The sequence below is a fragment of the Oenanthe melanoleuca genome, chromosome 9, assembly GCF_029582105.1.
Source record: "Oenanthe melanoleuca isolate GR-GAL-2019-014 chromosome 9, OMel1.0, whole genome shotgun sequence".
In the NCBI taxonomy this organism is placed as follows: Eukaryota; Metazoa; Chordata; class Aves; order Passeriformes; family Muscicapidae; genus Oenanthe; species Oenanthe melanoleuca.
Genome location: NC_079343.1, coordinates 27,200 through 96,207, shown reverse-complemented (window position 1 = coordinate 96,207; position 69,008 = coordinate 27,200). Strand labels below are relative to the sequence as shown.

The window sequence follows — 69,008 nt, the reverse complement described above, 5'->3', positions numbered from 1 at the left end:
CGAGCTCCTGGGAATGCAGTGAGCGACAGCGAGTTTGGCTGAACTGAGGGGAGCTCTGCCGAATGCAGTTGCTGTAATCAATGATTCTCTAAGTTTTAGATTGAACTTCTGCTTAGCTTTCAATCTTACAGGAAAGGTGGACAGGAATGTGACAACCTGCAGGAGGTGTTCCCACAGCTATTTGCATCAGGGCTGTCCTGTCTCTTTGTTCTGCTTTTCTTATTAGAGGAGAGACTTGTTTATTTGGGTTTTTCTTTGCAATCCTTGGAGGTCAAGGTGATTTAGCCTCAAGCCAAAGGAGAATTCCCAATGGAGTTTCAGCAAGAGCTGCTATTAGGTGTCCTAAAGTGGTTTGTTTAGTGTTGATTTCATGCAATAAACAGTTGAATGTAATTTTCTCCTAGGATTTTCCCTGGGAATCAAAGCCCTTCCCTTGCTTATATTGCTGGGGATGTTTTTGTTCAAACTCCCTTAGTAGCTGGGAACTCCAAGGTGCTATGTGCTGTGGTCTAGCATTGCCAGTAATGGGGTTTCCTTTGGGAAAGCAGCTCCTTTAGGATGTGCTTCGTTCAGAATATTTACTTGAGCTGGATGTCTGGGAGAGGTGTTAGGATAACAGTCTTACTAGTTTTTCTTGGTTTCCAGGCTATTTCACCCAGTTCCTTCCAGGCCTTCCATTTCAAAGTGGGATGCAGAGCAGAATTGCTGCAGTTGGACTGTAAATACAGTTCAGCCAGAATGGGTCTAGGAACTTCAGCATCACAGATGTAAACGCTTGGGCATTTGTGAGTTTGCTGTAACTTGTGAAGTCCCAAGGCCTGAACAGCAGGCCCTGAGCCAAAGTTGACCTTGAGTTGAATGTTTAAACCAAATGTTACATTTTTATCCCCTCAGTAGTGAAATACCCGGGATCATTAGTGTCCTGCATTAGGTCTCTGCTCATTAGAGAAAGATGGCTTTACCATTCCATGTTTAGAGGCCGGACAGGGCCCTGAAATTAGTCCTGTGGCCTGGTTGGGTGGTCCATGGTCAAACGCAGCTCCCTGGATTGCTCCTTGAACTCTGGCCAGGCTGTGGTAGGAATCCAGGAGGAGGCTGAACCCAGCTGCTCCCGCACTGGATGTTGTGTGAGCTTCTTTATTGCACCCTGTCCAAACTGGTCCCAGCACAGTTGGAAGCCTCTTTGCCTGCGGGTGGATGCACCCATGGGAATTCCAGTTCTGGGAGGGACTCTCCAGTGCTTGGTTGGGACAGGGGTTTCCCTGCTGCTGTGTGGCTCTGGAGGATGGTGAAATCTCAGAGTCTGTGGTGCTGTATCTCAATCTCTGTAGCCAATCTTTGGTAGCAGTGCTATGGGGCATTGCTGAGCTTCTCCTTGTGAGATTCTTTGCTACTTTGAGCTGTAATAAATGACACTGAATTCCTGAAGTTAGTGTCTGTGTCTTTGGTGCTGATCCTAGCCATTGGCAAGACTGCTGGGAAGGATTGAAGGTTTTAGGCCTGAGTTCCCTTTGGTCAGTTTGCTCCCACTTTGGTGTAGTCCTGGAAGTGCCACTCACCTGCCAGGACCAAGGAGGTGCTGTCTGGGTGCTGGTTCTGTTCTGCAGTGGGAACTGGGAGCCACCGGGACGGCTTAGAGAATAATGAGGAGATGGGCTGGGGGAACCTGAACTGGGATCTTCTCCCTCCCTGACACTTGATACCAGGGCAGTAGGGAGATGCATATTTCCATCTAGCTCAGGATTTCTTAGGAAAATGAACAAAGTTCTGGAAGGTCCTTGGATGTGTGGGGTTTTTGTTCTAGTTCAGATTTAGAGCCCCCTTCTGTCATAAAGAAAACAAGCAGCACTTGCTACCACTGGGATACTTTAGCTCATTCCTTTTAAAATATTTTGAGTGCTCTGTAGCTGATTTGCTGATATCAACATGTACAAGGTTCTTGTTTTTGCAGTGTATTTCATCTCATTCCAGGTGGAATCGAATGTCCCTATAGTTATTTGTGACCTGCTGAACTGTTTTCAGAACCAATGCTGTCACTCAGGGCTCAAGGTTCCCAACCTGAATGATGTTGGGAACTCCAGGGGACTCAGACTTATGGTAGTTGTGCCCTTGTGACTGTGGAGCACCTTGGGTGAGCTAGAGACCTGGACATCTCTGTGGCCTTTACTCATGCCATGTAATAGCCACTAATGCATTTACTTGCAACTTCAGCTATGCTCTTGCTTATCTGAAGAATTCAAGTATTTTGTGATCAAATAAGTCTCTCCTCTCTTCTATCTGTATTTCTCATATTTTTCATCAAAAATTCATCTTTAGCTGTTTAAATTGGAACTTCTTTTGAAATCCACCGGGAAGAAAGGGAAGTCATGGTCAAAACACTCAAGCACTTGCGAGAGGTAAAGCAGAGGCTTATTTGCAAAGCTCTTCAAAGGAAAATGTCAACCGAATCAGGTACCAGCCTCAAAAATAGCTCAAGTTTTTCTTCTAATAATGGCATAATGGAAATAAAGGAATGGATTTGGTATAACTTTGAAATGTAGTTTAGGAAGTACAAACTGCACAAAATTTTCTCAGCAAGATGGAAGAAATTAGTACTTTTCCATCAAATCCCACCTTTGAGTGAGGCGATTTTTCTGGGTAGTTTTTCAACATGAGTGGCAGTGCGAGTTCCCAGATATGAGATTTGCTGTGACTATTGGTAGCTCACACTACCTCCAAAATGACAAGCTGCAGCTTATATATTTCATTTCTCTTTCCTTAGGGTAGAAATGCCCTGAAGTTGTTCTTGTCTCTGTCCATTGCAGGGTGGACTTGGATCTCTGCTCCAACTGTTCAGTTGTGTAGGATGGGCAGTTTTCAGGGATCTGATGAGTAACGGTGACGATTCCAGACTGGAGAGCTTCTCTGGCTGTGCTGTAGTGGTGTAACAGCTTCCTGGGTTCCTTCTCTGCTTCTGTCCCAGTGCAGATCTGTTCTGTCCTTTCAAGCAGTCTTTCTTTCTTTGGAAGCTGATACATCCTATGCTCAATGGGAGATCTTGGTGGGTGTTGCGTACTGCCTGCCTAGACTGGCAAACGCTGCTGCTGTGTTTGGAATACTGCCACGGAGATCCTGGGGACAGGTAACAATGCTTCTCCTTGCAGGTGGATCTGTGCTGCTGCACTGGGAGGCTCTGGTTTGTCCTGGGTTCCCAGAGAGAGCATTTCTCGGTGATATGCTAAGGCCTGAACAGCAGGCATGAGTTGGCTTACAAGATGAACCTTGGGCATGATGCTATTAATACCATCAAGACTCCTTAGTAAAAAATAGATGATCAAAACATTTGTATTAGTAGTTCTTAATGCCAAACTGCTCTACTGTTGTCGGGCTGTTTGTAATCACTTTATGTAGGGTATATCAAGAAATTCTGCCTTACAGATATCCCCAGAGACTTGTCAGTAGAATATTTTAGTCAAAATCCTCCTGGCTGTGGCCTGGACCCTGGCCAAGGCCCAGCCCCAGCTGCTTGAAAAGTGGGCCATCAGAACTGGATGTTTTCCGCACAAAAAGCTAAACAAGTCATTTGGATTTGTCAATTTGGGCCTATAAAGCTAGACCTCTTTTTGGGTGAACTGGAGAGCTCCGCTACAGGTGGACGCACCACGTAGGATTTCCCCAGTTGCCGAGAAGGGCTCTCCAGGTCCTCACTGTGAAACAGGGCTCCCCAGTGGCTGTGGACTCTGGCTGATGGCAGAGTGTTCAGGCAGTTGGGGATGTGTCTTCCTCAATCACTATTGTCACTCTCCCGCTTGTATAGTAATGATTAGATGCATTACCTTGCTTGTTTTGACTTGTTGCTAATGCCAAGTGAGTAATAAGCTTATTGTTTTACCCAATGTATCCTTTTACCTCTGTTTTTCCTCAACATTAATAGTAAAATAAAACCATTCTTCATCTTGGTGTCTGTGTCCATTCTGTTGCCACCGTCGATTGGCAAAACATGCAGTCACCGGTCACTGCCTGAGGTGGTCCAAGAAGAGATCCCAGGGAAGCCACAAAGTCTTCACTTGCTCCTTTTTCCTGATGGGTACACTGGAGTGAGTGCAGCAATCCCTAAGGATGAAGAAGGGCTTGCTTGGGATGGGGCGAAAAGACTTGGAGAAACCATTTTCCAGAACTATGCTAGTTTGAAGGTTTCTCCAATATCCGGTGCTTTTGTCCATTTCATGGGTGTTTTCTATTTTTAATGGACGTTTGAGTTCTAGGACACTAAGTTCAAAATGAAAAAGGCATTTTCTAGGCTATGGCATAATTTTTTTCCTTTTGTTGCTTTGTACTTCAGGATACACAGATGTTCTGTTGAGCCTCCCACATCAAGCAGTGAAAGTGCACAGTAGTTAAATGGATTAGTTGCTGTGTGAAGAATAGTGGATTAAACCTGATGGCGCTTCTATTGGTACACTGTGGAAACTTGTTGTTCCTGCGTACCTGGGGCTTTGGCCACACTTGGGGAGATATAAAATAAGCCCTTGGATTGCTCTGGACACATAATGGAAAATGTGTGTTTGGAGAAGCCCCCTGTGAATAGACTGCTGTTTTGTTGCAGATCTGCAGTAGTACTGGGTATGGCAGCGTGATTGAAGGGTTTGTGAGAACAGAGCAGGGAATGGACAAGTCAGCTCCAGGAGGTTGATGGTTGTCTCCTTATATTTACAGAATATGATAGAAATGTATCCCAACTATGCACCCAAAGCTTGTGGCAATAATTAATAACAATAACTGCATCTTTTTCTCCTGAGGTCTCTGAGAAGCATGGAACAAGAGCTGACCGAGAACTTGTTGGGGCCTTGGCAGAGAAAGAAGCAAATGGTGTTGAGAGAATTTCTGTCCCAGGGAGATCATGATTTTCTTAAAAATTCCAAAATTAGTCTGAATAGGAAAACATGTGCTTGGACACAAAAACCTCATGTGGAAGGTATTAGAAAGATGATTTAATGAGAGAGTCGTTGAAACATAGAAGTATGCTGATGTTAAGAATTTTGATAGAAACCAAACATCTGCAAATATTTGGCAGAAGACTGAAAGGTAAGTGAAATGTTTAAGGACACAAGCAGGAAAACATCCGCGGTGTGATTTGATTTCACATGTCTTATGGATTCAAATGTCCATATGTCAGTGGAGCTGGGTTGATATCCTTCAGTGGAAAGACAGGAATGTCCTGTTTCCTGGCTTTTTAGTAGCTTGAGTTTTGCCCAAGGAAGAGCATCTTGGTTTTGCTGCCATGTTCAGCCAGCATAGTGGTGTTTGGTATCTCCTTCCAGGAGCAGCAGGAGCCTGTGCTGCCACAGGCTGGCAGTAGCTACATGGAACAGACTGTGCTCTGATGTCATTTGGGGCACCCCAACATCCCTAGGAGAGGAAGCCATGTTGCAGTGGAGGAGCAGGTGTGTGGGGAATGAGGAGGGGGTCATGCTGGGTGCCCCATCCCCAGAAGGACCCAAAGCTGCCAGAAAATTCACAGGGAGGGGTGGGTGTAGAATACTAAATCCTGACAAATTTTTTGTATTTATAGGGATTGACAAAAAATAGGAATTTATCTTTAAATTCATTTGGAAAGAAATCCTCTCCCTATCCACTCTATTGTATACAGGAATGGAGGAAACTCCAACTAAAGGTGGGTGGTAGTTTTGAAAATAATGCTAAAATGTTTTTGTCTATAAATAATCCAATTAAGTGCCCTGAAACCATAAGAACAAACGCTGGGGCTGAAGGGAATAGAAAGGTGTTTGGGGTTGGTTTTTCTTTTACCTGTTGCCTGTGAAATTTTTCCCATTGAGTTGCTGAAGAGACACTGTTGGATTTTGAGATAGGGGAGGGGGAACGTCTCTGGTTTTTGGGAGATTCTCTCGGAGGGAGGGACAGAGACATCACGAGATTACAAGCAGGTAAAAGGAGAGCGGGGGCAGTTGCTAGCTCCCTCTCGCTCTTGGCTGAGGAGGAGGAGGGTTGCTGCTACCACCGCCATAGCCCAGCTGGGAGCTGCCTCTTCTTTTGCTGCTGGGCCCCGCACCCCTGCCCTTCCAGGACACCCTGCTATTTCAGCATGCTGTTTCCATTAGTCCTGCTGGAGCACCAGGACAGATCCTGCCCCAGGGTTCGCCAGCAAAGCCTCTCTTTTCCATACCTTCCCTTCTCGGACATAGCCGCCATCACCATGTGCTGCCTCAGCCCGCACCACAGGGCCCCCTGCAGCCACATGGGGATAACCACACCTGCCCTGCTCACAGCGCCCCCTGCCGCCACATGGGGATCACCGCACCTGCCCTGCTCACAGCGCCCCCTGCAACCACATGGGGATCATCACACCTGCCCTGCTCACAGCGCCCCCTGCAGCCGCGCAGGGATCATCGCACCTGCCCCCCCCCCCCCCCGCCCCCCCCCACCGGGAGCCACCAGTGCTCCCTGCAGGCTGTGACAGGAACTGCACCAAAGGGGAAAGAGCCTGCAGCCAAAAGAAGCTTACTGGGACCCTGGTTCTGTTTGTTATTCATTCCATAGTTGTCGTTTTGTTTGCTTTGTTGCACATACTAGTAATGACCTGTCTTTCTTATTCTCATGTCTTTGCCTGAGAGCCCCTTAATTTCAAACTCATAATAATCGGAGAGAGGAGGTTTACATTGTCCAATCCAGGGAAGGTTTCTGCCTTTCCTAGAAACACCTTTCTTTCAAACCAAGACAAAATGGCTCTCTCGCAAGTTTGGCCACCATTCTCTGCCTGTCCCCAAAGTGCATCGCCCCAGAAGACACATTTGTCATCCAGATTGCCATAAGAAAGACCTATAAAAACCTAGCTATGCCTTGTGTTTAATGTGTTTTTACTTCATTTTTGTGCAATCACAAAAAGCAAGAAAAGAGTAAATGTGCTGGTTCCCACTTTTGCTGTGTGAAGGCTTTTTCAAAAGGCTGGTGTATTTATATCCACTTTTTCCACTCCAAGCTCAGCTTTTGACCTCCTTTTTCTATGGCTGCTGCACTGAATGTCCCAAGGAGGGCTGGGTTCCTCAGCAGTGCTCTTAGGTTTCGGGTTAAGGATTAGGGTTAAGGTTAGGGTAAGGTTTAGGGAATAAGGATTTGGATTGTAGTTAGAGTTTGGGTTTGCATTATGGTTAGGGTTGTGTTAGGGTTAGATTTAGGGTTAAGGGTTAGTGTTAAGTGTTAGAGTTATTGTGTTACTGATAGGGTTATTTTTAGAGTTATGGTTAGGTTTACTGCAGTTACTGCTAGGGTTACTGTTTGGCCTTCTGTTTGGGCTAGTGTTAAGATTAATGTTTGGGTTACAGTTAGAATTAGGGTTAGGGTTAGGTCAGGGTTAGCGTTAGGTTTAGGTTTAGATTTAGGCTTAGGCTTAGGCATTATGGTTACAGTTAGTGTTAGGTTTAGGATTATGGTTAGGTTTAGGTTTTAGGGTTAGGGTTTGGATTAGATTTAGGTTTACATTTTGGTTTAGGTTTACTGGAGTTGCTTGTCGGAAATGGATTTGTAAATCCTATCCTGAAAATGTGATTGAAAGCTCACACAGTATTGTACATCTGTATGCAAACTCTGAGGTAAGGTATACTGACTTAGAAAGACCATGGAATAGAGAAAACCTTGTTGAGAGTGAAATTGAACTAGAAGGAAATTACATATGATGGCCTTGCAGAATGCCCAGATATTTTGAAGTGTTTGTACTATAAAAGATGCCTTACAGCTAGACCATGTGGTGTTAAATAACAGGTGATTGGTGTTTGAAGCATTAGAAGTATTGTGTGGTAAAAGCTAATAGGCTGAATAACATTCATAAGGTATTGTAACCAGGATATAAGTTGATTTCTGATAGAATTATGTTGAGATTTGCATCTCTTATGTTTCACCCTTTAAAGAGACTGATAATGGAATATAATATTTTAAATCACCTCTCGGTTGCCACATCTCTTTAGAGTTGGGAATTTCTAAACACCCCAGCAGCTGCTCCTATAAATAAACGCTTTAGAAGTAAAAGCCCATGCAGAGCTGCACTCTCCCCTTGCCCCACGTAAGCCACATCAATCTCTCCTGTGCACTCTGTCTATCCTTATTCGGATGCATCTATCATTGTGTTGTTTGAATCGTGAAGCCTGAAGGTTAGTGCAGTTTTTTCCACAGAGAGCTGGAAGAGGAATAGATGGCAGCACAAGCAGCTCTAATTGAACTGCCCTCTTATGACTACAACTGTGAATTCTGCTGGCAGACCAGTGGCAGCCACACTTGTCTTGCAGCCAGTATGCTGTGCACACCAAGCTGGTCCCTGGATATGAGCAGTGGCCCTTTTTCATGGGAAAACAAACTTGCACCCCCGTGTCCTGATGTCAGTTTGGAGGAGGCATTTGGCACTCCAAGGGCAGCCAGTGTCCTAATTTGTAGCATCTTGGGTCTGAGAGAAGTCCTGCACCATTCACAATTTTTAGAGGCAAGAGACCAGGCCTTAGCCAGGGCCCGGGCCCCTGGGCAAGGCACAGGATCATGAACTCAAACATTTGCCCATTTCCATGGGAAAAAACTCATCCCTCCAGTTCTTGATGTCCGTTTTGTGGAGGCATTTGGCACTCCAAAGCAAACCAGTTTGTGGCAGCTTGGGTCTGGGAGAAATTCTGCACTGTTCATAATATTAACAGCCAGAACCCCAGTCTCAGCCCCAGGTCTCTAGACATGAACTCTGCCCCTTTTCCATGGGAAAACAAACTCACATCCCCAGTGTCCTGATGTCAGTTTGGAGGAGGCATTTGGTGCTCCATGGGCATCCAGAGTCCTAAGTGGTGGCAGCTTTGTAATATATGAATACAATGTAATTTGTGTAAGAATTATACAGAAGTGTAGAATAAGCAAGTTTGTAGGAGCAAAATAATAAAGCTCAAAACGGACCACGGACAGTAAGGACACAGATTGCTCGATTACATCATTGTAACATCCAACAAAAGCAGGACAGCCCAAATTAACAACTTAATAGACCTAGTTGTAGCAGAGATGGCTCTGTCTAGGGAGGCACCCAAGCCATGAGGGCCCGATAAGCACCCTTGATTGAAGATAATCAACACATCAAGAAAAATACATCTGAATGCCCGTTTCCAGTAAACCAAAATCTGCAAGTTACATCTCAATTCAATCTTCCTGTAAACCTGAACTTGCCTTCATCAAAATTCATCATCTTCCAGGATATCGTTTTGTCCAGCCCAACGCGGTGAAAGAAAACTACATGAATATGCTGAACGACAAGAGAAGACAAAGACCTCCGCTCCGGGCAAGGAAAAACTGCATAAAAACTGGACTAACTAAAGCGGTTTGTGAACACTTGGGGATTCGGAGCAATAGAGTTCAAATCATTTTGTGTTCACCCATCCCTGAAGCCGGGCTCGGTGCTGTTCCTTAGTGGTTGTGACTATTGAGGACCGTATTTCGATCGCAAAATAAATATATCTTATTTTAATCATATTTAATTCGGCTTGATCACGTTTTTATCTATAACAGCTTGGTGTGGAGTTTTGTGGAGGCATCTGGCACTCCAAGGCAAACCAGGGTCATAATTTGTGGCAGCTTGGGTGTGGGAGAAATCCTGTGCCCTTAAGAATTTTAGGAGGTAGAAACCCTGGCCAAGGCCCAGGCTCCTGGACACAAACGTGGACTCTTTTCCATGGGAAACAGAACTCACCAGCCTGGTTTCCTGATGCCAGTTCGGAGGAGGCATTTGGCACTCCTAAGGCAGCCAGGGTCCTTATTGGAGGCAGCTTTGGTGTGGGAGAAATCCTATGCTGTTCGAAATTTTGGCCGGCAGAAGCCCAATCTTGCCTACAGGTGCCTGGAAACTAATGGTGGCCCTTTTCACTGTAAAACAAAATTAATCCCCCCTATTTACTGAAGGCAATTTGGAGGAGGCATTTGCCACCCAAAGGCCAGGGTTCTAAGTGGAGGCATCTTTGTTGCAGGAGAAATCCTGTGCCATTCAGAATTTTAGCAGGTACAAGTCCACTCCCAGCTACAAGCCAGTGGACCCGAGCGGTGGCCCTTTTCCATGGCAAACCAAACTTACCCCCCCAGTTTCCTGATGTCAGTTTGGAGGAGGCATTTGGCACTCCAAGGACAGGCAGAGTTCAAAGTTGTGGCAGTTTGGGTCTGGGAGAAATCCTGCGCCTTTAGTAATTTTAGCATGCAGAAGCCCATTTCTAGCCACAGGCCTGTGGACACGAGTGGTGCCCTTTTTCCTGTGAAAAAAACTCACCACCCTGGTTTCCTGATATCAGTTTGGAGGAGGCATTTGGCACTCCAAAGGCAGCCAGGGTTCCAAGTGGTGCTGAAACAGAAGGAAATTTAAAATTAAAATTAAAGCATTAAGGGTAAAAATACAGAAGGATGCTTTGACTAGAAGGGTGGCTGACAAGATTCTATGAATGTTTAACATTCCCTTTTTTTGCAAGAGCAAGAGGACAGAGAAAGGGTAAAAGTTAAGATAGAGGGCCAAGAATGCATAAACAGGGTGGAAGAGATAGGCCCCTTCCAGATAAGGGGGATTCCTCAGACCCCTAAGCCAGTGAAAACTGGTATCAAGGTCTGGAAAGCGACCAAAGGCTAATAAGCATATGCAAAGAAGGTGAGGTGAAAAGTTCAACTGAGAGGGAACTATTTACTTCATTCCAAAGACCCTCAGATGACCACCAGAGCAACCAACAAGGAGCAGTGTGCAGTCACAAAGAGGCATGGAGCTAATTTTGATACAAAGCAAGGACAGGCAGGGTTAGGAAATGAGTATGTATTAGGTGTATTGTGCAGCCCTAGTTTGTAGAGAATAACAAGAGAGGTGCAGATTGCCAAAGGGGTGCACAATGTTGGAGGATCTGTCCCCCATGCACCTCAGTGCTGAATAAATTGTTCATACGTACTTTGCAACTTTTATGAGATGTTGAGTTTTTCTGAGCTTAAATATTGGCGAGTCAGACAGGAGATCTTTGCCTGGCTGCGGGAGCACCGCTGGGGCAGACCCCCTGAGGCCCACCCCAGGATTTTTTCCTGGAGGGACTCCAAACCTTGGCTTGCTATTGCAGATAAAACAGTATGTATTAAATATCAATAACAGGGCTGCTGGTAAGTCGTAGAGACTTCTGACGCACAGTGCAGTCCCGGTGGCCAAGGGGGTCAGAGACAGAGGGAGAGGGATCGACCCCCCGGCAGATAGCACGGTGTTGGGGGTTGGGGTTTGTTCCCATACTGTTCCACCTCTTTTAGAGATTTTTTCCCATTATTATGCTAAGGAGGCTTCCCGGTTTACACCTAAGCTTTTCATGGCTCAAGACAAAGGGATGGGGCTGGGGCTGTCTCCTGGGCTTTTCTCTCACCTGCGGGGTCTGAGGGAAGTCAGGACTCCTCGTTTCCAGCCCGTGTCGTCGGAATGCCAGGGAAGACAGGCTCTCTGCTGTCGGACACAGCCCTTCATCTGCTCCACATCCAGCCTCCTACCTCTGAGACCACAGCTGACCACCAGGACTCAAACGATGAGCGGGGAGCTGTTCCTCCACCCTGCTCCCACCTGAGACACAACGCGGCTGCTGCTGACTCCCCCAACCCCCGCCTCCTGTCTGCTCGCTGCAGCGGCGTGGGCTCTGTCCTGCCTTTCACCACCGGAACCGGACACGGGCAGAGTGTCTGCGGCTGAAAAAATGACTGGAACTGAGTTATGTGTTCTGTTTTATTGTTAATTTTCATAGCTGCTGTTGTTGTTGACCTCGAAGCGGTCAGGATCAGTGTGGGGCAAGTATGGACGGAGGAATGTTGTGCTTGAACGTGGAGTGGTTAGTGTCTAACTGTGGCTAGACCTGGAAAAACAGAAGGAATCCCTCTCCCTTAATGATTTAGAATGGATCCTTGGCAGTTCGTAAATCCAGTGATTTATTGGATAGAAAGAGGAAACAATAAGGTTTATTTGGAAGGAATTTATAGAACTTCAGCAGGAAGGTTGGTAGCTTTGGATTGGGAACAGCTTGAGCCAAGAGAGAAGTGGAAGAGATTGATTTTGCAGGCATTACCAGGCTTTTGGGGCTTCTAGAGGTTGGAACTCCTTGTGGTTACTTTTACAGTGTGGAACTTCTGAAAAACATTAGTATTGCTCCTCTGAGAAACTGCAAGGTCTATGCCCTCAATATAAATCAAAGTATCCCAATCAAGCTAATTTTGAACCTAAGATTGTTTTGAACCTAAAGTTTGTTTGTGGAAAATCACATTTAATACCTGCAACTTGGGCATGCCTGTGGGAGGAAGATTGGGAAAGAACTGTGAGAAATTGTGAAGAGAGATTTAGGTGGAAACAGGACAGGACAAGAAGGAGGAGATAACAGGAACTGGACAAAGTAAAGAGATTTCTAAAGCCAGTCTGCTAGGCTGTATTGCACATTGGAAAGTTGTTGCTGGGCATAGGGGTAAAGAAAACAAGAGATCTTTGGTTTTGCAAGGGATGGTGGCCGGTATATAAATAGGACAATGGAGCGAAGTCGCCACCTAGTGGAACTTTGGATTATAACACACTATTAGAGCTCATGCTATTTCTTAGGAGGGAAGTGGACAGAGATATCATATGTAATATGTTTTTCTCCCTTCAAAATCACCCTGAATGTCAGAGGGACTATGGGATCAAGGCTCCATCTAACTCTCTGGTATTTGCCCTAGAGAAGGAGGGTAAGACTAAGAAAGGAAAGCTTAAGTGGTGTTGTTCAGCATCTAGTATAGGGCAAAGATGTACAAAATCTAATAATGTTTACCAGACTGTGACCCAGGAACAAGATCTGGTGGACGATTTGCTCAAGCTTCCCCACATAAAGCAGGAAAGGGATGAGGATGTAGGCTCAGAGGCAGCATCAGTCCCAGTCCATTCATCCCCTCCAACGACACACCAGACTAGACAGCACACACACATATTATAGACACCTCTGCGAGAGGCAGTGGGACCAGAGGAAGGAATGGTGTTGGCTAAAGTTCCCTTCTCCACAATCAACTTGAAGGCATGGGAAAAGGTTGCTAAAAATTATCACAGCAATCCAGTTAACACTGCTAAACTTCTGCAATATATAATAATACAATCCATATTGGAGCAATAGGCAATGATTATTGGATTCACTGACCGAGAAAGTAAAGTAATTAATTATAAAAATGGCAGGGGATCTGGCAGAAGATTATTATCCAATAACTGGATGTGAAAGATTATTTTCCACTCCAAAATCCATAGTGGGACCCAAACAGATCAGCAGAATCGAGAAAGCTGGAAAGCTATCAGGAGTGGATCACAAAGGGAATGGAAAAAGCCATTCCAAAACTATAAATTGGTCAGCTTTATATGCAATCAAGCAGGGGCCCTCTGAGTTGCCATCCAAATTCCGCGACGGATTAAGAGATGCAATGTGCTGCCACATATCACTGGACCCTGGGTCTGAAGGAGGGATACAGCAGCTAGTCAATTTATTTCTGGGGCAATCTATAGGTGACATAAGATGTAAATTTCAAAAGATATGGGGGGCAGAGGGAAGGAATTAAAGATTCTGCTGGACGAGGCGTGGAGACTCTTTAGTAACCAGGAAGAAGGATATAAACAAGGAATGAGGAAGTTTGTAGTTGTCGTAAGTGAGAGGAGAGAGGAAGACGCAGACAAGGACTACCTAGACAAGGCCTGCCCCAATTGGTCAGACACCAGCATGTGATCTGTAAGAAATATGGTCAGTGGAAAAATCAATGCCTAGAACAACAACAGGGTGGCCCTCAGGAAAAGGGAGACAGGGAAAAGAGAAAAGTGATTGCACGTGTGAAGGAAGACTCAGGATGACTGGTAGATCTTACCCTCGGAGATCCAGTGGTTATAAAATCGAAGCTGGGGGAAAAAGGGAAAGAAGTGGAATATCTGGCTCACATGGGGGCAACATATTCAGCTCTGAATAAGACTTTGGCACTTGTGGGGAAGGATTATGTTACAGTAATAGGAGCAACCTGAAAAAGCATATTTTTGCAAATCATTAAAGTATAGGCTTGGAAAGCAATGGAGCATTCATAAATTTCTATATCTGCCCAGTTGCCTGAGACATCTTTTAGGGAGAGATTTCTTAGAACAATTACAAGTAGCCATTAAATTTAGAAATGGTGGAGGTAAATGATGATGAGTATTTACAGGCGTTAAATTTAATGTTAACAGCCATTCAAATGGAGGAAGAAATTAGTGAGGAAATAATGAATCAAGTATTTCCTGGAGTGTGGACTTCTAATGCACCAGGGACAGCAAAAAAATGTCCTTCCTATAGTAATTAAACTTAAGGAAGGAAAACAATCAGTTAGAATTTAACAGTATCCTTGAAAAAGGAAGGTAGGGAAGTAATTATTCTGATAGTTGAAAACTTTTTGCAATTAGGATTGTTAAAAGAGTGCCCATCTGAGTTCAACATTCCCATCGTACTGGTCCTGATGGGTCATATTGGATAGTACAGGATCTAAGGGCTGTTAACAAAATAACTGAAGGTCTCAATACTGTGGTAGCAAATCCATACACTTGCTAGCATTCCTAACACCAGAGTAACTTGGTTTACCAAGTTTTAGACTTGAAAGATGTCTTCTTTTGCCTCCCTCTCCATGAAGATAGCCAGAAACTTTTTGCATTTGAATGGAAAAACCCTCAAAGTGGGTGCAGACCCCAGCTCTCATGGACAGTGTTGCCTCAGGGATTTAAGAACTCTCCTACCCTCTTTGGGGAGCAACTTATCAAAGATCTGGAATCCTGGGAGGCTCCCCCAGAAGAAGGAAAGCTACTGAAGTACGTGGACAATCTCTTCACAGCCACCCAGACAAAAGAGGCATGCATAGCCTGGACAGTAAGCCTCCTAAACTTTCTAGGACTTTGGGGATACAGGGAATCAAAGAAAAAGGCCCAAGTAGTGAAGCGAAAGGTAATCTATCTGGGTTATGAAATTAGTGTGAGACAATGGACTCTCAGGAAAGATAGAAAGGAAGCAATCTGCCAAACCCCAAAACCTCAGACAGTAAAGGAACTGTGCACATTCTTAGGAATGACAGGGTGGTGCTGATTATGGATTTATAACTACGGCGTATTTGTGAAACCTCTGTACATGCTCATTGCAAATGGGAACAGAGACCTCCAGTGGACAAAAGAGGCCACACGTGCCTTTCGCCAGCTGAAGAATGCTCTAATGTCAGCTCCAGCTTTCGGACTCCCAGATGTGAGTAAACCATTCTTTATGATTTCCTATGAGAAGCAGGGAATTGCCCTGGGGATATTGGCCCAGGATCTGGGGCCATATCAGAGAGCAGTTGCTTACTTTTCCAAGCACGAGATGCAACAGCCGAGAGATGGCTGGCATGCCTCAGAGCCATTGCAGCAGAGGTACTGAATATTCAAGAGGCATGCAAATTCGCTTTGAGCCAGAAAATTACTGTATTGGTGTCTCACACAGTGTCTGCAGTCCTGGAAGTAAAGGGTGGCACTGGTCGTCCCCAGAAAAGTTCCTAAAATACCAAGCCATCATGGTAGAACAAGACAATGTAGAGATATTTATAACTTACATAATCAACCCAGCTTCTTTTCTTAGTAGAAATCAAGAGGAGCCAGTACACCATGACTGCCTGATGACTATCGAAGCCTCCTACTCCAGCTGCCCGGATCTGAAGGACATCCCTTTGGATGACACAGAAACTGGTTTCCTGATGGAAACAGCTATCTAGTCATCGATGCAAAGCGATATGCTGGGTATGCAGTTACCACCCACAAAGAGGTAATAAAATCCAGACCCTTGTCAATAGATAATCTGCACAAAAAGCTGAGATAATCACTCTAACCAGTGCCCTGGAGATCACAAAGAGAAAGAAAATACACATTTATATAGATTCAAGATATGTACACAAGAGAGCCATCTGGAAAGGGGACTGTTAAACTTACAAGGAAAAAACATTAAACATGAGCAAGAAATATTGTGGCTACTGGAAGCAGTTCAGCTAACTAAGCAGGTAGCAATTACGCACCTTAAGGCACACCAGAAGGTGAGCTCAAAATTAGAGGAAGGAAATGAGCTGGCAGACAGAGAGGCAAAAGAAGCAGCGAAAGCTGAGATCATGCTTGAGGGAGCCTTAATTCCAGATGGGTAGATCCTCCTTGAAGGTAAGCCAGTATATATGAGAAAGCATAGAAAACTTGTTAAGGATCAAGGAGGAACCAAGAAGGATGGGCTGTTACTTGCAGAAGGGACAATGGTCATCCCTTCTCATCTGTTATGGTCATTAGTAAGGGAAAAGCACCAGCAAACACACTGGGGAGTAGATGCCCTGTATAACTACCTAACTGGAAGGATTACTGCCAGAAATTTATATTCTACTGTGATTCAGGTAACCCGGCAGTGTGACATTTGCCTCCGGACCAAACCAAATAACCCCAAACCAAAACTTGGTCAAATTGGAAAAGGCCATGGGCCTGGACAACAGTGGCAAATCGTCTTTTCAGAACTCGCAAGAAAAGGGGGGTATTGATATTTGCTGGTGTTAACAGACACCTTTTCAGGGTGGCCAGAGGCTTTTCCCACCAGAACTGCCAAAGCCCAGGAGGTAACCAAGGTATTGTTACAAGAGATAATATCACACTTTGGAGTTCCAGCCATAGTATCTTCAGATAGAGGGCCACATTATGTTACAGAAATAATACAACAAATCAGTCATTACCTGGGCATTGACTGGGAGCTCCATACCCCATATCGTCCTCAGTCAGGTGGCCAAGGAGAGAAAATGAATCATTTAATTAAGCAGCAAATTTTGAGGCTAGGACAAGAAACCAAGTTACTCTGGCCTCAATCTCTCCCACTGGCATTGATGCAGATTCAAATCAAGTCTATAGCCAAAGAAAAACTAATTCCCTTTGAAATGCTTTATGGGAGACCATATGGAGTGCAAAAGGGATTGTCTACTCAAGTGGGGGAAGAGAGGCTGGCTGCCTTAAGTAAGCAACTCAGAGAAATTGAGAAACGTAACTGGAACTCGGGGCAGAGGGCTGGATGGACCAGTGCATGACATACAGGCTGGAGATTATGTGTATATTAAGTCTCTTACAGAAAAAAACTTTGGAGCCACAGTGAGAAGGACCATTCCAGGTGCTCTTCACCACCTTCACTGCAGTTAAGATCAAGGAACGGAGTGCCTGAATTCACCACTCTCGAGTGAAAAAGGCTCCAAAAGCCCCTTGGAAAGTAACACTGGGTGACAATTAACTGAAATTAAAACTTACTCTAGCAAAATGAGTACATTGTGATCAGGAATATTCAGTAATTTAGCTTGCAGAAATCTAGTCAATAGAATTGTTTTATTTGTTTTGCTTGTAATCATAAGTGTAATCCAAGAATTGGAAAGTACCTCTGGCCAGAATAACGCTTAATGGCCTTGGTTTCATTCGGTACACTGGATCCATGGGAAAACATTCTGATATAAAAGATTTAAACTTATCAACTGTGGTCATGCACGAAAATCAGGTATACGAAAGGCAAGAGTGGCAAAAACAAAGGCTGTGGTCCCTTCAAGGGACTATAGGGAAAGCAATCAGAGTAGGATGCTGGATGATTAATGGGACTAACTATGAGAAAGCAAATCAAATTAGTGTTTCAACTTCTCCTACAGCCAAGCACTGGGAAGTTTAAAATTACCTAAGTAAATTAGATTGTTGTTATAATTTTACATTAGTACAAACTGTAGATGTGATTTACCTTTGGAGCCATGATACTATTGGGCTTACGTTCAAATTTAAAATGAATGTCATAACTATTACAACAATGGAATCAACTGTAACCCAAGCCAAGATCATGCCACCTAAGATTGAACTTAAAATTTATGAAGTTGGCCCTTATGGAATAAGGAATATGGGCCAACAACAACTGCTATTTAACCCAGAGTGGTCTCTCAAGCGTGTTGAATCACTAATACAAACTAACATCTCTGAAATTCAGCCAGCCTGCTCCTCTTTCCTAAAGACATCCTTTGAGGGTTGGGCAACATGGTTACAAAAGCAAGTACACTTTAGAGGCAGAATGTGAAGAGATTTAACTGGAATATTAGGAACAGGATTGGGAGTCTTAAATGGAATAGATTCAGAAATATTAATTAATAAGTTAGCCACTGCAATAAGTGATTTGACAAAGCTAAAACAGCCCCTACAATCCTCTTTATTAACACTAGGAACATAGCCAATGGCAGATTTCTAAAGTATTACTAAGACGGGAAGAAGCTGAAGACCAAGACCGTGAGTTATTAATAAAGGCACTTAATATGGCCTAGGACAATGTGTCATCAGCCCTCAGCTGCATACGGCACAATTCTGGATGCAATCAACAGTTGCTTTAGTAATATGGGAAGGAAGTAAAGGTGCTTTTCCAATTAAAATTTGAAAAATTGTCTGGGACAATGCAAACAATTTAGAAAGAAAACTTCAATCCTGGTGGACTCTGGTAAATTTTACCTATGACCCTACCATTGAAATGGCTTTTGTGCTTACTGTATGTAATGCCACGATTTACACTATTCACCCTATTATTGCATTAGGATTAAATCACGAGACAGTAGTGCTCTACCCCTCGGAGCACAGAGCATGGGCCCAGATGATGAGTGGGAAATGGCAAACTGTAAATTTAGAATCTTGTGCTACCCAGGAACAACAAGTGTTTATCTGTGAGAGTAACACAATGGATGCACAAGATATATGTCTGGACACTGAGCAAAGCATTTGTCACTTTGAGATTTATCCAGTTACAAGTCAAGAGACTGTGCTTGTGTATATTGGCCTGGGCTGTGTATGTTTAAGAGCTGCTTGTGCTTCTGTAGAAATAGATAATAACAATGTAGTCTTATCCACTAAGAATCATTCTAATCTTTGTATTTGTAGTTTTGTTAAAGGAGTCGGATGTGACTTTTCATACTTGGCATCAGTTACATCCCACCAGTTGATAAGATCTAACTACACAATGTATCATTAATTATCATCTACACCCATTGGAATGAACCTTATATTAGTAAAGCTAATGAAACACCATGACTTGACAAAGATCCTGAAAGAGATTCAGGAAAATGGGCAAAAGAGTCTGGTTACTGTCTATCATGATATAAAAGATATAAGCAAAGTGTTACAAAGAGTAAAACAGGTCGCAAATCTTCACTGGTGGGATGCACTCTTTGGATAGTCACCAACTGCAACTGGGATTTTGAACATGCTTTGCCACCCTATTATTGTCATACTGACATTAGTAGGTGTAAGTATGGTGCTATCCATTGTAATACTTGTTTGGAATTGAAGGATGCTAAAGCAGATAGCAGCACTGACTTCCCTAGCAGCAGTATATGGTAATGCAATGAGGGATACACAACTAGAGGGGCAAGCTGCGAAGTTAGACTGGAAAAAGGAAAGGTATTGATATTAAGTAAAAGAATTTGCTAATTTTCTAGAAAAGTGGGGACTGAAATAGAGAAATTGAGAATTAAGCATCAAGCATTAAGAAATGCTTTGACTAAAAGGGGGACTGACAAAAGTGTATTGTTTGCTGTAATTTATGGTGCTTAAAAGAACAGGAGGAGAGCAAGGCTACAAGGTGGGGTCAAGGGCTAGAATGCACAAACAGGGTGGAAGGACAAAGACACCACAGGATAAGGGGGTCCTCAGACCCCTGAGACCGGGAAAAATGGTACCAAAGTCCGGGAAATGACCAAAGGACTAAAGAGAGAGCATTTGCAAGGAGGCAAGGTGAAAAGTTCAAACTGGGAGGAAGACTCTTTATATTATCCCAAAGACTCTCGGACAACCACCAGAGCAACCTAAAAGGAACAATGCGCAGTCGCAAAGAGGTGTGAATGAAGCAGTGAATAGGCAATGAATGCGTATTAGGTGTATTGTGTATTCCTAGTTTGTAGAGAATAAAAGGAGAGGCACATATCGCCAAAGGTGTTCGTGTTTTTGGAGGAGCTATCCCCCACACACCTCAGTGCTGAATAAATACATACCTACTCTTATTTTTGTGGGTTATAGTGTGTTTTTCCATGTTTCAGTCTCCCAGCCCATTCAGAACCCACAATGTTCCCCAGACCTCCCCTCAGATGCCCTGAAGCTCCTCCCCATCTCCAAAGAAGTAGAGCCAGTTTTCTCCCAGTCCCTCAAAACCTCCCAACCACCCTTCCCCAAATTCTTGCAGCACCTCCAACTCCTGAGCCCCTGTTGGTCCTGTAGAAACCCAAAACCTTCCCTAAACCCCTCCAGAGCCCCCCTCAGGGCTCCTCCTGACCTCCAATGATGTAGAGCTACCAACCCCAGATCGCCAAATCTGCCCCATTCCGAATTTCCCCCAACTCCCCCAAACTCCACCCCCCACCCCAGGTCCTGTAGCCCCCCCGCCAAATGACCCTAGGATTCACTCAGGATCCCCCGAACCCCCTCCCCATCTCCAAAAACATAGAGCCACTCATCCACCACTGCAGCAAGTTTGCAGATTTGTTCGAATCAAGGGACTTTTACAGGAGTCCTCTGCCTCCTTTATGGATATGAACCTTTATTGATATGAATTTTACGCTCTGGGGAATGGGGGTGGGGGGTGTTGGAGCTCCTCTGCCTGGGGAGGGGAGAGAATAAACCAATACAAACCAATCCAGACTGGGGCAGTTGGGGAAAATTCAGTCACGAGGGGGAGCTGGGAGTGAGGCAGGGGAGGGGCAGAAATAATTGGTGAGGGGAGGGTGGGGAGAAGTTCCCACTTTGGCCAAACCTCCCTCAGAGATTGACAATGGTGGGGTGGCTCCTGCCAAAACCATGGGTAGGGAAAGGTGCCCTCACAGATTGTCTGGGCAGGTACTCAGAATAACCCAAATAAAGCCTGAAAACCTCCTCAAAATTTCAATTAAACTGATAAAAATGGAATAGATTGGAATAAGTATGAAATATTTAAGGCCATATTTTAGTTACATTTAAGCAATGGAGGGTTGAAAAGGTGGATTGTGCACTAAAACGTGGCAAAACCAGGAAAACCCCAAAACTCCTTTAAAAATCCCTCAAAATTAGGTAAAATTGAGCAGAAGAATAATAAAGATGAATAAATATTAATCAGCTAAAGCCATAGTTAACAAATAATTAAAAACTGAGGATGTGTAAAATGGGGCATAGGGTGCTAAAATGCCTCAAGAAAGCACCAAAAACTCCAGGCCCCACGTTCCCCTCATGCCTGGGCTGGCTGTCCCACAGCTCAAGTAGAAGAGTCCTCTAGTAGCTCAGGGGAGCAGCAGCCCTCCTGCTGATGCATAGCCCATAGAGAAAGAGGTCAGTAGCCCAAATTGGGTGCTTTGGAAATCAGAGTTGGGCTCCTAAACGCTGTTGGAACTCTCTGTAATAGAGCTGTGGTGGCTAAGGATGTGGGACGTGGGAAGGGTTTGCCTGTCATGAACTGGACTTGTTGACCATCTGAGCTCTGTTCAGGGGCAGTCAGGGAGCCTGTTCTTTTCCCCGCCCCAAGGGCAGAGTGTCGGTGAGGTTGGAGTTGGAGGCTGTGTCTGCCCCGACAGCCGGTACTGTGGGGCTGCGGATGCTGCTGCCAGTGTGGGCTTGTCTGAGCTGGGCCTTGTGCCTCTTCCAGGTGTCCCTGCTGGACTCACAGCTGGCCTGGGACTGACAGCACTGGCAGAACTACACTGAGAGCTGCTCAAGGACCAGGCAGGAGCTGTCAGACCTTCACCAGGAGCTCTCCTGCTCCTTTGCAGCTCTCCTCAAAGAGCCCAAAGCTGCTCTTGTGGAAAAAGAGACTTGACGCTGCATTGGTCTCTGAACCTTAATTTGGCAGTGACATCCTTGGGCCATCAGTCTCTGCAGAAACAGGTCCTGGAGAAGGCAGGTGCACCTCTTCTCTTCCACGGAGGATTTGTGCCCTGCTCAGAAGCCAGTTCCTGTCACCTGGGCACTGAAATCCTCCCTAGGACACAAAAGAATGCTATTTAAGATGAGGGCAAAAAATTAACTGCCAAAGCTTTTCCAAGCAGATCCATTCAGTTCTTGAAGTCTCTTCCTAGTGACGAATCTTTGATGTAATCTCCAAAACTTTTCTTCTGCCTAGAGCACCTAGTGCTACATTGCCAGAGAGCAGAGAAAAAAATGCACTCATGGCTGTGTCAGGATTCTTAATCTATTTTATGAGCCTTAAACACTGCAGTTCTTGGCATTTCTCTGTAGGAATTTCAAAAGCCCCTGAAACACCATTTTCCTCCTCATGTGACTGTTCTAAACACAAAGCTTTATTTTCTATGAATATTTGTAAGCACCAAAAACTGGTTTAGGCTTTTTCTTACATCTCCCCTGTGTCAGAGTAAAAAGAGGATTTCCTGTGACCCAGGAACTAAGCGCATCTCTAAAGAGCATGCATGTCTTGAGAATGCTGAGCCTTAAAACTGATGCTGTCTGGACCAGCAACTTAGAACTCATATTATGAGCCAGGTCTCTGCCCAGCTGCCCAGCATGGCTGTAGGGACACGGGGGAGGCAGGGCAGGTGCCGGGGCCAGCAGGGAGCCAGGCTGTGGGGAGAGCCAGGGAGGGCCAGTCCAACAGCCCCTGGAATGCTGGGCTTTGGGCCATGGCAACATGGAATGTTAGAATGCTGGGGGTTGGATCCAGGCAACAATCAACAGCTCCTGGCTCATTGGGGTTTGGACCCTGGAGCTGTCAACAGCTCGTGATCATTTGGGCTTGGACCTTGCAAAGGCCAACGGCATCTTGCTTGTGTGCTATTGACCCTGCAAAGGCCAACGACCTGTGGAGATTGGGGTTTAGACCCTGCAAAATCCAACGGCCTTTGGACACTGGGGTTTGGTCACTGTTCATGCCAAAGGGCCAGATGGAGACCCAGCAGGTGAGCGAAAAAGCCACTGCTCTCCTTTTGCCAGGCCCAGCAGGGGCCTGGCTGTGCCTGCACTGTGACTCAGGGAATTGGTTCCCTTTTGGAATAGCAAGGGATTAACAGTTGGCTGTTCCAGAGCTGGCAGCAGCTTTGGTGCTTGCAGTGGGAACAGGTCTGGGAGGGAATGGGGGGCTTCTGGCCATCTCAGAGCACAGCCACATCTCCTGCTCCATCCTTGTCCCACTGGAGGCTGTGGGCACAAACAAGGGAGCAGCTTTTCATTGCCTTCCCTTCAGCCCAATTTAGAGTGCAGCCTCAGTGCTTCCCAGAGGCAAAAATGGGTTTCTCCCAGACTTCTCTGAGATGATCTCCAGGGGCCCAGAGGAGGCCACAGGGATAATAAGAAGATGCTCCAAGGGCTGGAGCACCTGCGCCAAGGGAAAAGGATGCAAGAGTTGGGATTGTCCAGCCTGGAAAAGGTTCCAGGGTGACCTTAGAGCCCCTTCCAATGCATGAAGGGGCTGCAAGAGAGCTGGAGAGGGACTTAAGCCAGGGACCTGCAGGGACAGGACAAGGAACAATGGCTTCCTACTGAGACAAGGCAGGGATGGATGGGATATTGGGAGGGAATTCTGCCCTGTGAGGGTGCTGAGGCCCTGGCACAGGTTGCCCAGAGAAGCTGTGGCTGTTCTGGATCCCTGGGAGTGTTCTAGGCCAAGCTGAACTGGGCTCTGGGCAATTCCCCTTCTGATATTCTTAGAAGTGATGACACACCTTCCAGCATGTTCGTTTGTGCTGCTGTCAAATTACTGGGCTGGAAATATTCCCAAGGAGAGAGGGAAGAGCTCAGCTGGAATTGCTGTGCCCTGGGACAGGCTGGGAAGCACTTAGAGGTGGCTGCCTCAGGGCCAGCCATGCAGTCTGAGTGTGCTCTGCCCTGTGCTCTTCCAGGGAGCTCGAGGCCTTTCTCACTGGGGACATTCCTCCAGAGCCCTTAAGATGAGTAAACTGTGCTGAGTTGGCTGGGATTTTGAAACTGGTTCTCCATGGAGGGAAACTGGTTCTTGTGGGATCAGAAGAGGCATCTCAGTGGTATTTTGGAATAGGAACAGAATACCTGACTACAGCTGGATGTGGGCTTTCAGGTGCTGTTAGACGACACTGACAGTATGGCCAATTCCATCATCTGCACTAACAGTCCTGGGAACATCTTCTCAACTCTGACACCCACTAATGAACAGCATCCCTTTGAACGGGTTCAGCAAGCCACAGAGAATTGTGGGAGCTTGCAGCAACATTTTGAGCAAATGGCAGAGAAATGCCAGAGGCTCAGAAGCATAGAGGCTCTATGCCAGCAAAACATAGACCATCTGCTAGAAAAAATCAGAAGGTGAGCCTTTCCTCCTCCTCCTGCTGTGTTCAAGAGGCAATCTGCTTCCAGGCCTGGGAATTCAGAGGGGTTCTGGGAGAAGAAATCCCCTGCCCTACCATGCATAGGCCTGAGTGTGGCTCTTGAGCATCATCCTGTCTGGGTTTTTCATGTGACTCTCAAGGCTGTCTGGGAGATGCAGAAACATATTGGAAGAGAAGACTCCTTCTTCTCACCATGCTGCTTCCCTGAATTTTGTTCTTTGCATGCCCCTGCCCAGCCACTGCTCCTCTGTGAAGGAAGGCCAAATCCTGCCTTCCTTTGCCTTTGCCTCTGGAGGATTTCCTTGGGAGGGAAAGAGCAAGGTCTCCATTCTGGAGTGCTGAAAATGGGATTGGTGACCCTTCAGGCATTCAGGCCTCTTCGTTCTTCTGACTGAGCCTTGTCTCTGCAGGGACTGTGCAAATATGGAGAAGTCCAGGGAAATGCTACAGCAATGCATAGGAATCCCGGAGCCAGAAGCCTTGTGTCTGCGTCAGATGAACACCAAGCAGAGGAAGGAAGCATCAGCCCAGGCAAAAAAGGCAGAGCAGAAGGACAGGATGGAGGTTGGTTTTGGAAATGAGACTGGTTTCCAGTCGAAAACTTGTCTTGTGCCTTCCTGTATAGTGGAGGACTTGGCTGCACTCGAGGGAGAAGACCCATCAGTGCAGAGTGAGCTGGAAGTCAAGATGCAGACATTGAAGGAATTGCAGCTTCAGAGGGATCTGCTGGAGCAAGAGAGGGATGATGTTACCATGGCTCTGGACACCTTATTCTTAGGCAGCACCTGTGGGAGTGGGAGTTGTGCCAGCCAGATCAGCCCAGATGCTGATAGAAGACAGGGACACACGCTGCTGTGCATACCTGGTTCAAGATGGCCCATGCATTTATTAGCCAGGGATAGACGTGTTCAGCAAGGCTGTATATGCTTCTGCTAAATTTGTTTATTTGGGCAGCCTCAGAGCCCTGAAAACAGAGATTGGAGCTGGAGGAGGGTCTGGAGCATGTCCTGTTCTGAGTGGTTGGACTCAATGCTTGGGAAGGTCTTTCCCAACAGAAATGATTCCATGAGTCTGTGATTCTTGCACCTGCTGAGCCTCCTTTTAAATTCCCTGACAAGAATTTAAATGTTTAAATTTCTGTCTGCTTTCTGCAGTGCAGAAAGCCAGTGCTGTTATCTTTTCAGGTTGGGGGTTGTGGGAGGGATGAAGCTACACATTTTTAAGCGAAGAGCTTGCCTGGAACTTGAAGAATTTTCCTCTCCTCCTCAGGCAAGTGAGCATGAAAGGCACCATGCAGAGATGCTGCAGCAATGGGAAAAAGAGAAGGCAGAGAGAGAGCAAGAGCACAAGAAGGTGCTGTTTGAGATGAGGCAGAAAGTTGCCACCCTGCAGACCCAACAAGAAGCAGAACAAACCAGATTTGAAAATGCCAAGCAAGAGGTAATGATTGTGAAAGGAGAACTGGTGTGATTTTTTGCAAGGCTGGAGCTGTGGGAGGTGGCAGGATATGGGGCTGTGTGGAGTATGCCCTCCATGTCTTCTACATTGAATTTGGTGTGGTGAAAATGTGAACGGGACTGTCTTTGGAACCAGGAATGAGCCCTCTCGTAGGAAGCCAGGCAGAAACATCAGCTTTCAGCTGAGATTTGTGTGCTGCTCTTGTGCTCTGTTTTTCTAAGATGTACCTCAGAGTACCTTCACTGTTCTCTTCCCGCTTCCCTTTTAGTGTGTACTGGCATGTGTTCATAGCTAAAGTGAGTTTATAGGACTGTTCTTTTGTAAGCATGGGGAGGGCACAGCGGGAATGCTGACATAAAACAGAACAATCTTTTTAAAGCCTCATGTGGAGTATTTCTGAACAGTAACCCAGAGATGTCTTCTGGGCTGTGTTCTAAGTCACTTCCTGGGAAGCTGTGGCTCCCCCTGGGCAGAGAGTGGCCCAGGGGAGCAGCAGCCAAGTGCTCTGAGAGCGCATGAGCCCATCAGTCTATGCCTCTTGCCACACAGATATTGCAGGACAAGTGTGAAGCCCTCTGCTCTTTCTTTCTGTGCAGGTGCTGCTGGAAGAGCAGAATGAGAGGAGTGCTTTATCAGAGGCACTGCTCCAGACTCAGGGAGAGCTCAGCCGAGCCTGCCAGCAGGTCCAGCAGCTCAGGCAGGAGGTGAAAGAGCAGCAAGAGAAGGGGCAGGTAGGTCTGAGTAGGCGGGAACAGAGTGCAGGGCGGTGACAAGGGCACAAAAGGCAGCTCCTGGGACTGAGGAGGCAAGGGCTGCTTCAGGCCCTGGGAGCACAGAGCCTGACAAGCTCTGGAGCTCAGCCCCAGGAAGGAGGGCTTGCAGAAGAAGCAGAGCTGTCTAGAGAAGCCAAAAGAAGGAATGGGATTTTGAGGCAGCAAGTGGAAAAAGCTGAGCCTGAGGGCAGGTCCCAGGAAGTTGCCCTGCATTTTGTTGCCAGACCATCAAGGCAGAGCTGCAAGCTGAGCTGCAGGAAGCTCACAGTGAATTCCAGGCAGCACAGAGGAGGCACAAGGAAGAGCTACAAGGCATCAAGGAGGAAATGAATCTCCTTCTTGAGCAGAGGGAGGCTCTACAAAAGCAGGTGAGCAAAACAGCAGTGGCACCACAGTGATCCAGGGAGGGATCTGTGGCCTTCTTGCTTGGCAGAGCAGCAGCTGATGGGATGATCCCTGGGGCTGCTTGTGTTAGCAGAGTTGTCCCAGATGGAGTTGGTGCCTGTGCCAGGCACTGAGCAATGTGGGGACACAGACGTGGCTATGGCAGGCTGGGCAGGGCACTTCCACCGCAGCCAGTTCAAGCAGTGTTCGGAGCTGCAGCCTCATGGGTGTCAATTGCCTCCCTTTTCCTCTTTTCTCCACATTTGTATCCATTGGACTCCTTGGTTCTGCACCTTCTGTTTCCTGTGTGTTTTTTTTCCTGAAGTCCTTTCTCCTTCGTTGCTCTCCCTTACTGCTCACTGTGGTGCCTCAGGAGCAGCCCTGTCCCTGAGGCTCTGCGCATCCGTCTTCCAGATCCGGGCCCTGCAGGACACAGTGCTGGAGATGGAGTCAGCCCAGGCAACTCAAAAGAAGGAGCTGCTGCAAGAGCTGGAGGAGTTGCGGGCAGGAGAACAGTGCTTGAAGGCCTCTGTGCATTTGCTGGAGACTGAAGTGTCCCAGCTGCGTGTGAGGTTCCAGAGGTCTGAGCACAAAGCTCTTGCCTTGGCCAGACAGTGTAACTCCTCAGAGCTGGAGCTGAGGAAGGCAAAGGCTGAGATGGACAAACTCAGAGCCCACAACCAGGAGCTGCAGATGAAGTTGGCAGAAAGTGAGCAAGGTTCAACTTCTCTCCCACCCATTGCCCTATCCTTGTCTTGCCAGATGGCACACAGAGGAAAAGGGGCCAGAGATGGCAGAGGGAAATAACATCCAGCAGGAGATTCATCCATTGTAGTGCCAGTGAAAGGCTTTTCTCAAGAAAGATGCTGTGGCTGACAGTGCCATCTGGCTGTGCTAAGGTACCTTTCAGGTGCCTTTCAAGTGTGCTAAGGAGCTGTAGGTGGATGCCTCAGCTCAATTCCCCCAAACTCCAGGCTCTGCCAGAGCCTCCAGGCTATTGACCCCTCTGGAGCAGGGCTGCACAGGAATCCCTGCTCCTTTGTCTCTCTCTTGGACTGCTCATTTTACACAAGCCCAAGAGCAAACACACTTTCCTATTCCTCTGAACCTTGCCCCTTTCATTCCTGCTTTTCTCTCTGCTGGCAAGTTTCCTTCATTTCTGTCAGCTTTGGAGCCCTTGTGAGCTTAGGACCTGGCTAACACAGGCAAGCAGAGAAGGTAGTGCTGTTGTCTCTGCATGATACACATCAGTATGCCTTTGCTTTGCTTTTCCCCTTCTCCTCCTTCCCTGCTGCAGATTGGTGGAAGGAACAACTCAAGCACACCTCTCGAGAAATTGCCCTGCAGAAAGAGGCCACTGAAAGGCAGGAAGAGGCTGAGACTCTTCGTCAGGAAGTGGCATCTCTGCAGAGGAAATTGGAGAGCCTGGAAAAGGAAAGGAAGGATGTTCTGGTGAGACTGGCAGATGTCACAAAGGGCCATTTCCTATCTGTCATTGGACCTGGTGTTGATAGTTCTAAGGAGCACCTTTTTCCAGTTTAACTTTTCTAATTCAAATCTTCTGAATAAAAAGTAAAAGATGTTGTAATCATGTCAAAGGCACTTAGTGCTCAGGCTGCTGATTTTCCTCCATGATGGAGTTCTGTGCCCTAGAAGCTTTAGCTCTCAATGAGCACACTGTCTCTGTTGACATTGCATGGTTTGGGCAATTCCTTTTGTACTAAGCCATATTCAGATTTCTAAATATCTAGGCCTGGAAGGAGGGGTGAGAAGAGCAAGTTTGCTGTTAATAGAAAGGTGTTTGGCCTTAGCCATCTGAGAGCAGCCAGTGGAGAGAGAAGAGAAGAAAGCCAAGTGCTGATGCAGAGAAGGACATGTGCCTGCAAGGGGAGAACTCATCCTGAGTGGCAGCAGAGAATGACAGCCTGAACTGGCCACTGCTGCGCCAAGAGAGGGCAGTGGGACTCTCGGGATGGTGCCATGGAAACTCTACACAGGAGAGGTGGAAAACCACTGCTGTTTCCCCAACCACAGGAAATGAAATGCTGGGGGTGTTTGCTCTTCTCTTCCTCCCTGATGGAGAGCACATCCTCGTGGCACTGCCTAAATCCTGCTTAGCATGGACTTGAAATCCTGGCTGCAATTCTGGCAGCTCCTCCCCAAAGGAACACTGGAGTGAAGCTGCAAGAGGTTGAGGACGGAAGCTGGGACGGGCTGAGTGAGCTGAGAAAGATGCAGCATCAAGGGGGGCCCAGGAAAGGTCTGCAGTACCCTGAGAGACAGAGAAGGGCAGCCAGTTCAGATCTGGTATGAGAAGCAAACCAAGAGAGGGAATGAGTGACCCTTTTTCTCCCTGTTTTGCAGCATGAACGGGAAATGTACCAGCAGAAGATGAGAGATCTGGAAAAGAAGAATGAAATGCATGCAGCTGAGATGAGAAATCATAAGGAAAACAGTCAACAATTGGAAGTGGAGAGGGAAGGGATGCAGGAGGAGTTGGAGCATGGGGCTGCAGCTTTGAAGAAATGGATAGAGTATGCTCAAGTCCTGAGGGCTGCACTGAGCAAGAGTGAAATGGCCAAAGGGGCTTTGAAGAAAGATTTGGACATCCTAAAGGAAAAGACTTGTATCCAGGTATGCACTGGCATTGCCCTTCAGTCCACTGCAATATCCCTGAATTATTCCAATGATGTTTCCCATAAAGAATTGAGACTCTCTATCCCTGTCAGTCCAGGTCTGCCTGGGCAAAGCAGCCTGGATGCAGCAGGCAGCCTTGTCTACGTGCCTGGCTCCAGCCAGAGACCACTGACTGCCAGATTGTTTCCTGGCACACCCAGAATTACTGATACAGTTCTGGAACTTGCTGTTCAAACCAGCTCCAGGCCAAAAGTTGGGTATGGAAAGCTGCGTCTCCTCTGCCCACACAAGGGCAGCAAGATGTGGGGATTTGGATTTGGTGTGGGAAGGAATGGAGCAGGTGAGCAGATCAATGAACTAAACTGAGCAGAGTTTTGTACCGAAAAGGTTGAATAGCAGCTGCACTGCTGGTGCTTCGAGGATGCTTCCTGTGATGGAGATTGCTGAGCTTGTGGTGTTTGAAATAAGGGAATCATCACCTCTTTTTATCCCCAGCCAGCTTTTAAAGCACAAGTGGAGAAACTGTACTGTATGTCAGATACCAGCCTGGAATGTGAGCAACCAGGTGCATCACCAGAAAATGAGAACACAGAGTGGCCTGAATTGAGCACTGACCCCAGGGGGATTTACAAGGTAAAATGGGCTTTTGCTGCCTGTGCAGAGCCTCAGGCTCCTCTGGAACAGGGCACATTAGCCCAGGCAGCGCTTTGGAGTCCCCTGCTTGTTTCCTTGCCTCTGCCTGTCCCTGCTGTGGGCACAGCCTTTTGTTTGTTCTCTCTGTTGTGGCAGGCCATGGCTTTCACAAAGGCACCTTCACTCCACTGCCTCCCTCCCTGGCCCCATGTCCCCAGACACACACTGGCCTCTCCTGCACAGCTGCCAGTGAGAGCTTTTTGCCACAGTGTTGTCTGGTGTAATTCAGGGTGTCTGAGCAGAGATCTCCTTGCCTTGATGAACAGAGGTCCTTTTGCTCCATGATTCCTGAAAGGTTTCTGTGACCCTCTGTCCCATCCAATGTGCAGGTGGTGGCATCTGAAGGGAGAAGAATCAGAACATTTAGGAGAGTGTTCTACCCGGACTACTTTACATTGTCTCTCCGCGAGTCTGCCCAGCAAGATACGTCGACTTATAAAAGAGAAGAGTCCTCCAGTAGCTCAGGGGAGCCACAGCTCTCCTGCTGATGCACAGCCCGTGGAGAAAGGGGTCAGTAGCCCAAATTGGGTGCTGTGGAAATCAGAGGGCTCCTAAATGCTGTCAGAACTCTGTAATAGAGCTGTGGTGGCTGAGGAATGTACGTAGGAAGGGCTTTCATGCCATGAACTGGACTTGTTGACCATCTGAGCTCTGTTCAGGAGCAGTCTGGGAGCCTGTTCCTTTCCCCTCCCCAAGGGCAGAGTGTTAGTGAGGGCTGGAGCTGGAGGCTGTGTCTGCCCCGACAGCTGGTACTGTGGGGCTGCAGATGCTGCTGCCAGCGTGGGCGTGTCTGAGCTGGGCCTTGTGCCTCTTCCAGGTGTCCCTGCTGCACTCACAGCTGGCCTGGGACTGACAGGACAACCTGGAGACCTGCGCAGGGAGCAGGCTGGAGACACTCCCACTGAGTCACAAAGTGCAGAAGGGACCTCCTTGCTTCCTAAACTTCTCAGAGAGGAGCCAGGGAGCAGCTGGATATAGTCTTAGACTTAGTCAATAGTTGATGTTTATAGGATAGTGTAGGTGTAATTGAGCTTTTATACAGCTGTGTTCCATAGGATGAAGGATATATTTATAGACGAATAAAGAGTTTATTATGATCACAATTAAAGACCTTTATCAGAATTACTTACTACCCAGTATAGGGAATTGTAACTTCTGGGATAGTGCATTATATTTGAAACAACACTGAAGCAATTTATTCAAGCCAGTAAAATAAATTCTTAATGAAAGGTTGATGCTACCCACCCAAACCAATGACCATGGGCAAACATTACTCTCAGCTTCAAGGAGTGACCTTGAGGGGCATCCTCACTCCAGGGAGGAATCTGCAGAAGGGAAACACATGATGCCAAACACGTTGGTGAGGGCAGGAGAAGCCTGCCATGTGTGGAGCTTTTTCATTTGTCCTTAGGAAACTGCAGCCTGTTTTTTTCTCAGAGTCACAGAATCTCAGGCTGGGTGAGACTGGAGGTACCTCTGGAGGTCACTTTGCCCAGCCCCTTCTCCACCAGAGCCACCCAAAGCCAGCTGCCCAGGATGTGTCCACGCGGCTTTTGAGTCTCTGCAGTGATGGAGACTCCACCACCTCCCTCGGCACCTGCCCCAGTGCTTAGCCACCCTCCCAGTGCAGAAGTGTCTCCTGAGCTCGGAGGGCCCCTCCTGTGTGTCACTTTGTGCCCGTGGCCCCTGGGGCTGCTGCTGGTCCCATACCCTCTGCAGCCCCCCCCCGGGTGTTTATCCCCAGGGATGAGATGCCCTGAGCCTGCTCTGCTCCAGGCTGAGCACTCCCAGCTCTCTCAGCCTCTCCTTATGGCAGAGATGCTCCAGTCCTTCCATCACCTTCCTGGCCCTCTGCTGGACTCTGTCCAGTCTGTCCCTGTCTCCTGTGCTGGGCAGCCCAACTCTGGACCCAGCATTCCAAGGCTGGCCTCACTGGTCTGGGACAGAGGGCAAGGATTCCCTCCCTCCACTGGCTGTGACACAGCTCCCAGTGCAGCCCAGGATACTGTTCTGCATTGCTGCAGGAGCACATTGCTGGCCCATGGGCATCTTGGTGTCCAGCAAGACCCTGCCAAATTTTCATTTTCTGCTTGCCCGCAGCAGATACTGGTGCCTGTTTGCTCCTTCCCAAGGACAGGACTCAGAACTTCTTGTTGAAATGCCACCCTTGTTGAACTGTCATACCTTTGGGTGGCAGCATTTTGGCAGATCAGCCACTCCTCCTGGTTTTGTGGGAGGGTACACTTTGCCCCATCACCCAGTTAATAACAAAGGTGTCAGAAAGGACTGGATTTAGCAATGTCCTCCAGGGCACACTTCTGGACTTCATGCCATTGATCACCAGGGATCCAAGAAGGCAGATTTTGTGCAAGGCGTTTTTGCTCGTATGTAGATATTCAGAAAAAATTGGCAGGATTTACTACAGGGATTTCTGTTCCTTATCTTACCTGGGACAAATGTAATGATCCATGCTCCCTTTCACTAGTGGCGGGTAAAGGAAAAGTGGTCCTGTTGTTGGTGACAATAGATGTTAGCTGCATAGGAACCATGCCAGTCTGGTGTGACCTACTGTGGGAAGGAGCACTCTGAGGGAGGTAAAAGCTTGAGTGTAGAGATCCTTCAAAGACTATTCTTCAAACCATAGAGGCCCCTGTTTTGTGAGGATCAGGAAGAATTCCTAGGCAAGGAATTCTAGGCAAGAAACTGTGCTTCTGTGAATTCCTTTACCTCCTAGGTAAATTTTTCCGTTAATGATGACAGATGAAAATTGAAACTATCCCAGTTGATAATTCACTCATTTCCTATGACCTTTGATAGGAGGGAAGAATTCTTGATCCTGGAAACAGTCAGGAACTGACTGAGGATAAGAAGGTCTAGAGTAGAGGGCATACATTAAAATAACGTAGTGTCCTAGTTTGAAGGGCAGGTGTCTGCCAATAAAGGCAGAAGCTCCTCTTTGAAATAGAGAATTTAATTCCGTTCCTTCTCAAGTATTATAGTTATTTGAATCAAAGATTCTGAGGCAGAGAAAAGGGGGTAGGAGTAACAGCTCTTTTACTAATATATCTAACCGTACAAGCAGAAATAACAGCAGTTATTAAAATTACCAACAAAACAGAACAGATAACTCGATTCCAGTCCTTTCTTTAGCTGCAGGCACACTTCTCCCTGTGCTCGATCACGGTGGTGAAGACGAGCCAGAGCCAGCACAGCTGCGGAGAGCAGGCGGGAGCGGGAGGGGCGGGGGCGGCAGTGGCCACGCCGGTCTCGGGTGGGAGCGGCTGGAGAGGGCAGCTCCTCGCTCACGTTTGTGTCCAGGCGATTCGCTGTGTCCACAGAGGCAGGAGGCTGGAGCGGGGCAGATGCAGGGCAGGTGATCGCTGAGGGTCTGGCTCTCCTGCATTCGGCCGCATGGCTGGAGACGGGGTGGCGGGGGGGGTGGGCGTCCTCTTCCTCCGAGCTCCCAGAAACACGAGTAGCCCCTCCCGGAAGCCCGCTCCCACCTACCCCTTTGTCTAGAGTCGTCAGAAGATCCTGGGCGTAGCTGGCAGGCTCTGTTAGCATGATAATGGCAAAAATTCTTTAAACTGGGACAAAAACCCAAGCCCCAACAAGTAGCAATGCGGAAAGCAGAATCACAAGCCTGGGTGACAGGAGATCAACTGAACAGGTTCTGATCAGCCTCATCTCAGAAAGGAGGAACGTGGAAGAAAATCCTGTGGAAGAAGAACCAAGTTATCCCAGAGAAGTGTAGAGACATTCTGGTGGAAGCAGTATGGAAGGGGGAGAATAGCTGGGGAGCTCTTGTGCCAGGCATACACCGGGTGTGAGGACCAGAGGAAGCTACAGCAGTTGTCTATTGTCTTCAAAAAAGCCTGGCCAGTGAAGGTGGCTCCTGAGAACTTCAAAGAGCATTACACCAGTCTTAAAGATGGGCACAAAGGAGGGTCTACAGAAGAACTGCAGGCTACTCAGCTCCTTTGGAATCCCTGGGAAGGTGATAGAGCAAATCCTCCTAGACACTCTTTCAAGCAGCTGAGAGGGAAAGGCATTGGGAACAGCCAGCAGATTTACCACAGGGAAATGGTGCCTGGCCAACCTGATTGACTCTGTAAATAATGGGAGACCAAGGATGGTGTTGCCGGATGTTGCAAAACGTTCAACAGCCACGCAGTCACCTCACAGCCTGACTGGTGAGATATGGACAGAGGGAATGCTGAAGTGAACAGAAAACTGCCCAAACCAGCGGGCTCAGTGCTGCTGGCTCAGGTGTATGAAGTGGCCAGGTTGTGGTGACACCATTCAGAGATCATCCTTGGAGCCACTGTTAATGTTGATTAATAACTAATATTTATATGCAGAGGATGTCTCCTCTATGCAAAAGTGTGCCATGAAACTTTACAATGGGGTGTTCAATCAGGGGGCTCCAGTTCCTCCCACAGCAGCTGGAAGAAATGTCGTGTGGTCAGCATGACTGCCTTCTTCTGGCTACTGGTAAGAGCCATGGCTCTTCTGGTAGATTTGGACCAGGACATGGCTGTAGTGAGTCAGTGTGAGGACCAGGAGCACACCAAGGTGTTGCAGGAGATCTCCAAAGGCAGCCACATGGGGGTAAGGAGGTAGGGGTAAAAGTCAGCCTCATCCAGGAGTGATGTCACCTCCTGGCATGGTCTGGCCACATCCCATGACTTGGCCAGCACCACGGGCAGCTCAGCAAGGTGCTCTGTGTCCATCTCCTTCAGATGGATCTGCGGGAAGCTGTGCATGCTATGGAGCACCCTGGCCCATGTGCTTACCTGCAGTTGTGTCGAGCAGGCTGCCCTGCACACATGCTCCAGGTTGGCCACCTCCAGGGCACTGGGTATCTCTACAAGGAATCCCATGGCCTTCAGGGAGCCCTTCTCAAGTTCAAGGCATTTTGACAGGATGGTGGCTCATGTCCACAGTAGCTCAGCCACATTTTTGCAGTAGGAAATGCTGCCTTTCAGAGCCACGGCCTTAGTGCAGTCTGCAAAAGGAGGGTGCAGGTTCATCAAGTTTGAGGGGATATCCAGTGGAGGCAGGAATTGGATTGAGGCAATTTTCCCCAGGAAATCCTCTGGCTCAGGATTTCCCAACAGGATTGCAAGTTGCTTGAGCATCTCCTGCTGTCAGTCCAGCAGTTCTGCAGCATGGCAGGTAGCCTGTGTGGCTTCATGCTCTATCTCCTCAGCCAGTGCCATGAAATCCTCTACAGAGAGGCTGGTGCAGACACCTGCCTTAAGGAGGAAATCTGTCACAGCACAAGCTGGCTTGTAGCTAGGCAATTAATTCAGTCATAGATCAGAAATTCAGTTCGATTAGCCTTAAACAGGCCCTAGGTGAACAACGATAGGGTATATTCAAACCCAAACAGATTTCACCCAATGACCTTCCATCCTAAGCAACAGACATTTCACTGGTCAGAGAGCTGGGCAGTCTGAATTCTCAAACAATCAGCTGTCATGAGCCAGGGAATTCAAACCCTCTATTTAAGAAGGGTCTCTTAACAATAAAGAGGATTTTGTGCTATGTATTAATAAGGGTTGTGTGGTCTGTCTCCTATCATGACCCCAGTAAATGCTGTAGGTGCCTGCTGAGCACAGCAATGGACAGCCACAAACAGGGAGGTCCCCAGTAAACATCAAGGCAGACACAAGGGCAAATGCAGTGGCTAGGGATAACTCTGGGAGGAGAAGCTGTTCTGTGTCTCTGATGATGGTGCCAGCGCCCTGAAGGAGCAGCCAAGACAAGTGCTGCAAGCTGACATGTCCTGCCCTCTCCTGCTGTCAAATGCACACGGGACAGACTTTCTGCCACAGATCCAACAGACTTGATCCAGGAACAATGATGGGCCATGCATTGGTATGGAATGGTCTTCAGCAAGGGCAAAGCCTGAGCCTGCGAAGCAGGCCACCTCCTCAGCAGACACCACAGTGCTTCCCTTCAGCCCTGAACATGGGCCACAAGTGTGTGCTTTTCTTCAGCACCTGCTACTTCTTCCTTTGTACCAAGCCCATCCAGGATTTAGTTTGGAAACTCATGCACGTGTCTTTAAGGTGCCTGCATGGAGGAGAGGCATGGCAGCTGCGGTGCAGGGCTTGTGTCCTTCTCACAATGGCACGGATGCCGCTGCCTTGGGACACCTGCCTATGGAAGGCGAGTCTGCCCTCAAGCATGGCCACTGGAGTCAGTCGGGGGCACAGGCTGCAGCTGCAGCTGCCAAGGGCTGCTGTGAGGCTGGCAAGTCAAGAGCAAACCATTGTGGCGAATTCTGCTGAAGCCTTTTGCCAAGGACCGTGCTGTTGCCTTTAGGAGCTGGAACAGAGATCACACAGAGTTAGTGGAAATAAATAGGTATTTATTGAAAGGCCTTCAAAGGCCATACTCTGGCAGCAACAGTGCCACAGCGTGGCCCCTGCCCTGCCCAAGTGGCTCCAAGGTGGATGCAAAAGAGGGCTTGGTCACATGATTTCACATTTTTATAGACTTCAGTCCATTTACATACAGGAGTCAACCATCCAATTAATAGTCTCAAATTGTAAGGTGTCCTCCTCATCTTCTCCTGGCTGGCCTGCCCTCCTCTTCTCACGTTGTTTATACTTTGGGCCTGGAGTCTGAAGAAACTGTCCTTGAGTCCATAGCTGGTATCGGACTATTTCGCCTTTATCACCCTAAAGCACAACAGAAAGCATACCCAAGCAGAACAGAAAACTTGGATCTTAAGGCATCAGTGCAATGGTGCCCACAGTATGCCCCCTCTTGGCATCGCGGCCGGTGTGGATGCCTCATTGAGCAGGTTCGGCGTTCGGGGTGCTGCTGCTCCTGTGCTGGCTCTGGTGCTGTTTGTGTGGCGCCCAGAGGTGCTGGGGCAGCAGCGACTCGGCAGCCCTGCTCAAGGAGACATGGCAACTCTCCCCATGGAGGCAGAAGCTCTGCGGGCCCAGAGCTCTGTGCCAGGGGGGCCTCGGTCTCAGCTCCGTGGCCTGGGCAGCTGTGGGGGCCCGGGCAGCTGTGGGGGCCCGGGCTGACCACCAGCCCTGCCTCTGCCCACTGCCCTGGCAGCCTCCAGTGACCGTGCCCTGGCAGGGGCCCCCTTGGCCTCCCTGTCCCCAGCCAGCCTGGCCTGGGCCCCTCGGGGGTGTCCCCACCCTCCTGCTGAGGCCCAGCCTTGAGGGCTTCAGCCATAGGTGTGGCTGACTCTCTGGGGAAGTGCCAGAGCAGCCAGGTGGCAGGAACAAGGCGGCTGCCTGGAGGTTGCTTATGGCCTCTGACACCCAATTCCTCAGGGCTTCCCACCAGCCCAGACCCTCAGGGGCCTCCTGTCCCCTTGGAAGCTCCTGCCACCCACTTCCTCCCACCCACGTGGCCCTCGTGCCTTCCCACAGCCTCACCCCATAAGGGCCTCTGCAGCACCTCACCCCTTCGCAGCCTCCCACCGCCCCATCCCCTCAGGATCTCCCCCAGCCCCGCCAACCTGCCCGGCAGTGGCGCGGCCCCGACGCAGCTCTGCAGGAGACGGATCGAGAGGCACCTCAGAGCCCTCAGCAATGCAGCCAGCAGCACACGGGCAGGACGACACAGATGGCGCTTCCTGGCTGGGAGAGGCCTTGTGGCCATGTCCTGGTTTTAAGGACAGGTATCTGCCAATAAAGGCAGAAGCTTCTCTTTGAAATGGAGAATGTAAACCCCCTCCCTCCGAATTATTATAAATTTGAAATTAAGGGCTCTCAGGCAAAGATATGGGAATTAGGAACAATAGTTCTTTACTGGGAAAATTAAAATAGAAATACAGTATTACAAAAAACAATCCCAACCCTGACAGAGTCAGAATACAACCTGATACCCCGTCAGTCAGTCAGGGTGTTGGTAGCAGTCCCATTAAATGGTGGCTGCATCCTCCTGCAGTGACAGATGTGGTTCAGCTGAAGCAGTGCTCCTGTTAGAAGGGTGCAGCCTTCCTCCAAAAGTCCAGGGATGATGTAGAAAGGTCCGGCTTCTCCTCTGGAATCCAGTGGAAAGAAGGTAACTTGCTGTCCAAAAGCTCCATTTTTATCCAGGTAGGAAAGGCTTGGTTCCTCCCCCTGGCTGGAGCATCTCCCAATGGGATGATGTAATTTTATCAATCATACAGTGAGATTTATTGGGCCATTAGCAGATGATATCTTCCTGGAGGGAGGATGGGTTGTGGAAAAGGTAAAGATGATTGCCCTATCTTGTCTTAAAGATGGACCATTAGTAGATGGTATGTGCCACGGAGATAAAGAATCACTGCCCCACCTGGTTTTAACAGATGGTGATAGAATACCCATTTCTGCCCACATCAACCCAACACAGGCCATCTCCAGGCACCAGTGTCGTAGGGATTCCCGCAGCTCCAGCCCCTGCCCACCTGCTCTGTTGGCAGCACAGAGGCTTCAGCAGAACCACCAATGGCCAAGGGGCTTCTGGCTATTTTTCCTGCAACACTGCACGCCTGGGCAGCTTGCTGAGCACAAGCACCCTTTTCCCTCTCTTCCCCGATGCCCTGCAGACCCTGGCAGCAAAAGAAAGCACTTGGAGTCTGTCTATTCGAACATATCCTGCATTTCTACACTGAAGTAAAACACAAAGAAGAAAAGAACAATCTTGAAGAAAAAGAAAATCCCTGCTGGCTCAGGTTACCCCAGGAGACAGAGACTCCCAGATCAGCTCCCGGCAGATATCCAGCAGCGCAGCCAGTCGAGGTCTGACAGACAAGGCCGTGTCTTCCATGCCCAGCGGAGCCGATCTCGCAGCCTCTGGAGCATGGAGATAGGAGGCAGCTCTACTGCCCTGAGAAAGTACAAAGTTTGAATTGCCAGGCTTCCGACAGCAAGGCTGGTGTCATCTGCCATGTCTTCAAGGGCTGGAAAAGAGAGGAACAGAGCCACGGTCAGATCCCAGATCTGCAGGGACCCGAGCAGATCCCCGTGTCCAGGGCTATCCCAGCCTGTTCTAGTCATGGCCAGAAGGGATCAGCGACTACTGATCAGAAGGGATCAGCCCGAAGCTGCTGGCCACCAATCCCGCACGTGTCCCCGAAATCTCTGTGTGCTCTGCCCACGCCTCCCCCCGTCCGCACAGGGAGCAGAGCCCTCCGCAGCCAGGGCAAGGCCTGCAGCTCCTCCTGCCCGCGGCGCTGCCAGCCCTGTGGCCACTCGCCCTCCAGGCCCGGCAGGGCTCAGCCCGGCCCTTGACGCATGCTGGCACCCCAGGGCACGGCTGCGGGAGGGCGGCAGCAGCCCCGAGGGCAGCCGGGGCTCCACGGCGTCGGGCCCGGATGGCAGAAGCTGCCGGGGCGGGGAGGGAGCCCGGGCTCACCCGTGAACCTGACGGCCGCCTCTCGCAGGGGCTCCTGTGGGCTCTGCAGGTACGGCAGCGCCTGGCGCAGGTGCTCGGCCGCTCGGCTCCTGTCCTCTGCCAGCTGCAGAGAGCGGCGGGAGGGAAGGGTCGGGGCGGGCTCTGCCCCTTTGCCCTGCGCTGTCCGCGCCCGGCCCCGGCCTCCCCTCTGCAGGGGCACAGGGCCGGCTGCTGCCCGGGGAGCCGCGGTGCCGGCCCGCCCCGCAGCCCCGCTGGGCCGGGCTCCGTGGGCACCCGGCTCGCGGCCGCAGAAGCCGGGAGAAGAGCCCGTGCGGCCGCTGCGTGCAGCTCTGGGCTGGGCCACAGCTGCCAAGCGCACACAGTGAGCGCCGCACTCAGGGAGCTTCTCCAGCCTGAGCCTGGCGCTTCCAGGCCGTCCTTACCAGGCACTCGGCAAGCTTCCAAAGTTTCTCCTCCTTCACCAGATTTTTGAGATCCCTCTTCTTGAGGAATTTGGCCGCACAAAGCAGCGTTTCCCAAGAAGCCTGGAGAGCAACAGAGATGCGGAGATGCCCACAGCCCAGGGCACAGGACCCGCATCCCTCTGCCAAGGCCTGGAGGAGGCTGCAGCCGCCAGGCATCAGAGCAGGAGGCAGCCGTGGCCCCTCCCAGGGGGACACCAGCAGCCCTCGAGTCCTCACCTCTGCCACATGCGGATTCTTATCAGGGTAGTGGAAGAACAGTGGGAGGATACTCTGGTGCACTGGATTTTCCAAAAGCTTTGCTCTCTCTTCCATGAAATATTCCATCATATCTTGGAAGAGCCTTATGGAGAGCAGCTGCACCTGGGGATCATCCTGTATGAAAGGAAGGAAAAAAAAGTCTTCAACATTGGCTGATCCAGGCCCAATTAAGCATCCGTCTTGAAATCCATAGGGCACCAAGTTTCCAAGAAGCATCCAGGGGCCATGGCCTGGGGCACAGAGCCTTACGGTGTCAAAGAAAGGCAAGAGCGCCTCAGTCAGCTGCAGTGCAATGGGGTTTGGTATCAGGATGTATTTGTGCAAGAATATAAAGCTGAGTGTGATGAGCGTCATCCCAGCTATCTCTGCATCCTTGTCCCACAGTAGGTCTATGAGGCTTGCAGTCAGGCTCCACACATTTTCAGCCTGTGTGGATACAAGTCTGTGAAACGCCACCCTGCTGCCTCAGGCCCCGGAGGCCAAAGGCCAGTTCCAAAGCACTTGGTTAGCTGAACCGGGAGGCAGAAGAGCTGGGAGCAGCTGCCCCAGCACCCGAACCCCAAGGGGCTGCTTTCCCCTGTGCAGCTTCAGCCACTGACCCCTTCTTACCATTGAGGGATCGTCAATGAGCTTGAGAAGGGTCCTGAACACCAGGCAGTGCCTCTCCCTGCACTTGCTTTGCAGGTACCTCGATGAAATCTTTACAACACTGCCACCACATTCACGTGGGCCCAGGCACTTAAGGACCTGAAAGGCACAGGGCAGTAACAGAGGACCTGGCCCACAGGAGCCCAGAACCACAGAAGGCTGGGCCGAGACAGCAGCACAGGGTACAGGCACTGCCCCAGGCAGCTGTGACTATGAGAGGGCAGAGAGCTGGGAGGCAGCTTAGCGAGGCAGCACTGGCCATTAGGCTCACCTTCACAAGTAATGCCATGGCAGGAAGATCCCAGCATAGCTCCTGTGTGCTGAGCACCTGCAGTAGGTGGAGTGCAATACTGGAACACAGCCCTATAGAAGCATGACGCATCTCCCTAGCAGGCCAAAAAAGAAACCAGGATCCTGAGCTGGGGGGAAAACCTCTCTCAGGATAGGCTCACAGAGCTCTGGTCCTTCCTCACTGTTATGCAAGAGGACCTGGGCCAGCTGGGAGGTGGCTGCTTCTGGGTGCTCTCCTCTCCCAGCCTTTTCCAGACTGCTTGGCTGTCCCTTGGTGATAAGGCCCTCTGGCCCATTGCCACAGGCACTGCGTGGGGTACCCCAGGCACAGAGCACAAATGCCAGGTGCAGTGGAGGGCAGGGGATCTCACCCGGGCAGCAGACCCACGGCATAGTGGTGGGTGTCAACACAGAGCAGCGTGTCCCAGCCATGCTTGCAATCCATGGCCATCACCACATCCCCATACTGGAGAAAGCAGAGCAAGGACTTCAGGGTCCGCACTGCAAACCTGTGTGCAGAGCAAAGCTCAGGTCATACTGGGAGCACTGGCTCCTTCCCCGGGGACATGGTAGGGACAGGAGGACTGCAATGGAGAACCTGTTGGGGCTAGTGGCAAGGCCGTGTTCTTCTTGGCATCCATTCCACAAGATCTTGATCTCCTCTGGCATATCCAGAGTGCTAAAGAACACTTGGAAGAGCAGATGCACAAATAGGTGGGGGAAATACATCACCACTATATGCGACTGGCAGGGCACCTGGAGGATCTCCCACATCACCACAGTTGCCTGCAAAGGACAAACACCCTGAGACAGTGCTCAGTGCCGAGGTGTCCGTGTGGCAGGGCCTGAGTGTGGCAGGGGAGATGCAGGGGGAGCACCGGGCCTGGTGCCCCTGAAGCTGCCCCTAGGCCAGGATGCAGCCCAGAACCTGAGACTGGGAGATGCAATGGTGGAAGGAGGGTTCCAGAAACTCACAGCCAGGGAAAAGACATCTGTTCTGTCCCCATCAGAGGTGCACGTGCTGTGCTCTGGCCAGTCCGCCAGCACATCCAGGAGTATCTGCAGCACTGCCTCCACAGTCCTGCTCGAGGATATGATTGTCTTCCACATGGTCATAGCAGCTCTGTGGGATCAGAGCTCTGTCTCAGGGCAGTCTCAGACAGAGCACCATGGCCTGGGAAGCAGCAGGGACCTGAGCTGGCTGCCAGCCCTGCCTCTGGCCACTGCCTCTCACTGGCAGCACCCAGGCAGCCTAGCCCTGTGGGGACAGGCGCCTGAGGGGCAGGGAGGAAGCATGGCAGCAGGCTTGGGGCCTGACATGCCGGGGCTGGGAAAGGGAGCAGCCAGAGGGCCCTGGAACTCTGTTGGTCAGACACCTGGAACAGGCGGTACAGGGTGATGGGCTGGTGAGCCCTGAGCCCTCTGGGCAGGTGGGCCCCATACCTGTCACACGGTTGGGCCGCATGCAGGAGAGTCATCACCACATCAGTGGGCTGTGCCTCGTGAGATCCAGCAGAGTCCTGTCCAGCCTATGCTCAGCATACTCATTGGCCATGAGCCATTGGTGGATATACCTCATGGTGGCAGGCACCTGAAGGAGGCACAGGGAGACTTGGAAAGCTGCCAGAGGGAGTAATGCTCCCAGCTTCCCCAGAGTAGTGCTTCCATTCCCACCACACTGTGATGGCCTCAAAAGCTTACAGTGACCAGCAGGCCCAAGTGTCTTAGGGGGCCACTTGACTCATGGGGGAATTAAACCCTGGCCACAGGCTGCTTACCTGCTCTGGAATGGAAACATTCTTTTCCACAAGCAAATCCAGCAGGGCAGCACTGGTTCAGTGGTGTAGATATGACCATTTTCCATCGTCCAAAGGCTCATGACCCTGTTCTCTTCCTGCCAAATGCACTTGGTGAATTTGCACATCTGGCAGGTGAATGAAGGGCAAGAAACCAGGGCTGTTCCATGGAGTGGAAGCATAATGCTTGGCTGAGCACTAACAGCAGGCCCAGCCCAGGTGGGGATGGCTGCAGGTACCTTCAGAAGTGGCTACAGGCAGGGTCCTGCTCTTGTGTCCGGTCCATGGCTGCACTTGGCAAAGAACAAGCGCAGCCAGAGCTGAGGGGCTGCAGGAGAGGCCAGAGTGCACAGCCCAGCCCTGTGCTCCCCAGGCACGGGATGCCCCAGGGGATGGAGCACAGCCACTGATGTGTGGCTGCCCAGCACCTCTTCTGTCCTGTCCGTGGGTATATCCATAGGACAGGATGGTGTTGGGGCTTGGGTTTTTGTTCTCTTACTGTGTCAGTTTAAAGAATTTTTCCCATTATCATGCCAACGGGGCCTGCCGGGTTACACCCATGCTCTTTTGACTACTCTAGACAAAGGGGTAGATGGGAGCTGGCTTCCGGGGCGGGGGGGGGAAGGGCGACTCGTGCATCCAACGAGCTCGGAAGATGAGGACACCCGTCTGCAAAACACGCAGTCGGAACACAGGGGAGCCGGTCGCTCTGCGATAAACTGCCCTGCATCTCCCCCGCTCCAGCCTCTTACTTCTGAGGACACAGCGAATCACCTGGACACAAACGTGAGCGAGGAGCTGCCCCCTCCAGCCGCTGCCGCCCCAGCCCCTCCCGCTCCCGCCTGCTCTCCGCAGCTGTGCTGGCTCTGTCCCGTCTTCGAGCACAGAGAGAGTGTGCCTGCAGCTAAAGAAAGGACTGGAATCGAGTTATCTGTTCTGTTTTGTTGGTAATTTTAATAACTGCTGTTGTTTCTGCTTGTACGGTTAGATATATTAGTAAAAGAGCCGTTACTCCTACCCCCTTATCTCTGCCTTACAGTCGTTGATTCAAACAATTATAATACTTAGAAAGGAGCAGAATTAAATTCTCTATTTCAAAGAGGAGCTTCTGCCTTTACTGGTGCCTCCGTTGGTGTTGGGTCAAGGCTGAGCTGTGGGAGAAGCTTTTGCCACACTGGGAACACTCGCAGGGCCTCTCCCCAGTGTGGATGTGTGGAGGTCAATGGGCCAACTAAGAAAGATTCTATCATACTTCCCTGGAGGGTAGGCCTGTAGCCACTAGCATTAAAATGGTCAGAAAAATTCCTCCCAACATGCCTCCCTGCTCTAGGCAAATTGCTTGAACCCCACTGGTCCTTCCCCCTTTGCTCCACCCCCGAGCCCTCATCACACTCGTCTGTTGCTCTGTCCTGCCCCCTGCTTTCCCTATATAAACCCTGCTCCCGCAGACCTTCTTCAGCTGTTTTCATACCTGGTACCCTTTGTGGCAGAAACTCAATAAACTTCATGGAACACCATACAAGGCTCCCATCTTTCTCTCCAGCATCAGCTGAAGCGGATTCACAGGACAGCTGAAATCACCTCACCTGGAAGCGTGGACATGCGTGTGCCACCAGGACATCCTTCTCAGGACACTTCTCTGGAAGGTTGCAGCACTCCCACCAGCACTCTTCGGCGACATGGATGTGCCAGCGGGTGACAAGTTGGGAGCTGTGCTTGAAGCCCTTCCTGCAGTCAGTGCAGCAGAAGGGCCTCTCCTCTGTGTGAATCCGGTGGTGCAGGAGAAGATTGGAGCTGGCCTGGAACCTCTTCCCACACTTGGAACACTCATAGAGCTGTTCCCCAGTGTGGATAATCTGGTGGTAGATCAGGCTGGGGCGATGGCTTATGCTTTTCTGACACTCCAAGCACTTGTGGGGCTTCTCCCCATCATGAAGCCGCTCACGGACAACCACACTGGGGTCTGCCTCGATCTCTGACCGCCTGCCTGGCCCAGGATGGGGCTTTCCTCCTCAGATCCCCGCGATCTGCATTTGCAGTCCTTCTCCTGCGGGATCTCCACATATTTTCCCTCCCCATTGGATTCCTGTGCCGTGGAGCCGCTGCAAACAGCCTCTTCCATGAGGTTCTGCTGCGGGGATTTGTCATCCCTGGTGCCTGTCCTCAGCTCCTTCTCTGGAAGAGGACAAGGAGAGGATGGGATTTGTCTCCGTGCCAGGGGGAAGGGGAAAGAGATTCACCCAGAGCGTCCCTGGCAGGACAACATTGGCAGGGGATTGTCCTGCAGCTGGGGGCCGTGCTGGGCTGGGAGATGGAGCAGGACAGAGGGGGAAAGGGGCAGGGACGTCGTCCTCACCTGCCTGGGCCTCCTGGGCCATCTTCCTCTTCCTCACAGCCTCCGCCTCCTCCATTGGTCAAGGGTTGGGAATCGGAAATTCTGATTTGGGGAAAAACAAGGGATGAGTGCGTTGTGTTGGGGGTTCCTCCTGCCCAAGTCCATCTCTAGAAGTCCCTGGGTATCTGAGGTCCATAAAAGCCTCTCAGACACCAGGATTCAGCCCTGAAAATGCCACCCAGGGCTTTTCCATCTCTGGTCTCTCCCAGCTGGTGTTCGGGGATTCCCCCTGTCCCAGCTGCTGGGGGTCGCGCTTGTATTGGGGGTCCCTCATCTACTCGTGGGGACCTCGCCAGGTTGATGGGAGTTCCAGGAATCCAAAAAGCTCCCCCCTCTTCGATGTCCCCATTTAGGGATGCTGGGGCTTTTTGGGGTCCTCGCGCCCCTTCTCACCTTATTCTCTGCTTTGGGGTGCAGGGAGTCCAAAGAATCCCCCGTGCCCCTCTCCAGGCTGTTGAGGGTCCCGTCAATGGCGGCACTCCCCCCTCTTTAGGCTCCCCACTTTGGCGTCCTGGGGGACACAGGACTGTGCTCCCCCAGACTCCCAGGGGTCCCAATGTCCTGGTATTGCCCCTCTCCACTCTCCCCACGCTGGAGGTCCCAAGGTTCCCCACTCTGGCTCTCCCTTGGGGTCCCGCAGCACCTGGCTCTGGGCTAGAGGTGGTGGTGCCTAACTCAGGCAGATCCAACCCCCCACTGTGGGGAAGACCCCATAACCCCCTGCTCTCTACCAGGGCTCTGCTGGCACAGATACCAGGACCACCCAAAAAACACCTTCTGGAGACCCCCCCAATGTCCCCTCAAGGGGTATTTTATGCTCAGCATTGGAGTTCTGCATTCTCCAAACATCCCCCCTCCAAAAAACCCCAACCCAGGGACCCAAGCTCCCCCTCCTTGGTCATCTGCAGGGGTGATGGTCCCATGGTCCCAAGGATGGGGGACCTAAGAATTCAGGGAGTGCTCAGCCTCCTTTTCCTTCTCCTTTTCTTGATCCTCCATTGTCTCTCCTCTTCCATCCCTCCTCCTCTTCCCCCAGGAGCAGCGACACCCTCGGTGCCCTGTTCCGAAGCCCTCGCAGTCCTCAGGAGGAGCAAGGATGGAGCTGGGACAGGTTGGGATGGGCAGCATGCAGCTCTCGGCTCCTCCCACCCGCTGGGGCCGGGGGGGAACACAGCCAGGGGAAAAGGAGAGGTAAACTGGGAAAACTGGGGGCTGCAGATCCAAGCTGGGTCTTGCTGGGGACCCTGGGTGATGAATTCCAGCCCTTGGGGCTCCTCTAGGGAGACCCAGAACCACAGTCAGGGGTGCAGGATCCCAGGAGTGGCATTACTGGGAGGGACTGGGCTGTACTGGGGTATCTGGAACCTTACTGGGGGCACAGGGTGTGACTGGGAATGACTATGAGCATGTTGAGGGCAACTGGGATATACTGGGAGTGTCTGTGACCTTATTGGGGTGACTGGGACCAGCCTGGGAAAAAAACAGGACCATACTTGGGAGAGCTGGGACTACACTGGTGGCTACTGGGAGTCAGCGGGAGTGACTGGGACCACACTGGGGGCAACTGGGCATGACCGGGACCATGCTGGGAGGAACTTGGGATCATCTATGGCATTACTGGGACTATGCTAGGGGCATCTGGGAACAACTAGGACCACACTGGGAAAAACAGGGAGCAACTGAAACCATGCTTGGAGGGACTGGGATCCTACTGGGCTCACAGTGGGACCAGCTGGGTCCATGCTGGGTGAGACTAGGATCACACTGAGGGTGACTGGAATCATATTAGGATTGACTGGGAGTGGCTGTGAGCAACTGAGATCATGCTGAAAACAACATGGAGGAGGTGGGAGTGACTGGCAGCATGCTGGGGGTGACTGGGATATACTGGGAGAGACAGGGAGTCACAGGGATTATACTGGAGGCTACCGGGGTCATGCTGGCATTGGCAGGGAGCAACTGGGATCACACTGGGGGCCACTGGCCTCATACTGGAAGTGACTGGAATTAGATTGCAAGGGACTAGGATCATACTGGGATGATACAAGGAATGGCTACAATCATACTGGGATTAGAGTGGGTGTGACTGGATCCTGACTGGGGGTTACTGGGAGCTGTTGGGCTCATGCTGGGAGCCAACTACACACACACAAGGAGGAACTGGGAGCAACTGGGATAAAACTGGGGGCAAGTGAACCATGCTCAGGTAACTGGGAGTGCCTGGGAATGACTACAAGATTGTTCGGGACAACTGGGATATACTGGGCGTATCTGAGACCATAGGGGTGGTGACTGGGATCTAACTGGGAGCAACTGGGGACAAGTCTGGAGTGACTGGAGCCTTGCTGGGAGAAACTGGCATTATACTGGACTCATACTGGGATAGTACTGGGAGTGACTAGTACTGTACTACAGGAAACTGAGAGAACTGGGAACACACTGGGTGGAAGTGGTGTTGGAAACGCATCCGTTTAAAAATTTTTGTATAACTTTAATCAAGGGGTTTGTTTGCCTTTGCCCTGGAAAAAGACTTCTAAGTTTCTTTCCAGGGCATTGTTGCACCGGGTGGGGTCGGATGAACTCAACACATCAACACACTGGGAGCAGCTGGAATGCTGAAGGGCCATCAGTGGCCACCGAGGAACATCTACCCCGGACTATGCCTCTGGCAGAGTTTCAAACATCTCCTCTAAAAAGACTGATAAGAAAACCAGGGAATGAAAATCTAATTAACATCAGAAGGGAAGAAATCCAGATCCAAAAGCAGACCAAATACTAAGAACTGAATATTTGCAACTTGAGAAGAATGAACACCGACCCAATTAATTTCTATGAGTATTGACCGTATATAAGATCTGAAAAATGTACTAAAAACGTCGTGTCATGGAATGATTCTCTCTGCACACCCAGATTAGGTGTGGATGAGATGATTTCTGTGGTACATCCTGGGCCACAACATCCTGGCCAGAAAATAAAGTAATGCCTTGACTCTCTAACTTTAAAATTGTTGTTGGAGGGTTTTTGTTTCTCGCAGTTTCAGTGACAGTGGGAGGAACTGGGTGCAACTGGGACTGTGCTGGGGGCAAACTTCATCAAAATAGGGAATGACTGGGAGTGACTGGTCTCATACTGGGAGCAGAGATTTCTGGGACCTGGGAGCCCCAAACCACTTTCCCAGCACCAGGACCCCTGAACCCCTTTCCCAGCCATTCCGCCCCTCCAGCCCCAGCACACCCGCTGGGGTACCAGCAATCCAATTAATTAAACAACGAAGTTAAAGTTAGCAGCAATTTATTAATAATAGCAGCAATTATATTAGTTAAGTAAATACAAAATTTGGCAGTGAGTAATTTAGTATAATTGAGGTTTTGTTCAAATAGAGTATAAGCAAAACCGACCAGGGGTTACACTGACCGGGGGTATGGGTAGGGCCATTCCTCTCACACCATACCAAATCAGTCAAGCTAAAATCTCACTTATATACCATTTACTAATACATATTAATACAGAATGTTCTGGAAAGCTCCTCCTAGTTTCTAGTCCCAAAATCTACATCACTATGTTGTGTTGCGCATGCTTCACCAGGGGTCGGGGGTCTCTCCTCCTTTCGAGGGTCTTGTTTCCGATGAAGGCTCTGGGTCTTCCTCAGTGTCCAAAGTTTGACCTTGCAAGTAGCGCAAGCACGTTAAGCTTAGGGCTATATAATTAAGCTATGTTCTCATAACAAGTCTTGTCCAAGTGTCTAATGCCTGGAATCATTCCTATTTGGCCCAATTCGAGGTAGAAAGTTTTATTTCTAGATGCTGTTCTTAGACCTATACCCTTACTACCCTCACTCCCACCAAACATTTGGAGGATGATTCCATCTGCTTTGTTTAACCATTTCCTTTATCCTTTTTACTTTATAACAATTAAATACAATTTCTCTATTAATTATAAAGCAACAATTTTGCTAATATAGTTACAATTTAATTAGCACAAATCGTGTGGTCCTAAAGGGGCCTGGTTTTGCCTAATATCACCCAAAAGGACCTCAAATGCAGGTTAAATCCACCTGGTTTGGCACAAAATCAGCCAAAGGGCCCACAAATCCATACAAAAGGGGTCTAAAATCATCCACATGGGCTAACGTTGTCCAAAGGGGCCTAAAATCCACCCTAAAACCCATCTGGTTTGGTCTAAAATCGGCCAAAATCAGGTTTGGTCTAAAATCTACCCTCCATCCCCATGGCTATGCCTGAAATCAGCCAAATGGGGTTAAAGTCTAACCAAATTGTCTAAAATTACCCAAACTGGTTTTAAACCCACACAAAATGGCCTAAATTCACCCTTTAATCTCCCAAATGGCCATAAAATCCACCCTAAAATTACCTGGTTTTGACTAAAATCACCAAAACGGGCCTAAAATCCACCCTAGAACATACCCAGTTTCACCTTAAAATCACCCAAAGGGACCTAAATACACACAAACTAGCCTGAAACCCACCCAAAGGGAGCCAAAATCACTCTAAAAGGACTTGGTTTGACCTACTATTACCCAAAGAGGCCTAAAATCCACCCAAATGGGCCTAAAATCACAGAAAAAAGGGGCCTGAAATCATTATTACAGGCTTAAGATCCACTCATATGGGCCTAAAATCACCCAAACAGGCCTAAAATTCAGCCTAAAACTACCCAGTCCCATCCAAACGGACCTAAAATCTAGCATAAATCTGCCCAGTGTTTATATTAAAATCACCCAAATGGGCCTGAAATCATTCAGACTGATACTGAGACGGAACCTAGCATCAGAATCAACACCTGCATCAAGAATGAGAACTGGCACCAGCACCAAGAATGAGACTGAAATCAGAATGAGACTGAGACCAAGACTGGGACCAGAACCGACACTGGAACCAAGATGAGCACCGCTTTGGAAGTGGCACAGGGACTGGGACTGAGACTGGCCCCAAAACTAGGACTGGGACCGTGACTGAGACCAAGATAGACACTGGGACTGGGACTGGGAGTGCTTCAGAACCAGGAACAGCACTGGGAATGCTCCAGGACTGAGACCAGCACTGCGAGAACTCTGGAACTGAGACTGTCATCAGAACCAGCACTAAGACTGGCACTGCTCCGGGTCTAGGACAGAGACTGAGACTGGCACTGGGAGCACCCCGCGACCAACACTGGTACCAGTACCAGCACTGGGACTGAGACAGCTCCAAGATTGAGACCAAGACCAAGACCAAGATCAAGACTGAGACCGAGACTGAAAATGGAACCGGCACCAGCACCAAGACTGGCACCACTATAGGACCAAGATTCAGACTGGGACCAGAATCAGCACTGGGCGCGCTCTGGGACTGCTCCAAGACTGAAATCGAGATCAAGACCAGGACAGAGACCGACACCAGGAGCGCTCTAGGACAGTGCGTTCACTCCCAGGAGTTTTGACTGCATCCTTGTGCGGGACTGGGTGAGACTGGGAGGGACCCCTGGGGGGGGACAGGATGGCCTTGGTTTGCATCGTTCCAGTACAGCCGTCCTGGTCCATATGGTTCCAGTCCAAATGAATCCAATTTGTACAATCCCAGTCTGTGTGATCTCAGTTTGTACAATCCTAGCTGTAGGAGACAAGGACTTCTGGATAACAAATTGAGTATGCAGAAGATTATTTACTGTTTACGTTTAGTTCTAGTTATACATTTTAAGGCTACTGTCCACGCAATCACGTATTTTTTGATTGGTGTTTCTATGCTGTCTATGCGCCTTGCACGAGCGCCTTTGGTGAGATAATTTGTTGTTGTTCAGAACTTTACTGCTCACTTTTATCTTGGGTCTTTTAATACTGGGATTTTGTTTTTCAGTCTTTTTTTTCCTGATTTAGTACAATTTATGTTGTAGCAGCCTTGAAGAGTCCCAACAAGTAAGAGAGGCTGCAGAAAAACACTTAAAAATAGCTCATCCAGTGCATCTGTTATAAACATTGGTCTAAACTAAGAAATATGCAGAAAAACAGATAGGTATATAGAAAAAAAGCTAGGCATGAAGAAAAACAGCAAAATATGCAGAAAAACAGCTAAATATAGTTTGGCTGGTGTACCCGATATAACTTAAGGCTTAGACTATTCAGATACATTACTACACCCAGCCCTGTAATCCCAGTTTGTACGATCCCGGTCCATGTGATCTGAGATTGTACAATCCCAGTCCATGAGATATCAGTTTCTACAATCCCAGTGGATATGATCCCAGTTTGTACAATCCCGGTCCATGTGATCTCAGGTTGTACAATCCTAGTCTGTGTGATCCCAGTTTGCACAATCCCAGTCAATATGATCCCAGTTTGTACATTTCCAGTCTGTATGGCCCTGATCCATCTGGTCCCAGTCTGTGCAGTCCCAGTCTGGAGGATCTCAGTCCATGTGATCCCCGTCCACATCATCACAGTCTGGATGGTCCTGCATGGCTCACACTCCCAGGGTCTGGAATTCCAATTCCCAGACAGGAACAAATGCTCCTGCCCTTGAAGGCAAAGCTCTTCAGAAGGGGCCAAAAGCCAAGTGCAGCAAGATCTTACAGGGACATTTCACTGCCAGCCTTCATAACTTCACCCATGGCTGTTGGACCTCCTGCATTGGGAATTAGATCAGCAGAGGGTCTTTGGGAGCTGCCCTGGGTCAAGGGAGACACTAAGACAGAAACAGAGCAGGCAGAGAGAGGCAGGAGAAAAAGTAGTGTTGGAGAATATGAAACGGACGAATCTTGCAAATATGAGTGCTCAGATTCTGGGAATATAGAAAACATGAATGAAATTGAAATGAAAGCCACGTTTGAGATACCAAGCCCCAGTTACTAAATAACCAGGTACACAATAGGATGGCCCGCTGAAGGTAATCCACTCTTGTCAAAACAATGCTCTTGACCAGAGGGCAAGGCCAAAAGACACAAAAGACTGGCCAGCACCCAAAGATTAGATCTTAGAGTTTAGAATGTCACAAACTATGCTAATATAAGGATTCCTATAGGCTGTATGTAAATGCTATAGAATTAGTATTCTGTATTAGATTGGTTCTTAGGGATCAGAATATTCATGAAGGAAATGGATTTATTGTGTTACAAACGGGAAGTCGCTCTCTTCTTCCTCTTTTTCTTCCTCTCTTTACCCTCTTTACTCTCTCTCTCTACCCTCCCCCTTCTCTCTTTCATTCCCCCGTTTTATCTCTTTAATCTGCATGTGGCTGTGCCGGGCAGCTCCTTGCAGACTCTCTTATAATAAACTGCAACTGTAGCTTTTAGCATTTACAGAGCGTCTGAGTCTAGTTCCAGGCATCTACCCTGATACAAAGAATCCAGGAGTCTCCCGCAAGGAGAACACAAACACAGTCAGCTGAGAAGGTGCCACTGAAAACAAAACTGGAACTGACTGAAAGTGAATGGGACAGAAATCAAGAATTGTGAAAGTTCTATTTACTATCAAATACATCCCACCCAGCCAGCCCCACACAATCCCAATCCCACCACTCCAAATTTGCATCCCACTTCTCCCAATCTCCTTCCAACCCCTTGTCACCCTGGTGGCTGTGGAATCCAATAAGGTTCGCGTGGGATTGAATTGCTTTGAGGATCCACTTTGAATTGGGATTGCGCTCTTCTGGGTTAAAATTGGGGTGTTTTCAGTGGGATTTGAGAGGTTTTGAGGTGACAGATCAATTCCTCTTGGCTTTTAGAGCACAAACAGATGGAGAAGAGACAAAAATTAAGCCCAAAACAAAAGGATAACCAGCCAGGTGTCATCCCAACATGGATCCCGGGGAACGTGGGTCACCAGGGCTCTGCCCAATGTGGGTCCTGAAGTGGGGGATGGAGTTGGAGCAGTGCATGAAGCTCTTCCCACACTCAGGGTACTCACAGGGCTTCCCTTACTGGTGCCTCTGTTGGTGTTTGGTCAAGGCTGAGCTGTGCGAGAAGCTCTTCCCACACTCCTGACACTTGTACGGCCTCTCCCTGGTGTGGATGCACCGGTGGATGATGAGGCCAGAGTTTTGCCTGAAGCTCTTCCCGCACTCGGAGCAGTGGAAAGGCCTCTCCTCTGTGTGTGTCTGGTAGTGGTTGAGGAGAGTGGTGCTGGTGGGAAACCTCTTCCCACACTCAGAGCATTCGTAGGGCCTCTCCCCAGTGTGGATCATTTGGTGGCAGATCAGGTTGGCACGCTGATTGAAGCCCTTCCCACACTCTCCACATTTGTACGGCCTTTTCCCAGTGTGGATGTTCTGGTGGCAGATCAGGTTGGCATGCTTCCTAAAGCTCTTCCCACACTCTTCACACTTGTAGGGCCTCTCTCCAGTGTGGGTCCTCCGGTGGCAGATCAGGTGGGAGCTCCGGCTAAAGCTCTTCCCACACTCCTCACACTCGTGGGGCCTCTCCCCAGTGTGGATGCGCCGGTGCCTGACAAGATGGGAATTTTGCCTGAAGCCCTTCCCGCAGTCAGGGCAGCGGAAGGGCTTCTCGTCTGTGTGTGTGCGCTGGTGCACGAGGAGAGTGGAGGTGAACTGAAACCTCTTCCCGCATTGATTACACTTGTAGGGCCGCTCTCCGGTGTGGATCACCTGGTGACGGATCAGGGTATGGATGGTCTGAAACCTCTTCCCACACTCAGAACACTCGTAGGACCTCTCCCCAGTGTGGATCATCTGGTGGCGGATCAGGCTGGATCTGGCTCTGAATCTCTTCCCACATTCCCCACACTCGTAGGGCTGTTCCCCAGTGTGGATCATCTGGTGGCAGATCAGGCTGTGCCTCCATCTGAAGTTCATCCCACACTCCAAGCACTTGTGGCGCTTCTCCCCATCATGAAGCCGCTCACGGACAGCCACATCCGAGCTCTGCCTCGATCTCTGACCGCCTGCCTGGCCCAGGATGAAGCTCTCCTCCTCAGATCCCCGCGATCTGCGTTTGCAGTCTCCCCTCCTGCGGGATCTCCGCAGTTTTTCCTCCCCATTGGATTCCTGTGCCGTGGAGCCACTGCAAACAGCCTCTTCCACAAGGTTCTGCCATGGGGATTTGTCATCCCTGGTGCCTGTCCTCAGCTCCTTCTCTGGAGGAGGAAGGACAAGGAGAGGATGGGGTTTGTCTCTGTGCCAGGGGGAAGGGGAAAGAGATTCACCCAGAGCGTCCCTGGCAGGACAACATTGGCAGGGGATTGTCCTGCAGCTGGGGGCCGTGCTGGGCTGGGAGATGGAGCAGGACAGAGGGGGAAAGGGGCAGGGACGTTGTCCTCACCTGCCTGGGCCTCCTGGGCCACCTTCCTCTTCCTCACAGCCTCCGCCTCCTCCATTGGTCAAGGGTTGGGAATCGGAAATTCTGATTTGGGGAAAAACAAGGGATGAGTGCGTTGTGTTGGGGGTTCCTCCTGCCCAAGTCCATCTCTAGAAGTCCCTGGGTATCTGAGGTCCATAAAAGCCTCTCAGACACCAGGATTCAGCCCTGAAAATGCCACCCAGGGCTTTTCCATCTCTGGTCTCTCCCAGCTGGTGTTCGGGGATTCCCCCTGTCCCAGCTGCTGGGGGTCGCGCTTGTATTGGGGGTCCCTCATCTACTCGTGGGGACCTCGCCAGGTTGATGGGAGTTCCAGGAATCCAAAAAGCTCCCCCCTCTTCGATGTCCCCATTTAGGGATGCTGGGGCTTTTCGGGGTCCCAGAGTCCCTTCTCCTCTTATTGTCTCCTTTGGGGTGCTAGGGGTCCAAGGAGTCCCCCCTGCCCCTCTCCAGGCAACTGAGGATCCCACGAATGGCGGCGCTCTCCCTCTTTAGGCTCCCTACTTTGGCGTCCTGGGGGACACAGGACTGTGCTCCTCCAGGCAGCCCTTGCCGGCAGCCGCCATCAGGACTCCCCAAGGTCCCCACAAGGGGCATTTTCTGCTCAGCTTTGGAGTTCTGCATTCTCCAAACATCCCCACCAACAAAACCCAAACCCAGGGATCCCCCAGGATATCTGGGCTGAGCTCCCCCTCCTTGGTCACCTGCAGGATGGGGCGGGGGGCGATGATTCCACAGCTTGGAGGATTGAATTCAGAAAGCACTTGGCCTCATGGTTCCTTCTCCTTTTCTTGATCCTTCTTTATCCCTCCTCTTTCTTCTCCTCCCTCTCCTACCCTTGCAGCTCTCCTCCTTCTCACTAACCCCAGCTCCTTCTCCTACTTCCATCACTTCTCGCTCTCCTCCTTCATCCCTCCTCTTCCATCCCTCCTCCTCTTCCCCCAGGAGCAGTGATACCCTTGGTGCCCCATTCCTGAAGCCCTCACAGCCCTCAGGAGGAGCAGGGATGGAGCCGGGACAGATCAGGATGGGCAGCATGTGGCTCTCAGCTGCTCCCACCTACTGGGGCTGGGGGGAACCTTACTGGGGACACTGGAAGTGACTGGGAATGACTACGAGCATGCTGAGGGCAATTGGAATATACTGGGAGTGCCTGTGACCTTACTGGAGTGACTGGAAGCACACTGGGAACAGCTGGGACCATGCTAGGAGAACTGGGGAGTCAGTGGGAGCTACTACTCTATACTGGGGGCATAACGGGGACCATGCTGGGAGGGACTGGGATCATCTGTGGAGTTACTGGGACCATGCTAGGGGCAACTTGTGGGCAACTCAGATCACACTGGGAGGAACTGGGAGCAACTGGAACCATGCTGCAGGAGACTGGAATCACACTGGAATATACTGGCAGGAACTGCAGCTACTCTGAGGGTGACTGGGAGAGGCTGTGAGCAACTGGAATCAGTCTGGAAGTAACTGAGGACAACTGGGAGTGACTGGGAACATGCTGGCGGCAACTGGGATACACTGAGAGAGACTGAAACCAGTAATGGGAAATGGGAAAAAGTGGAACCACACCGGATGATAATGGGAGCAGCTGTGCCCATGTCAGAGCCATACTGGGATCCTATTGGAACTAGCTGGTATCATCCTGGGAATGACTGGAATAGTACTGGGAATATCTGAGAACAACTGGAATCATACTGCAATCAGACTGGGAGTGACAGGAAAAGTGCTGGCCACAAGTGGGCCCACACTGGGAGTGACAGGAAGTCACTCTGGGCATGATTCGGATAATACTGGGAGGATCAGGGAGTGACTGGGGTCATACTGGAGATGACTGGAACCATGCTGGGAGTGACTACATGTCCTACTGGGATTATCTTGGGAGTCACTGGGATTACAGCAAGTGTGAATGGAACCTGACTGGGGGTTACTGGGAGCTACTGGGCCCATGTTGGGAGGAAAATGTGAACACATTGGGAGCAACTGGGATCAACTGGAAGGTACTGGAACCATGCTGAGGGGACTGAGACCATAACAGGGATCATACTGGGAGCAACTGGGAGTATGGGCAACTGACAGAAACTGACAGGCTGGAGATAACTGGGAGTAACTGGGAAAGACTGGCATCATTCTGAGGTAACTAGAACCTTACTGGGGCAACTGGGATATAATGAGTGTCTGTAACCATACTGGGGGGACTGCAACCACAGTGGGAAAAGCTGGGACAAAGCTGGGGACAGCTGGGACTATATGGGGGGACTGCAACCACACTGGGGGCAACTGGGAGATAGTGGGACAATGCTGAGAGAGACTGGAGCTATTCTAGGGATCATCTTGGTAGGAACTGGAAACAACTAGAACTATTCTGGCAGCAACTGGGATAATACTGGGATCACAGTGAGAGCAGCTGGGTCCTTGCTGGGTGAGACTGGGATCACACTACGGGTGACTGGAATCATACTGGGATGGACTGGGAGTGGCTGTGAACAACTGGAATCCTGCTGAAAGCAACTGGGAAGAAGTGAGATTGACTGGCAGCATGCTGGGGGTGACTGGGATATACTGGGAGAGACAGGGAGTCACTGAGATCATACTGGAGGCTACTGGGGTCATGCTGGCATTGACAGGGAGCAACTGGGGGCCACTGGCCTCATACTCGGAGAGACTGGGACTATACTAGGGGCCCATGCTGGGTGAACTGGGAACACACTGGACGAAAATGGGAGGAACTGGGAGCAACTGGGACCGTGTTGGGGGCAAGTTGCATCATAACAGGGAATGACTGAGTGCCAAGGGAACTGGAAGCACACGGGGGGAGCAACTGGGCTCATCCTGGAAGCAGCCACTGCCAACACCGGAACCCCCGAACCCCTTTCCCGGCCATGCCGGCCCTCCAGCCCCAGCATCCCCCGCCGAGGTCCCGGCAATCCCATGGGGTCCCCCCCGTCTCTGGCTCCCCGCTTTGCCCTTCTGGGGCTCACCTCTCTCTGCGCTCCCGCTCAGGGAAGCCGCGCCTCTCCCGGCGCTGTCCCCCCGCCGATCCCGCGCGCTCCCCACGTGGCCCCGGCAGAGCTCGCAGGGCCCGGCTCGGGAAGCCCAACCCCCACCGTGAGGGCATCCGCATTCCTCCGCCCGCCGCCGAGGCTCTGCCGCCACCGCGCTCCCCCAAAACACCTCCCGGGGACCCCCCGATGTCCCCCCGAGGGGCATCTGCGGCTCTGGCCCCTGCAAGATCCAAACATGGCCCCCCAAAAATTCCCAAAGCCAGGGACCCCCCGAGATATCTAGGGCGAGCTCCCCCTCCCCGGGCACCTGCGGGATGGGGGGCGATGGTCCCGGGGGCTGAGAGTTCAGGCAGCTCCGGGCTCGCGCGCTTCATTCGCTCCTTCAGCTCCTCCTGCTTCCTGCTGCCGCTCCACCTCTTCCTTCCTCCCTCCTTCCCCCACCTGCCCCGTTCCAAACCCCGAACTGGGAGGGGATGGGTCAAGGGAAGGGCGGGAACTGTGAGGGGAAAGGGGCGGGGTCAAGGGAAGGGCGGGAACTGTGGGGGGAAAAGGGCGGGGTCAAAAGAAGGGCGGGAACTGTGAGAGGAAGGATCAGGGCCAAAGGGCCGCGCGGTCCTAAAGGGGACTGGTTTGGCCAAAAATCACCCAAAAGCGTCTCAAATGCAGCGTAAGTCCTCCAGGTTTGGCCTAAAATCAGCGAAAGAGGCCTCAAATCCACACAAAAGGGGTCTAAAATCATCCAAACGGGCCTAACATTGTCCAAAAGACGCCTAAAATCCAGCCTAAAACTACCCAGTTTATCCTAAAATCACCCAAACAGGATTAAAATCTTTGGTATGGAGACCGAGACCGAAATGCCCACCAGAAACAGAACCTGCACCCGCACCAAGACTGAGACTGAAATCAGAATGGAGACTGAGACCAAGACTGGGAACAGAACTGACGCTAGAACAGAGACCGGCCCCAGAACTGGTACTGAGACCGAGACTGAGACCAGCGCTGACACTGGGACCAGCACCGGGAGAGCTCCAAGACTGCTTCGGGACTGGAACCGGCACCAGCACTAGGAGAACTCCGGGACTGTGAGCAGCACCAGAACCAGAACCGAGACCAAGATTGGCTCTGGGAGCACTCTGGGACCAACACCAGCACCAGCACTGGGACCAAAACTGCTCCAAGACTGAGACTGAGACCAAGACTGAAAATGAAATCAGCACCATGACTGGCACCGCTATAGGACCGTGACTGAGACCGAGACCAAGACCAGCACCGCTCTGGGACCGGAATCAGCACCAGGAGCGCTCCAGGACAGCTCCAAGACTGAGACTGACACCGGGAGCACTCTGGGTCCTCCACATTCACTCTGGGGAGTTTTGGCTGCACCCCCGCACAGGACAGGGAGGGACCCCTGGGTGGGGAAAGACCGTCTTGGTTCGCATCATTCAGGTGCAGCCATCCCAGTCCATATGGTTCCAAGTCCATGTGATCCCAGTGTGTACAATCCTAGTCCGTATTATCCCAGTTTGTACAATCCCAGTCAGTACAGCCCTGATCCATCTGGTCTCAGTCTATGCAGTCCCAGTCTGGAGGATCTCAGTCCATGTGATCCTAGTCCCCATGATGCTAATCTGGATGGTCCTGCATGGCTCACATTCCCAGGGTCCGGAATTCCAGTTCCCAGACAGGAAAAGTTGTTCCTGCCTGTACTGGTTTTGGCTCTCCAGATTTGAGATTTCCCAGCCAAGGCACCCATTTATGTCACGGCTTTAGCATCCCAATCCTGTTCCCAATCCCTATCTCATTCCCGTTCCCATTCTCAATCCTCTTCTAGTTCCCCTTCCCCATACCCTTCCCATTCCCAATCCTGTTCCTGATCCCGACCCCATTCCTATTCCCAATCCCTATCTCATTCCCAATTCCTATCTCAATCCCATTCCTGTTCCCATGCCCAATCCTGTTCCCATTCCCCTTCCCCTTCCCAATCCTATTCCTGTTCCCCTTCCCATTCCTGATCTCATTCCCGTTTCTGATCCCTCATTCCCAATCTTGATCCCAATCCCATTCCCATTCCCGATCTCATTCCAGTTTCTGATTCCTCTTTCCCAATGTTAATCCCTTTCCCAATTCCAATTCTAATCCCATTCCCATTCTCAATCCCTATTTCATTCCCATTCCCAATTCCAATCCCTATCCTGTTCCCAATCCCACCACTGTTTCCAGGGAATCATTTTGATCTCAACCTCCACCCCAAACCTGCGGGGGTCAAAACCCCCCCAAATCCTGGGGTCAAACACCCCCAAGCCCCAAATTTTGGGGTCAAAAATCCCCAATCCCCAAACGTTGAGGTTTGAAATATTTGGGGTGTCCAACCCCTCCGATCCCAAAATTTGGGGTTAAACCCACCCCCCCCCCCCCCCCCCCCCAACTTTAGGATGAAACCTCCCCCATCCCCAGACTTTGGGGTCAAACCCATCAGACGCCAAACTGCCCCCTAAAACCACTTCAGACCTGGGGGCCACAGCAGGGTTCATTTTGGGTTTATTTGGGGTGGGGGCAGCTCCAGGTGCAATGTCTGCAGAGACCCTGGGTACAATGCTAGGAAAAAACCCAAAAACTCATGGGGAACCCCAAAAAAGGGGTTTGAGGTTGATTTGTAATTTATTTGGGGTGGGGGCAGCTCCAGGTGCAATGTCTGCAGAGACCCTGGGTACAATGCTGGGGGTGGAAAAAGCCCCCCAAACCCCTGGGGAACCTAAAAACACACGGGGAACACTAGAAAGGGGATTTGGGGTGGAAAAATGAGATTTTTGGGGTGAAAGGAGAAGGATTTGGGATGGAAAAATGAAATTTTGGAATGGAAAAGGAGATTTGGGAGATGAAAAGGGGATTTAGGGTGGGGATTGAGGATTTGAGATCAGGATTTTGGTGGGAAAAGGGGATTTGGGGTTGAAAAAGGAGATTTTGGGGTGGGAAAAGGGATTTGGGATGCACAAAAGATTTGGGGTGTGAAAAGGAGAATTTGGGGTCTAAAAAGACATTTAGGGTGCACAAAGAAGGATTTTGGGGTTTGAAAAAGGAGGATCTGGGATAAAAAAAGGATTTCAGATAAAAAAGGAGGATTTGGGATAAAAAATGGAGGATTTGGGCCGAGCTGAACTTACCTGGGGGAGTCGGGGCAGATGGGAGGTTTGGGGCAGGGTCAGGACCACTTTTGGGGCACTTTTTGAGGATTCTGGGGTGTTTCTATGGGATTTGGGATTTCTGGGATTTTTGGTGTTTTGGGCTGGTTTTGAGCTATTCTGGAATATTTGGGGGCAGCTTTGAGGGATTTTGGGGAGGTTTGGAGGGATTTTAGGGTGGTTTGGAGGGATTTGGTGGTGTTTCTACTTGATTTTGGGGCAGCTTGAAGGGATATGGGGTGTTTTGGGTGGTTTTGAGCAGTTTCTCTGGGATTTTGGGGTGTTTTGGGGCAGTTTGGGGGTATTTGGGGGATGTCTGAGCCATTTCTTTGGGATTTTGGGGCGTTACTCTGGGATGTTGGGGTATTCCAAGCCCTTTTTTTTTGGGTTTAGGGGTGTTTGGGCGGATTTTGGCGTCACTTTTTGGCGAAGGAGATTTTCATGGCGTTGCTCTGGGTGATCTTGAAGCCCTGCAGGGCCTCACGGGCAGCACCCGCCTGCACCTCGGTGTCGAATTCCACGAAGGCGATGTCGTGGCGCCCAGGCACCAGGCGCACCTCCTTGAACCCTGGGAACCTGGCACAGGGGAACGAGGTCAGGGAGAGCCCAAAAAACCGGGAATGGTACCCCAAAATACTTGGAAATGGTACCCAAAGAATCTGAGAATGGTCCCAAAAAAAATCTGGGAATGGTACCCCAAAAACATGGGAATGGCACCACAAAAAACCTGTGAATGGTACCCCAAAAACCTGGGAATGGTATCACAAAAACTTGGGAATGGTACCAGCAAAACCTGGAAATGGTGCCCCAAAAATTCAGAAATCTTCCCTCAAAAATTCAGAAATGTTCCCTCAGAAACCCCAGGAATGTTCCCCCAAAAACCCAGGAATGTTCCCCCAAAAATTCAGAAATGTTCCCCCAAAAAACCTAGGAATGGTCTTCCAAAAAATTCAAGAATGCTCCTCCAAAATAACCCAGGAATGTTCCCCCCAAAAATTTGGCAATGTTCCTCCAAAAACTGAGGAATGTTCCCTCAAAAATTCAGAAATGTTCTACAAAAAATCCAGGAATGGTCCCCAAAAAACCCGGAATGGTCCCCCAAGGAAATCTGAAAATGTTCTTCCAAACACCCAGGAATGTTCCCCCAAAAACCCGGGAACGGTCCCCAAAAAAACCAAGGAATGTTCCCTCAAAAAATGCAGGAATGTTTCCCCAAACAAGGAATGTTCCCCCAAAAACCCTGGGGATGGTCCCCAAAAATCCGGGAATGTTCCCCCCAAACACCTGGGAATGTCCAAACACCCGAGAAAGGTCTCCCAAAAACCTTGGATTGTTTCCCCAAAACACCTGGGAATGGTCCCTCAAAAATTTGGGAATGTTCCTCCAAACACCCAGGAATGTTTCCCGCAAAATATTTGGGAATGTTTCCTCAAAAATTCAGAATTGCTCCCCAAAAATTCAGAAACATTTCCCCAAAAACCCAGGAATGGTCTCCCAAAAATTTGGGAATGTTCCTCCAAAAAATCTGGGAATGGTCCCCCAAAAATTCAGGAATGGTCCCCAAAAACCCAGAAGCGGTCCCCCCAGAAAACAGGAATGTTCCCCCAGAAATTCAGAAATGTTCCCCAAAAATCCAGAAATTCCACCCCCACCTCTATCCAGAAGCATTACATTCTTCCAAAAATCCAGAAACCACCCTAAAAATCCTGAAATTCCCCTCAAAAAGTCCCAGTATTTCCTCCCAAAATTCCACCCCCTCCCACCTCTCAGCTCCCCCAGTTCCCCCCTGAATTCCTGATTCCCAGCTCTCACTGGTTGAAGAGCATGGACAGCATCAGCTCGTTGGTCTCCTCGGGGAGGTTGGTCAGGAATAGGATGTGGTTCGGGGGGTTCTCCGACAGCTGCGGGAAACGGGGGAAAATTACCAAAATCAGACAAAAACAGCTCAAAACCACACAAAAGTCAGTAAAAAGGCAACCCAAATCAACCCCAAAATAAGGCCCAAATCAGGCAAAATCACCCAAAAAACAGCCCCAAACCAGCCCAAAGTCACACTGGATATACACCAAAATCTCATAAAAATCCCCAAAAATCTGCAAAAAAACCTGACCAAAATCCCCTGGGGATGGGAATTGTCATGGGCATCCTGGGATTTGGGGCTATTCCAGGGGTGGGATCATGTGACCCCCTTTAACCCCACAAATCCCCCATTAACCCTATCAATCCACCATCAACTCTATAAATCCCTTATAACTCAGGTTATAGGGTCACTCACAGGTTGTGGGGTTGGCATCGCGGCCATTCCAGGATTTGGGGCCATTCCTGGGGGGATCCCAGGATTTGAGGCCATTCCAGAGGGTGGAATCATGCCTGGGGGGGCGGTGTGCCCCCATTAATCCCATCAATCCCTCATTAACCCCACAAATCCCCCATAACTTACAGGCTGTGGGGTGGGCATGGGGGCCACACCGAGATTTGGGACCATTCCCTGGGGAATCCCAGGGTTTGGGGCCATTCCCAGGGGTGGGATCATGTCTGGGCATGGATGTGACCCCACTAACCCCATCAATCCCCCATTAACCCCATTAATCCCCTATAACTCACAGGCTGTGGAGTGGGATGGGGGCCATGCTGGGCTGCGGGGCCATTCCCAGGGATAGGATGTGATCCCATTAACCCCACAAATCCCCCATTAGCCCCATCAATCCCATAAATTCCCCATAACTCACAGGCTGTGGGGTGGGCATGGGGGCCATTCCAGGATTTGGGGCCATTCCTGGGGGGATCCCGGTGTTTGGGGCCATTCCCGGGGGTGGGATCATGCCCGGTGGGGGGATGTAGGGTGGCTGCCCCCCCAGGTGTGGCAGCATCCGGGGCGGCTGTGCCAGTGGCGGCATCCCCTGAGGAGAGACCCCAAAAACAGCCCAAAGTTACCCCAAAGCACAGAGAGAACCCCAAATTATCCCCAAAACACCCCAAATGATCCCACAGGCAGAGACAGAACCCCAAAGCACAGAGGGAACCCCAAATCACCCCAAATTATCCCAAAAGCACAGACAGAGCCCCAAAGACACAGACAAAACCCCAAATTACGCGATCCCAAATTCCGTAAGTGACCCTAATAACTGACCTCAAATCCCATAACTGACCCCATAAGTGACCCCATAAATAGCGTCATAACTCACTGGCACTGTGCCCAGTGCCCCCTGTGCCCCAGCCAAAATCCCATACCTGCTCCCAAATCCCATAACTGATCCCATAAATCCCCTGGCACTCACAGACAGTGTGCCCTGTCCCCGATCCCAAATCCCAGAGCTGACTCCAAACCCCATAGCTGACCCCATAACTCACAGGCACTGTGCCCTGTGCCCCCTGTGCCCCAGTGCCCTTTTTGGGGCCGGGCGCGTCCCCGCCCTTGGCCTTGCGCTTGTCCCGTTTCCGTTCCCGGTCCCGCTCCCGGTCCCGTTCCCGCTCCACGAATGTTCCCTTCATCTTGGCAATGATGTCCGAGTCCGTCTTGGCATACTGAATCCTCTGCAACGGCAGTTCCCACATTTTGGGGTTTCTAAAGGGGTTTCTGGGGAATTTGGGGGATTTCCAGGAAGCATTTTGGGGTTTTCTGAGGGATTTGAGGAGGTCCCAGAAGGGATGTGTGGGAGTTCCATGGGGGATTTTGGAGTTTTCTGATGGATTTTGGGAGGTTCCAGAGGGATTTAGAGATTTGGGCGATTTCTGGAGGATACAGGGAGTTTCAAGAGAGATTTGGGGCATTTCCAGCAGGGATTTTGGGGTTTCTGAGGGACTTTTTGGTGGATTTCCAGGTGGCATTTTGGGATTTCTCAGGGATCTGGGGTTTCTGAGGGATTTCTGGAGAATCTGGCAGATTTCTAGGGGATTCAGGGAGCTCCAAGAGGGATTCTGGGGTTTCCGAGAGATTTCTGAGGGATTTCCAGGAGGCATTTTGGGGTTTTCCAAGGGATTTTTGGGGTTTCTGAGGGATTTTGGGAAGTCCTAGTAGGCATCTGGGAAGTAATGAAGGATTTTGAGGGAATTCAGACAGATTTGGGAGGGATTTGGGAGTTTCTGAGGAATTTTGAGGGAATTCATGGAGAGTTTTAGAGGAGTTCCCAGAGTGATTTGGGGGTTTCCAACAGATTTTTGGGGGTTCCAGGCTGAATTTGAAGTTACATCGTGGCCTTGGCATAGAAGTGAAACCTTTGGGAATTCTTGGTTGGAGTTCAGATTTCTTTCCAGAATTTAAAGACTTTTCCAAGAATTTCAGGTTGTTTTTTTTTTTTTCCCAGAATTTCAAGGGTTTTTTTCCCAAACCTCTGGTATTTTCCCCCAAATTTCTGTCTCACCATGGGCTTATTGTAGAAGGGGAAGCTTTGGGGTGTTCCTGGTTGGATTTGGGGGATATGTGAGGCTGCATTTTGGGTTTTTTTCCCAGGAATTCAGGATTTTTTTTTTCTAAAATTTGGGGTTTTTTCCCCCAAAATCTTGGTACTTTTCCCTATATTTCTGTCTCACTATGGGTTTGTCATAGAAGGGGAAGCTTTGGGATGTTTCTGGTTGGATTTGGGGGATATTTGAGGCTGTATTTTGGGTTTTTTCCCAGGAATTCTGTTTTTTTCCCCCCAAACCCCAGTATTTCCCCCCAGATTCTGTCTCACCATGGGTTTGTCATAGAAGGGGAAGCCCTGCATGGAGCGCAGGGCATTGGTGGCACTGCTCATCTCCTTGAAGATGACAAAGGCCTGGCCCCGCATGCGGAGACTGCGTGACACCAAAATGTCCAAAATCTGCCCAAACTGGGAGAAGATGGCGTAGAGAGACTTCTTCAGCTCTGGGGAGACAGGAACAGCACGCTGACATTAGGGACAAGTGACACTGGGGACACAGAGGGACTTCTTCAGCTCTGAGGGGACAGGGACAGCACGGTGACATCGGGGACAGGTGACATTGAGGACAGCACAGGGACAGTGGGGACACATGACAGTGGGGACAGGGACAGCTCTGTGGACACACAGGGGACACATGGACTGGTGACAGTGGGGACAGGGACAGCTCTGGGGACAGTGACAAGGACAAGTGACAGTGGGGACAGGGACACCTCTGGGGACACACACAGGGGACACAGACAGGGGACAGTAGGGACACATGGACAGGTGAAAGTGGGGACAGACCCCCAGTCCCCCCTCACCATCCTTCTTGATCTTCTCGTTGAGGTTGTTGATGTAGATAGTGTGGTTGGGGCGGGGGTCCTGCACCGCCATAGCCAGGACCCTCTGTGGGGACAGGCAGGATTAGGGGGGGCTGGAACCCTCTGTGGGGAGAGGGCTGGAACCCTCTGTGGGGACGGGGATTTAAAGGGGAGCTGAAATCCTTCTCTGGGGACAGGCGGGATTAGGGGTGGGCTGGGACCCTCTGTGGGGACAGGCAGGATTTAGAGGGGCTGGAACCCCTCTGTGGGGGATTTATGGGAGATTTAGGCGGGGCTGGGACGCCTCTGTGGGGACAGAGATCCCAGACCCACCTCAAACCCCCCAAATCCCCCTCAAACATCACTCAACCCCCCCACAAATCCACCCCGCCCCCCCCCCCCCGGAGATACCCCATTTCCCCTCAAAGCCTCCTAAAACGCACCTCAGACCCTTCAATTCCCCTCAAAACCCTCCAAAGCCCTCCATTCCCCTCCCCAAAGCCTCCCCAAACACATCTCAGACCCCTTAATTCCCCTCAGACCCCCTCAAATCCCACCAAATCCAGTCCAGACCCACCTCAGGCCCCTCGATACCCCTCAGACCCCCTCCCTAAACCCCTCCATTTCCCCCGGCCCCACCTCAGCTGCCTTCTCAACCTCCCCAAACGCACCTCGACCCCTCAACTGCCCTCAGATTCCCCCCAAAATCCCCCTATTTCCCCCCGGCCCTACCGATCAGCCGCTCTCCCCTCACGCTCCCGCCGCCACTGCCTACGCCGCGTGCGCGGGCCCCTCCCAGCCAATAGCGGAGCGTTGCTCCCCGAACCAACCAATCAGCGCCCGTGTTCTCTCAGCAACACCCGCCTCCCCCGCGCTGCTTCAGCCAATCAGGGGCCAGACGGAAGTAGGGCCCTCTGACCCCGGGGCCGGCATGGAGCGGGCGCCTCCGCCCCCTGCCCCGCTGCCTCCCGGGACTGTCCCCGGGATCCTCGGGACCCCCGGAACTTTCCCCGGGACCCCCGGGCGGGTGTTGAGGGAGGCACTGCAGAGAGCGGGGCAGGGGCTGGGAGAGGACGGGTGGCTCCGAGAGCTACTGAGGCGGCGCAGGGACCGGTGAGGGAGGGGCAGGGAGGGCTTTGCGGGGGTCTTGGGTTCTCCTTGGTGTATCTTGGGGGGGGATCTGGGAGGAGTTCTCATAGGGTTTGGGGTGGGGTCTGGGGAAGGGATCTGAAGGTCGAGGGGAGGGGTCTGGGGGTCTCAGACGGGTCCTGGGGGAGGTTTTGAGACGGGCCTGTAGGGTCCTTAGAGGATCTTGCTGGGGTCTGAGGAGGAATCTAGGGGAGCCTGGGGGGTTTTATGTAGGGGGGGATTGGGGGCTCTGGGAGATCCTTGGTGGGTTTTGGAGGCCTCGGGGGTGGAGGCTCTGTGGGGTACCGGGTTGGGTTTGGGGATGGGTCTGGGAGGATCCTTGGGGGGTTTTAGGAGGAGTCTGGGGGTCCAGAGAGGGGTCCTGGATGCGTCTAGGGGGGTCCTAAGAGGGGTCTTGGAGAGGGTTTTGGGAGAGGTCGGGAGGAGGTCGTGGAGGTGTGAATGGGGTCCTGGGGGGCTGTGGGAGGGTCTGGGGGAACTAAAAGGGGTCGGGAGATGTCCTGGGTGGGATTTTGGGGGGGTGACGGGAGGGGTCTGTGGGGAGTCTGGGGGTCATAGGAGGGGTCTTGTGGGAGCTTTGGGGAGGAGTCTTGGGGGTCCTTGGGAGGTTTTGGAAGGGGTCTGGAGGGGCTTTAGGGGGGAGTCTTGGAGTCTTGGGGAGGGGCCCTGGGTGGGGGTCCTTGGAAGGTCCAGGGAGGGTCTGAGGAGAGGTCGTGGTGAAGCGCAGAAAACCACTCTACAACCCACAAAAGTTATAAGAGTAGTATGTATTTATTCAGCACTGAGGTGTGTGGGGGATAGCTCCTCTAAAAACACGAACACCTTTGGCGATATGTGCCTCTCCTTTTATTCTCTACAAACTAGGAATACACAATACACCTAATACGCATTCATTACCTATTCCCCGCTTCATATGAAATTAGTTTCACACCTCTTTGCGACTGTGCATTGTTCCTTTTAGGTTGCTCTGGTGGTTGTCCGAGAGTCTTTGGGATAATATAAAGAGTCTTCCTCACAGTTTGAACTTTTCACCTTGCCTCCTTGCAAATGCTCTCTCTTTAGTCCTTTGGTCATTTCCCGGACTTTGGTACCATTTTTCCCGGTCTCAGGGGTCTGAGGACCCCCTTATCCTGTGGTGTCTTTGTCCTTCCACCCTGTTTGTGCATTCTAGCCCTTGACCCCACCTTGTAGCCTTGCTCTCCTCCTGTTCTTGTAAGCACCATAAATTACAGCAAACAATACACTTTTGTCAGTCCCCCTTTTAGTCAAAGCATTTCTTAATGCTTGATGCTTAATTCGCAATTTCTCTATTTCAAAATCACCCTAAAATTGGACCCCTGGGTCTCATAGGCTTCATGCCAGCTGTACACTGTCATATTTAGGCACACAAAATTCCTACCCCCCCCCAATTCCCACATTTGGACCCAAAATTCCAAATATTCCCTATGGTGATCCCAAAAATTTTCTATAGAGAACACAAACTTCCCGTGTTTGGACTCAAGTTTCTCTATACAGACCCCAAAAATTCCCTATGGGATCCTCCAAAATTCCATTTGAGGACCCAAAAATTTCAAAAATTCCCAATAGAGACCTAAAAATTCCCATGTTTAGTCTCAAAATTCAAAATAATTCCTGGTGGAGACCCCATAATTCTCAAAATTCTCAATATAGGC

At 50.3% G+C, this 69,008-nt stretch overlaps 4 protein-coding genes across 5 annotated transcripts; 1 reads left to right on the top strand and 3 right to left on the bottom strand.

Annotated features, from left to right (window-relative positions):
- Positions 1-22,727: 22,727 nt before the first annotated feature.
- Positions 22,728-31,379, top strand: LOC130256986 (trichohyalin-like). The gene is made up of 12 exons (XM_056499175.1): positions 22,728-22,932; positions 24,066-24,310; positions 24,744-24,897; positions 25,603-25,773; positions 26,388-26,522; positions 26,789-26,932; positions 27,363-27,657; positions 28,246-28,400; positions 29,313-29,582; positions 30,081-30,218; positions 30,608-30,788; positions 31,096-31,379. Exons 1-11 carry the CDS (start codon positions 22,903-22,905, stop codon positions 30,764-30,766), a joined length of 1,896 nt encoding a protein of 631 aa, XP_056355150.1. The 5' UTR covers positions 22,728-22,902; the 3' UTR covers positions 30,767-30,788; positions 31,096-31,379.
- Positions 31,380-39,498: 8,119 nt separating this feature from the next.
- On the bottom strand, positions 39,499-43,911 carry LOC130256654 (uncharacterized). The gene is made up of 11 exons (XM_056498466.1): positions 43,335-43,911; positions 43,078-43,193; positions 42,743-42,890; positions 42,275-42,422; positions 41,898-42,085; positions 41,671-41,808; positions 41,280-41,394; positions 40,970-41,107; positions 40,319-40,474; positions 40,061-40,162; positions 39,499-39,741 (listed from the first exon to the last, which is right to left on the bottom strand). Exons 3-11 carry the CDS (start codon positions 42,775-42,777, stop codon positions 39,499-39,501), a joined length of 1,263 nt encoding a protein of 420 aa, XP_056354441.1. The 5' UTR covers positions 42,778-42,890; positions 43,078-43,193; positions 43,335-43,911.
- Positions 43,912-48,772: 4,861 nt separating this feature from the next.
- On the bottom strand, positions 48,773-58,629 carry LOC130256998 (zinc finger and SCAN domain-containing protein 2-like). The gene is made up of 3 exons (XM_056499195.1): positions 58,112-58,629; positions 54,758-54,838; positions 48,773-54,572 (listed from the first exon to the last, which is right to left on the bottom strand). Exons 2-3 carry the CDS (start codon positions 54,810-54,812, stop codon positions 53,398-53,400), a joined length of 1,230 nt encoding a protein of 409 aa, XP_056355170.1. The 5' UTR covers positions 54,813-54,838; positions 58,112-58,629; the 3' UTR covers positions 48,773-53,397.
- Positions 58,630-60,324: 1,695 nt separating this feature from the next.
- On the bottom strand, positions 60,325-66,987 carry SNRPA (small nuclear ribonucleoprotein polypeptide A). 2 transcript variants are annotated; one of them, XM_056499115.1, is made up of 7 exons: positions 66,919-66,987; positions 66,187-66,309; positions 65,657-65,829; positions 64,335-64,517; positions 63,713-63,883; positions 62,796-62,884; positions 60,325-61,559 (listed from the first exon to the last, which is right to left on the bottom strand). In XM_056499115.1, the coding sequence occupies exons 2-7, from the start codon at positions 66,257-66,259 to the stop codon at positions 61,400-61,402; spliced, it is 849 nt and encodes a 282-aa protein (XP_056355090.1). In that variant the 5' UTR covers positions 66,260-66,309; positions 66,919-66,987; the 3' UTR covers positions 60,325-61,399. The 2 variants fall into 2 exon arrangements, with proteins under 2 accessions (XP_056355090.1, XP_056355091.1); XM_056499116.1 differs by having other exon boundaries at positions 66,187-66,271.
- Between the last annotated feature and the right edge of the window lie 2,021 nt (positions 66,988-69,008).

Excerpts from the sequence above, each read along its gene's own strand:
- LOC130256986 (XM_056499175.1), top strand. The coding sequence starts at position 22,903 with ATGCCAAAGGGCCAGATGGAGACCCAGCAG. Across the intron at positions 26,523-26,788 it reads AGCAGCAAGAGAAGGGGCAG|ACCATCAAGGCAGAGCTGCA; the intron begins GTAGGTCTGAGT and ends TTTTGTTGCCAG. Across the intron at positions 27,658-28,245 it reads GCAGATGAAGTTGGCAGAAA|ATTGGTGGAAGGAACAACTC; the intron begins GTGAGCAAGGTT and ends TCCCTGCTGCAG.
- LOC130256654 (XM_056498466.1), bottom strand. The coding sequence starts at position 42,777 with ATGACTCTCCTGCATGCGGCCCAACCGTGTGACAG. Across the intron at positions 41,809-41,897 it reads CTTGCCACTAGCCCCAACAG|GTTTGCAGTGCGGACCCTGA; the intron begins GTTCTCCATTGC and ends CTCTGCACACAG. Across the intron at positions 40,475-40,969 it reads TCATTGACGATCCCTCAATG|GATGATCCCCAGGTGCAGCT; the intron begins GTAAGAAGGGGT and ends CCTTTCATACAG.
- LOC130256998 (XM_056499195.1), bottom strand. The coding sequence starts at position 54,812 with ATGGAGGAGGCGGAGGCTGTGAGGAAGAGGAAGGTGGCCCAGGAGGCC. Across the intron at positions 54,573-54,757 it reads GGCCCAGGAGGCCCAGGCAG|AGAAGGAGCTGAGGACAGGC; the intron begins GTGAGGACAACG and ends TTCCTCCTCCAG.
- SNRPA (XM_056499115.1), bottom strand. The coding sequence starts at position 66,259 with ATGGCGGTGCAGGACCCCCGCCCCAACCACACTATCTACATCAACAAC. Across the intron at positions 65,830-66,186 it reads CGAGAAGATCAAGAAGGATG|AGCTGAAGAAGTCTCTCTAC; the intron begins GTGAGGGGGGAC and ends CTGTCTCCCCAG. Across the intron at positions 63,884-64,334 it reads GGGCACAGGGCACAGTGCCT|GGGATGCCGCCACTGGCACA; the intron begins GTGAGTTATGGG and ends GTCTCTCCTCAG.